Source organism: Vicugna pacos, chromosome 6, assembly GCF_048564905.1.
Source record: "Vicugna pacos chromosome 6, VicPac4, whole genome shotgun sequence".
NCBI classification, from domain to species: Eukaryota; Metazoa; Chordata; class Mammalia; order Artiodactyla; family Camelidae; genus Vicugna; species Vicugna pacos.
The window spans coordinates 6,153,439-6,214,386 of NC_132992.1; the positions used below are offsets into that span (position 1 = coordinate 6,153,439).

At 46.4% G+C, this 60,948-nt stretch overlaps 1 long non-coding RNA gene across 1 annotated transcript; it reads right to left on the minus strand.

Annotated features, from left to right (window-relative positions):
- Positions 1-15,156: 15,156 nt before the first annotated feature.
- LOC140696774 (uncharacterized) lies at positions 15,157-50,787 on the minus strand. The gene is made up of 3 exons (XR_012073268.1): positions 50,568-50,787; positions 18,546-18,767; positions 15,157-15,971 (listed from the first exon to the last, which is right to left on the minus strand). It is a non-coding gene; the product is annotated as an uncharacterized lncRNA (long non-coding RNA).
- Positions 50,788-60,948: the final 10,161 nt, after the last annotated feature.

Below are 60,948 nucleotides of genomic sequence, written 5' to 3' on the forward strand. Positions count from 1 at the left end.
AGACAGCATGCTTGGCTAACAAAAACACGAGCACTGCCCCTCTCCAGGGAGAGCAGCATTTGTGGAACACATCTTAATGCCCAAACTGTCCTTGGATGGCGGCAGGCAGGCTGAGCCCCTCATCACAATAATACAAAGGGCTTGTGCTGTGATGCGGCTACATGAAACACTGTGTCCTTTTTCTTAAAGTTCATCTGGACACATTTTTTCCCTTGCTTGATCACTCCTGCCAAAGTAAAGAAAACATTCAGTGATCTTTTAAGAAACATGTCTGTTAATGTATATAAATATTGATACTGAGAGATGACAGGCAAGCATGGAGCTGTTTATAAGAATCGTATGCATTTCTGATCATTTATGTAGTTAACCTTCTCAAATTTAAACTTAGAATTCCCACTCCCTGTAATGTTTTTTTTGAACAGTACAGAAAAGTGTGTGAAATGCAGGTATCCCCATCCATATGTTTAATTAATAAAAGAATTTCATGTATTCTGAATTTTTATTATATACTTATAGATTTGAAATTTTTAAAAGTATAAAAATAGTTAAACTATGGTAGGACCTTTGAGAAACCACAGAAGACATAGGGACTTAACATTAAAGGCGAAAGCAGATAGACTGCAAGACAGATTTGAAACTCTATAATAGAGAAGAAGGACGAAGAACTTTGAAGAAAAAGAATAACCAATGGAATTGAGAAGACTGAAATGGTACAGGACTAATAAAAACCCCAGAAATTTCAGAGGCAAATACTGAACAAGCTGTAATCCATGTGGAATACTTTAATATGGGGTTGCCACATTGTGGTGATGCATACACTGGGCCCTGCACTGGGGATACCCTGAGAATGCCTGCTAAAGACGTGGACTTAAGCCGCAGCAGGTTTGGGAGCCTTGGAGGGTAGGTATTATAAGACCTGGCATTTTATAAGTAGTCATGGCAGCACTGTGATATCCAGCTCAGTGAAGGGTGAGACCAGATTCAGGCCAGGCTGGAGAAGACCGCAGCAGTCCAGGCAGGCAGGATGAGTCAGCACCAAGGTAGGGGCAGTGGGATGAAGAGAAGAGCCAGTCTGAGAAGCACGTTGAGGATGGAGCTGACAGACCGTGGAGTCATTTGGGTGATGGAGAAGAAGGGCCGGGCTGGACCATAATTCTGGTGAAGATGAGTTCAGGGAAGTTGAGGTTGCAGGCTGATGGGCAGATCTGAGATGGGTTCAACACTGGGCATATTGGGGTCCTTGTAGAAATGTCAAAGGGATCACGCAAGGTGAAAGCTTAGAGCAAGAAGGAGTGCGTAAGGGAGGGCCAAGGAACAGGAAGACGATGGGGGAGGTAGAGAGAGCTTAGTTAGCCTAGGATGGTTGCTCTTTCTTATCACTTTAGCAATGGACACAATTCCACTTCTTGAGGGCCTCCAACATCTTGGGTCCTCAGCCTGTACGGCTTCTTTTTACCCTGTCTCTGCATTACTGGCCTTCCTCTCTCCTTTCCCACATCGCTGTGGTGTTGACTGTGGACTCCTGGCCCTGGTGAGGAGGTTAGCACTGGGGCCACTTTCCTTGCTACACATACAAGCCAGGCCAGCAGGGGTGGACAGAATGGAATGACCCCTTGAATGACCCTTTGTGCCCTACCCAGCTTCCTTAAATAATTCAGCTCTAAAGAAATAGCCCCTGTCATGGGAACCTATATTTTCCAGTGCCTCAAAGTAGTCAACCTGGGGGACTGTTTCCCATAAAAGCCCACCCCTGAAATAATGCCTTGGGACTCTCTCGGTCAAACAAAAATGACCTTAGAAAGACATTTTCACACTATGCCTGTAGGGTGGCCTTACAACTCAAAACCAAGCTCCGTATGGAACCAAAGCCAGGTAATCCTCAGGATCCAGTGAAGAGAGCACAGTCTTTGCTGGGAGAGCACATCCTCCCGGTCTCAGCCTGTGGCTGGGGGCATGGTGTTCACCACAAGAACCTGGACAAGTGTCTGCACGTCCATGCTCCGCGTCACGCGCAATGCTATGCCCTGGGGATGGGAAATGGCCTGGCCATTGTTTACTCCAAGAAGAGGAAAGACAGAGGTCCGGCGTCTGCGAAGGCAAGTGTAGCCCATCTTAGATAAGTCCTAGGGAGACAGGGAGGCAAATCTATTACCAAGAAATGAAACAGTGAAAAGAACACTCCATGAAAGAGGTGTGATCGTTAACCTTCCCTGAAATTCCCAATTTTCATACATTAAAAATAGTAAGAACATCTCCAGGAAGACTTTTTTACACTAATAAAAGGTAAATCAGAAGCTTCATTTCTGTTGGACTTTGAGGAGCAACTTATATTAAATATTGTAGCAAAGAAGAATCAAAGGTTAACATGCAATTTACCAGAGTAAAGAGTTTGTATTTCTTTTCATTTGCCTTCGATTCATGTATGTTTATCATTTAAAATTATGTATTTTATTTAGAAGAGTAAAAGTCGATTTTTAATTATTTGTTCTCTGCTATTTTGATATTTTAAAATGATCTTTCTAGGAAACATAACCAAGTAGAATCTTTGGATTATTTACCCAGGTGTAAGGAAAGCCTCTCTGTGAGATTTCAAGATTATATGTAGGTACTATTATTCAGCTGGCAGAAGCTTATCTAAATGACAGGAATAACAAAATAATTAGACTATTATGAAAAGCTACATGTATAAAATGATTATTACCATGTATTGTTTATAATAGAAACTGAAAACAAGCTAAATGTACAACAATAGGGAAGTGAACAAATTCAGCATGGGTATAACATACAAAGTACTTCTACAGTGCTATTAAAAATGTGGCATATTTATACAGTGGAATACTATTCAGCCATAAAAATGACAACATAACGCCATTTGCAGCAACATGGATGTCCCTGGAAAATGTCATTCCAAGTGAAGTAAGCCAGAAAGAGAAAGAAAAACACCGTATTAGATCGCTCATATGTGGAATCTAAAAAAAAAAAAAAATAAGAACATAAATACAAAACAGACTCATAGACATAGAATACAAACTTGTGGTTGCCAAGGAGGCGAGAGGTGGGAAGGGACAGACTGGGATTTCAAAATTTGTAGATACTGACAGGCATATGCAGAATAGATAAACAAGATAATACTGTATAGCACAGGGAAACATATACAAGATCTTGTGGTAGCTCACAGCGAAAAAAAAATTGTGACAATGAATACATGTATGTTCGTGTATAAGTGAAAAACTGTGCTCTACACTAGAATTTGACACAACGTTGTAAAATAACTATAACTCAATTAAAAAATGTTAAAAAAAATGCTGTATGATGCTGTATGACTGGGACATTGTGCTGTACCCCACAGAAACATTGTAACTGACTGTACCTCAATTTTAAAAAATCACCAGTGATTAAAAAAAAAAAAAGGATGCTGTAAAGTAAATTGCTGGAGGTTTGGGTGTGAGGTTGGATATACAAATCTTACTGTTTCCCCCTCTTTCCTTAGGATTATGGCCAATAGAAAATCTCTAGGTAAGTGGGTATCAAAATAACAGTTTTATTAGTAACCAGGGAAGCAGCAATAATCCCTAAGGCAGGGCTCTCTTGTGTCAGCTGCTGGAAGAACAGGACTCAGAGCTGACACCAAAGTAGAGGACTCTTCTTCCCCTGGACAGACAACTAAGGACTTGTCGGTGGTAACAGCTGGAATCACAGAATTCTCTCTGAGTCCAGTTCCCCAGCTAGCTCCATGGACTACTGGCCTGTCTCACTTACAGAAAGGAGAGAGTAAAGGAGGCAGGCACTTGGCCCTGCCCTGGATGAGTTTACCACATGGAGACAGGAAGCTAAGGAGAGGTCAAGTGAGCCTGCCCACAGGAGCTGGCCCTTAATGATTTAACTCTGCCCACTAGCAAAAGAGAACCCAGTGTTGGGCCTCACCAGAAAAGCTGGCTCTGCCCACCTGAGCAGAGTGGGTGAGAGTGGAGAGAGGAAATGGAAGCAACACTCTCCAAGGGAGAGGAGGGGGGACGTTCTCTCCACCGTTTGCCGCGGGAGGAATATGGAAAGGAGGATGGTGTCCCCCTTTCCCAACGTACATCAGCATGAAAAGAACACTCATGACCTATGATTCCTGTATTATTTATATTCTCATATATAAAATATAACATGTTATTACTCAACCACAAAAAATAATAAAATAATGCCATTTGCAGAAACATGGATGGACCTGGAGATTGTCATTCTAAATGAAGTAAGCCAGAAGGAGAAAGAAAAATAACATATGATATCATTTATATGTGGAATCTAAAAAAAAAAGACAAATGAACTTATTTACAAAACAGAAACAGACAGAGACATAGAAAACAAATTTATGTTTACTGGCAGGGAAGGGTGGGGAAGAGATAAATTGGGGGAGTTCAAGATTTGTAGATACTATTATATATAAAATTGGTTAACAAGTTTATACTGCATAGCACAGGGAAGTGTATTCAGTATCTTGTAGTAACCTAGAATGAAAAAGAATATGAAAACGGATATATGTATGTATATGTATGACTGAACTGTTACGCTGTACACCAGAAATTGACACAGCATTGTAAACTGACTATACTTCAATAAATAAATAACATAACATAAAATAAAATGTAACATATTTTAAGTATATGTTCTTTATATATACTTTTTTTTTACCACTAGCATTCATTACTTTTTAAGAGTAATTCAGTTTAAAAAGTACCAATAAAAATAGTAACATTAGGGGAAGCTGGGTAAAGTGCATACTGAAACTCTCTATACTATATTTGCAATTCTTCTGTACCTTTTAAATTATTTCAAAATAAAAAGTTCAAAATATACTTGCCTTGCAAACACTATATAAGATGATGGGGAAAACATTTCATGTCACAAACATCTTTCAGTAAACTAGGTATACATATACTTTCTGTCCTAGCCTAGCTGGAGTAGCAGGGGTTGAATTTACCCACCAACTTAAAACTGGATGAAATACATGAGAGCATGATTTTCAAGACTTTGGACAAAAGGCAATGGAGGCCAGGGATCTCTGAGAGCTGGGAAACAAACCAGGTGAGCCTACCATTACCCCAGCTTACTGCAGAGAGTGTCCAGGCTGCGCCACAGGAAGGGGGGGCCCCGGTGGAGGCTTGGCGGTCTCCCCGAGCTGAGGAGATGGGGCTGGGAGTTCGGTGAGGCCAAGGTGACTAGGTTTCACAGGGCAGAGTACCAGAGAGGAGAAAGTGAGACAGGCTGGGACCTGGGGCCCTTTGCTTCAGTGCTTGCACCTGGACAAACATCTCCTGGAGCAACAGAATACAAAAAGACTATGAGGGACTAAAAATAACTGCACGCATGCACAGTTGGGGCCAATTGTGAACAACAGGATACAAAAGACCAAAAACTCAACTGCCACTTCTGAGGTGCTGGGAGCAAAAGCAGGGTGCCACCCATGATCCTTGCACACAGCACCACTAAGGGGGTAGGTGACCCTTTAACCACCCTCCCTCCTGGCCTGACCCATGGATCTGCCCCTACCCTCACTGCATATAAGGGACCAGCTCACCCCCACCCAGGGAGAGAGCAAGGGAATCTGTTACTTGTTTTCGCTCCCTCTTGCTGCAGCACGAGTCCCAATAAAGACCTTGTCTGAATTTCTCCTCTGGTCTCTTATCAATTTCTACTCTTTATGGAGTCCAAGAACGCTGGTCAGCAACAAAAGCTGCTCAGAGAGAAAAATTCAGAGATCTAAAAAGCAGTCAGCTGAGTAATGAACATCACATCCCCAAGAAGAACTACCAAAGCCAAAAAAAAGAACCACCCTGAAGGATTAGAAGGAACAATCCTCGAAGGTTACACAGAACTGAAAATCGTGCTTGCTCCCACAAGCCAGACTGAGAAACTCATAATTCACAAGGCAATGATAGGATGCACAGGGAGATTTTGCCTTAGTAGTAGGGAATAATTAACCCCAGGCTGAGTCCTCCAGATCCACCTAACACATTATAAAAGCAAGACCCAAAAGCATCCAGCTGTTTTCAAGTAACTGAACCTTGCGCCAGAACAAAGCTCAAGAATATTTACAGGAATATAAAAATTGCCAGTGCCCAACAATGTCTGGCATCAAATAAAAAATCATCAGACATGCAAAGAAATGGAAAAAAAGATCCACACTGAAGAGACCAATCAATCAATCAAACTGACCCAGATGCTCAAGTTAGCAGAGAACAATGCTGAAACAATTATTATAACTCTATTCTATATAATCACAAAGCTAAAGGAAAGGCTGAACATGTTAAGTCGTAACATGAAAAGTATAAAAAAGACCCAAATCAAACTTCTGGAGATGAAAACTACAATGTCTGAGAGTGGATAAATGGAAGATCAGACATTACAGAAGGAAGACTAGTGAGCTTGAAGACTTAGCAATAGAAACTATCCAAAAGGAAGAGTGGAAAATAAATTAAGGGGTCACCAGTGAGCCATGAGGCAACTTCTAACAGCCCAACATACGTGCAAGAGGCGTCTCCAAGGAAGAATGGGAGAAAGTTGGGAAACAGATAAAAGTTATTTGAAGACGGAATGGCCAAAAATGCTCTAAATTTGATGAAAGCTATAAACTCAAATGTCCAAGAAGCACAAGGAGCATGAATAAAGCAACACCAACGCATGCCACAGTCAAATTGCTCAAAACCAGTGAGAAAGAGAAACTCTTAAAAAGCAACCAGGGAAAGAAGATGAGCTACGTACAGGAAACAAAGATAAGGTCAGCAGTCAATTTTCTTTGGAAACAATGTAAGAAAAGAGTGGAGCAACATCTTTTAAAGACTGAAGTGGTTTTTTTTTTTTAAATCTTATCCTAAAAGCAAGAATTCTATATCTAGCAAAAATATTTTCCAAAATCAAAGGTGAAATAAAAACCTTTTCAGACATACATAAGCTGAAAGAATTTTTCACTAGCAGAACTGCAGTATAAGCAATGTTAAAGGAAGTTCTTTGGACAGAAGGACAATGACACAAGATGGAAATATGGGTCTCAGCAAAGGAATGAACAGCACCAGGGAAGTTAATTTCATGGCTAAATAGTTAAGACGTTAAAAATTATTTAATTCTTCTTAAAGGACATTTGACTTTTTTGAGCAAAAATAGTAACAGTGTATGATTTTGTTCATATGTGGAATTTAAAAGAAAAGAAAACAAAGAAAACAAAACAAAAAGTAACTCATAGACATGGAGAACAGACGTGGTTATCAGAGGGGCAGGCGGTTGAGGGATGGATGAAAGGGGTGAAGGGAGCCAGCTGCACAGTGATGGGTGAGAACTAGATCTTGGGTGGTGATCACTTTGTAGAGTATGCAGATGTCAAATTATAACGTTGTACACCTGAAACTTACATAATGCCATATACCAGTTGCACCTCAGTGAAAAATAAAACCATGTACTGTGGGGTTTATAAAATGTGTAGAAGTTAAAGGTCTGACAGTAGCACAGAGGCCAGGAGTGGAGAAACGGAGCCATTCTGCTGCGAAGTTCTCACACTTCTGTGAGGTGGTGTAATTCCCCTCGAAGGTAGCCAGGATGGGTTAAAGTGTGTACCATGTGGTCTCTGTTGGGACTGTTAGCAGAGGACAGATCAGGGTAGGAAGACCCAGGTCTGAAGCATCCGGGATCAGGGCCAGGGGGAGGGATGGGGGCGGGAGCTGGACCACACCCCTGGTCAGGCGGCGCTGCGAGGCAAGGAGGCCAGAGCCAGCTGTGCATAAACCACAATGTCTTAAGACTCAGAACTGAACTTGGAGTGGCAAGGGGGTCCTTTTCAGTATTTCCTCTCACGGGCTCTCCATTTAGCATTCATATGTGTTATTCCAGACAATAACCAAATAAGCTTCCACATTCCTAGTGGATGTCGTAGTTTATTTGATTTTTTTTTTTGAGGCCAAATACCACAATGTCATAAGGTAAGACAATCAGATCGAGGAACTGTTCTGTGAGATGCAGGAGCTGGAAAGAATAAACACTGTGAAAAGGCATGACTCAAAGACCAAGTCAGCGTCTACATCGAAAAGACCAAGTTCCATGAAATCAAGTTTAATCAAGAGCAGCCTCCTACACCCAGTGAAGTAACACAAAGGAGCCCACGACTTCCTCTTGGTATGTGAGGCTTCTCCGCGTATAATAAAGCATCTAGCTGGGAGCATGGGAAGAAAGTCTCACTTCCATTCCACTGAAGAAGAGTCCAAGGCACTCGGAGAATCATTTGCTCAAGGATATGCTCAAAAATTAGAATCACGTCTAAGACTCAGGTTTCTTATAGACTTACAGACAGAGTAAACAAACTTACAGTTACCAAGGCAAGGGGATGGGAAGGGATAAATTGGGAGTTTGAGATTTGCAAATATTAACTACTATATATAAAATAGATTTTAAAAACCAAATTTTTTCTATATATTCAGTATCTTGTAGTAACCTATAATGAAAAAGAATATGAAAACAAATATATGTATGTATACGTATGACTGAAATATTATGCCGCACGTCATAATGAAATTGACACACTGTAACTGACTATACTTCAATAAAAAAAAAAGAAAGAAAAAGACTCAGGCTTCTTGCCTTGTGGTTCAGAGTTCTAGCTATTTTTAAATTGATGGATCTTTGAAACTTTTTAATGAAGTACAATATGTGGGCAGAAAAGTGAACAAATAAAGGATCAGAAACTGAACACACCAACAGACTAGCACACACACCAAGAAGCAGAGTATTCCAGCCCCTGAAATCCCCTCCTGCCCCTTTCCAGTCACTATCCCCACAAACTAGCCACTCTCCTGACATCTAAGTGCATTGAACACTTTTGTCTGCTTTCGTCCTTTCTAGAAATGGAAAAATAAATTTTTGCTTCTGTTTGCTTTAGCTGAACACTATTTTTGTGAGGTTGATCTGTATTTTTGCACACCCAATACTGAGAGCATTTGAGTAGTTCCCAAAGCTAGTTACAAAGAACGCTGTCATGAAAATTCTTCTAGGTGCCTTTGATGAATAGTCACACACAATTCTGTGGGATACACACTTAGGACTGGAACTGCTGAGTCCTCGGGTACGTTATGTGTTAAGTTTTAGTAAATAATGTCATCGTCAACTTTAAGTGTTGGCTATCAAAGTTTACAAATCACCTGACTATAAAATATTGCATTTGTTTACATCTGGGCATCTGTCTCGTATTATCAAATAATTGTCTTCTCTTCTTAGCTGGATCAGTGGAGAGCAGCCCATGGCTTGAACTTCCTGGATCTCCTTTGTGCTGGGAATGTGGGGCAGTTACACAATATCTGTTATATAAATACTTTCTTATTGAAATGTACAAAGAACTACACGGACATGGTTCTGCTTCTAGGAAACAGTCACTGACTCAGACACACATGCGAAAGACAGAAAACATCAGAAAGAATAACTAAGCGAAGATGAATTTAAAAACTTGAGACCAGAGATCATGGCCCGTAAATCTCTGCCCCCTTCACAGTACCGAACACCATGCCCCACACTGAGCAGGTGCTCGATGTATATTTACCGAATGAATGGAGTCGAGATAGGAAGATCATCAATTGCTTTTGCCACCTATAGCTCAAAGGCAAGTGCACTTAGAGATGGGAAAACAAGATGAATATAGAATTGGGTAAAAGTTGGAGGAAAACATGCATTGACCAAACTCATATAAAACATTTCGTATAAGGAAAGAAACTTAAGTGTTTTATTCATTTTTCTCTTTCCAGAGAAATCCTGCTCTCTTGCCTGGTCCTAAACAATGTAACACTGAAGAACAGACGTGTTTCAGGGGCTGGAGGTTAAACTTGATTCCTCAGAAACTGGGCGCAGAGGGAGAAGCAAGATTTGAAAAGTGTCCTTAGCACCAAAGGTAAGTGCATCTCTCTGAGAGACCCCGACCTTGAGGACACAAGGGAATGTGGAGGGGAGGCTGATGGAGGGTCTGACCACTGGCACAGGCTCCAGTTTCTACGAATCAAGGATCAGGTTCTGTCAATGTAACAACAATGTTCACAGAGACAGGCTGAAGTCCTAAGAAACAGATGAGGTGGTGAGGTTTCTCCTGAAAGGGATTTTAGAGAAAAGAAGAGCTCTGAAAAGAGATCGGAGCTTGACAGCGTCTTGAGTCCCTTGATAGACCCTCCGGCCGGAGCAGACTGAGGGCAAGTTACACAGACGTGTGCATTTCTGCTGAGGGGAGCGAGAAAGGAAGTGTCTTTCATCCATTTCGAAACCAGGTAGAATGAAAAATAAACCTCTGTGAGTGATGCTCACAGCGTGTTTTGACATCTCACAGGAAATCAAATTTCTGCCAAGGAAAAGCCAAGAGTTTCTGGTTGGAACCCAAAGGGCTTTTTCAAACTTCTCATTAGCAAGCCAGATGCTAATGTGACAGTTCTCACCCACTCCGTAAACCACAGTGTCTCCCCTGCCTTAAAACCAGAAAAACCCAAGACTTTCTAACTGGAGAAAGAACTCAAAGAGGAATATCACAGCTCTCCTGCAGCCAAGGATGAGAGAAGCAGCCCCTTCTCAAGGCCACTGTAGGCAGGTCTGCCCAGCCTAGTCCCACGTGGGCTTGAGAGAGAAAGGAAATGGGAGGAGGATGGGGATGTGGGGTGGAAGGGGTGGTGGAGAGAAAGGAAGACACGGCTAGGGAAGGGCTAGGGAGGTCAGAGGCAGAGAAGAAAATGAATGTTTACTGAGGACCTACTCTGCCAGGTTTTTATATAACGTATCTCATTTGAACTCTGCGAGGTAGGTAATATTATTCCTCTTTTTATGGGCAAGAAAATCAAGGCTTGCCTAAAATCACACGGCCAGTTCCCTTCCCTCTGGGCAAGTGGGCTATGGACGGCTTGCTCTGGCCCTCTTCTGGCCACACCACTCTCTGAGAAGAGCCCCAGGGGCAGGGGCTGTGCCTACCCAGAGCCTCAGTGCCCACGACGAGGTACCTGGAACCCTGGAATTCCCTGCCCAGAGGCCCCAAGCCTTCCTTCAAGGCCCACATCGCCCTCTTCCCGGGGTTTATGCTCCTGAAGGGGTGCTAGGACGTTGATGTGTGTACCCCCAGGCATCAGGGGTGACCAAGGGGGTGCTGTCAGCAGGGGTACGTGGGCCAGTTGTCTGCACACATGCATGTGACTGCTCCCATGATCCAAGACAGGTGGGGTGAGAGTGGGAAGAGAAGGATGGGACAGGCAGACAGGGGAGGAGGCTGGAGACCGGGTCTTCTCATAGTATCAGAGCAGAAGCCCAAAGGAGTCTGGGAATTCTTCCCCAAAGCTGGCCTTCCAGTATGCATGTATGTATGTGTGTGTTTATGTATGTACACACACACACACACATATTTTAAACTCTTCAATACTGAGACATACAGCATGGCGGCCTGCATGTGAGCTCTTGCCTGGCTCCCGCAAATGTTAGTGGTGGGGACCCCGATAGTCGATAAAGATAAAGAGCTGGAGGTGGTGGGAACCAAACCGAGCTCTGTTCAACGCCAAAGGTGAACGCTTTCAGCTGCCCCTGATGGCTGGGCCCACACAGAAGTCAGGGACAGGAATAAAACTGCAGAGTAATTTATGGAAATTGTCTTATTTCATAGAAATGAGCCCTGACGATTTCCCATCACAGGTCCCGAACTGTTAAGAACGCACTGCCCTTGGAAAGCCACCCACCTTTCTGGGCTCTGTTCCCTCCATTGGGAGATGAAGTGTCTGGATGACCAACCTCCAAGGAGTCCTTCAACCTGAAGACGCTAGGCGTCTAAAGAATGACGAAACCTGTTTTCCTGATTGTCCTGAGGGTCTTAGAAATAACACTACTACTATAAAGACCATGATGGTGAGAGGAATAAAATGAACAGATCACCTCAGGCAACTGAAGGGCCTGGCTTTGGTGATCAGTGTCTTGAAAGGGCAGGGGACGGGAGGCTGCAGTAGGAAAAGAGGGTGGGAAACTGAACATCTCAGAGCCATGGAAACGAGAGGCACAAGGGAAGCTCTTGTGGTGGCCGGGGCCCTGCCTGCTCCCTTTGTCTCTTGGAGGAGAAGGAGCAGGGCCAGGGGCAGACTCTGGACAGGAGGGAGCACGTTTGGGCCCCTGGGCAGTAGGAGCCCAGGCTGAGGGAAGGGAGGGGCCAGGTCCCCGGTAGGGTGGGACTCTGACCTGCTGACCGACTCCTTGCTGTGGGTCCTCCCATGGCGGGCTTGGGAGCAGTGTTCCCACCTCTTGACCTCCATTACCCAGTTCTTTCCCTCTCCATGGAGAATCCCGCCTCCCTCTCCCTTCAGGCTGATGGGCTGTTCCCTATGCATTAGCCTGAAGAGGCAGGTTGGTGCTGAGCTCCTCTGGGGCGGGGGGGAGGGGCGGGGGGGGTCTCCCCAGGGAGATGCACTGGTCCTTTGTCCCCTACTCTGAGCCACTGGTCATCATCCCCACACACAGTCTCAGTGCAGAGGAGGTTGGCGGTCCCCCACGGGCCTGGGTCCTGCTCCTCAGGTGTGCCAGGGAGGGGTGTGGCTTGGGAACTACAGACAGAAGGACCTTGGGCTGTCGAGCCAGGGGACCCGGGGTTGATATCTTGCTCCCTTGCCTACTGGCTCTGCTCTCTTGGGTGAGATTCTGAATCATTCTGAGCCTCAGGTTGCCTCATCCATAAAATGGGTATAATAATTTTCTATCCTATAAGGTTACAAGGAGGACAAGAAAATATATTCAAAGTGTCTAATCTAGGGCCTAGTCCAAAAGGGAGATTCTTTAAATATGATTGCCTACTTCAAGCACAAACTGTAAATAAAACCTTCCATCTTGAGTCCAGCCCTCTGCTCCTGAGAGAATCTTCGTGATTTCTTTGAATCACGCAATTTAGCACTGAATAAAACACACATTTATTTCAGTACTGAATATTAAGGTCAATATTGCCTTTAAAAATAAGTAAAATCATGTGTACAGATTTCTTCTTTCCACACGGCCTCGACTTGTACTGTGAGTCTTCCCCTAGAGCAATCCTGTGGCCTCTAGATTATGCTCCTGGCCTCCCAGAGGGTTCTTACATCTCACCATCTGTTTTCCTCCACTGGACTTAAGCATCTACACGTTACTTGTGGAGAAAAGCTGGACATATAGGCGGTGGAGGAGACAGGAAATCAGGATTTGTGTGCTGGGGAGAAACACTTCTGGCTCAAGTTGGTAGCACCTGGCCTTCTCTCAGGCAGCACCCACCCTTCGGCTGCAGACTTTGCTAAATCAGACCCTGGATTATCAGAGCAAAGCTCAGGCGACATGCAGGCAAGAGCCTTGGTTACAGCAGACAGAGAGGCAGGCTTGGGGAGCATCTGCTGTGCAGGGGTGCTATCTGACCTCTAAAATGAACAAGCCGTATGGTACGGCCCCTGCACACAGCGGCACAGTTGGGCAAGGCAGGGGTGTAGGGGGCTGGCTCAGGGTAGGATAACTGGTGATGGTACCAATCAGATGAGACTGAGGCCACTAGGTGCAGCTGTGCAGGCTGTCCACTGCACAACCCGGGTTCCAGTCTCTAGACTGCTGGGCCTGTAGATGGTGTGTACTGCGGCTGGGCCTTGCACTAGCCCTTGGATAAGTGCTGTGACTGAAATATGCATAAAGGGATCTAGGAACAAAAGAGAGAGGGCCACGGTTTCTGGCTCCGTGTGTGTGTGTGTGTGTGTGTGTGTGTGTGTGTGTAACACGGGGAGACAAACATCAGCACCAATTCTATCAATACCTCCCCTAGACCTTCCTTCCACATCTCCTTCTTCTCTATCTTTGGAAAAAATTCCCACTTTTTGACAGTGTATCATCATTACTAGAATAATTCTTAGCCCCATAATTCTTTGACACACATAAGACTTGGCAGACTTACAGGAAAATGAGGTCATTTTACAATCCTTGTAAATGATTGAAACCCATGCTTTCTATGATGCTCAGCAAGGCAGGAAAAGGGGAAGGGGGGAGTAAGCTGGGACAGTCTCCTCCGTCAGAAGCACCCCAGCCAGGAACCTCTCCTCCCCTGGGGAGGTGTGATGGACAGGGGCCTGACTGTGAGAGGGTTTCACGCCATCAATAGGAAGCCTCTGCACCTCCGTGCTGGGAGGATGGCTGGGCCAGCCTGCTCGGGCCAGCCTGCTTGGCACATAAAACCTGAGTGAGCTTATTTTAGAAAGACATTTAACACTGAATGCCGTGGCTCGCGCATATCTGGAGTGGTGGGGGCCAGCCCATTCCAGGAGGTAGAGCAATCAGGGTTGTCCCAGTGACATTAGCCATTGTGGAATAAGCTGAGCGGTGCTCACCCCACCCTCTGGAGCTGCCAGTCCACATTCTCGCAGGACAGCAGATTAGCAGCTGCAGGTTCCCTCCCCACCACCTCCACCTCCACCTCCCAGGTCTGCAAGCCACCTTCTGCTAGGACTGCCTTTGAGAAGCAGGGCCTCCCAGCACAGCAGAATAGTCTTCGCTTATACAACAAACTGCTTCTTGATTTAAAAAGATAAAAGAAACGCCCCTGGGGTCTAATCCTTCTCAATGGGAAGTCTGTCTTGCTGGTGCTTTATTTTCAAAGTAGCTCCCATGTGTCTCAAGAGAGGTGAGCTGGGGGTAGAGGTGTGGTGTCCTCTGTGAGGATGTGAAAGGAGACCTCTTTTTGGTCTGTTTGAAGCTTTCCTGTTGTTGGGTTCAGAGGTCTGCCCGTCCAAGTGCAAAGGGAGAGGGGGGGTTGAGGGCCACATGTGGGTGTTGAGAATGCCAGGGTTTTGGTTCTACCTCTACTATTAAAAGCTCCGTGGTCCTTGGCCAGATCCCACAACTTGTCTGCTTTAGCTTTTTTTTTTTTTTGATTTGTTAACATGGGATCGATACCCATAGGGTCAAGATATATAAGACAAACTACCCACCAGGGTACTGTGAAAGCTAAAAGTGCAATAAGATTATTATTTTGCTGTACCATGTTGGACTATTTTTCCTTATGAGCCCTACTACCAGTCCACATGATTCCTGTGAAAAGTTCAATAAACTCATCCAACTAATGTATATTAAGAACCTATTATGTGCCAGGAATTGTATTAGCCACTGAGAAGATAAAGATGGATATTATAGGATTTCTGTTTTCAAATTTACTGAATCGTAAGTCCTCCACATGCACTTGTGGGCTGCATATCCGTGAGTTAACGAACTGACGGACATTTTGCTTCCATCTGCCTGGGGATTCCACACCACACATAAAACCACACACCTACACACACCTGTCTTTACTCCCTTCCAGAACTGAGGCCCTGTGGTGACTGCTCCTGTGCTGCTAGCTGGGGCGGGGCACAGAGGCCGTCTCAGATCACACAGTCAGCAGGACACACAGCCTTGCGGATAAAATAGAGGGTTCGGTGCTCTTCACGTAAACCATGAAGGGCCTCAGAGCATTGTGGGCGACCTCAGTGGGAACCAGTTACACCTGGGTTTGAGTCCCCGCCCTGCTGGTTATTGGTTTTGTGAATCGTATTACCTTCACCAACACTGAGCCTCAGACTCAGGGTAGAGAGTCGGGTCCAGCTGAAAGTGCTCGCCTGAGAATCCCCAGAGAGCCACTGGAGGAGGAACCCCCTGGGCGGATCCCTTCACAACCACCTGGAGAGCGTCTTAACCTTGCTGAGAAATAGTGGAAGTTGATCACACATTCACCCCGCAAACATTCACTGGGCACCCCTGCATGCCGGGCCCTGCTCTTTACATGTCCAAGGGGCCTGCCCTCCCGGAGCTCATCCTCCACGCTCAGCGCCTCTTCATCAGAGGATTCCTCCCAAGGACACCAGGGGCCTTGAGTCCCAGACAAGCATGTTGACTCAGCCACGTTCTTCTGACCGGGAACAGTTGCTTGAGCTTCATTTCACAGACACTGCCTGGTTTGCACTGCTGTCTGACATCTGGCAAAGAATTAGGTCACGATTTAGATCTTAATCCGTTCCTGGTGTTTGCTTTCCATGTGCAATGACTGCTTTCGAGTTGCCCCAAAAAGAGTGTCTGTGAGGGTTCAGTTCCCCAACAGAAGGGTCTCATCCACAGCTGGGAGATGGAACGCCTCTCTCGTCTGCAGCAGCAGGCACGTGGGAATTAAGAAGCCCATGGGTCCTTGTGGAGACACACAGGGTGGGGCCTGGCCAGACGCTTCACCTGAGGTGGGGCCCAGGCGGTGCAGCGGAGAGCTGGGTTTCCCTTAGATCCTGCTGCCTTCCAGCAGCCCCCGCTCTCTGTACCTCAGTGGCCTCATCCCCCAAGGAGACTGTCATTAGTTCTACTGGCTGTGGGATTTTTTTCCTTAATGGAGACACTGGGGATTGAACCCAGGACCTGATGCATGCTAAGCATGCACTCTGCCATTGAGCTATACCCTCCCCTTCCCCCGCCAGCCAGGGGATTTTGATGAGAACCAAATAAAGTAGCAAGGATTCCTTGAATAAACACACATGGGCAACATTTAACAATAACAAAAATGACATCATATCAGGACCATCTCACCATCTGTATGTTAATATCACATTTAGGCTCACTTTTCCCCAACCATTCATTAGTTTTCCTTCGCGGAGAAAATGGAACCTACAAAACAGTGTCTCTGGCCCAGACTGCAGCCCCGCACTTGCGACTATGAAAACAGGGAGAGCGAGGGAGACAGAGGAAACACGTGGGGCGGTGGGGAGGGCAGACAGGCAGGTTTTGCTCCGTGTTATAAACAAACCATCAGCCTTCCTCTGAGGCGAAGCCAGTCAGGCCAACAGTCAGTCTAGCCTGGCTGACATGCAACGGGGTATTCGCTTCCAGCCAGGCAGGCCTGGAGGACGGTGACGGCACCTTTCTTCATCCAGCGTGATCGTAGGACTGGCTCTCCTAAGACACGCAGGGCCTGACCTCCCCCTAGAGCCCAAGGGGCCAGAGGGCCGGCCTGGGATTGGGTAGCCTGGGGGCTCTGCTCCCTCCAGGGCTCCTGGTGTCCCACACAGAGGGCTGAGCCCCTCGCACTTAACTCTGAGACAGTTCAGCCAAGGCCTGCAGCGTGGGAGGCTGGTCAGCTTCCCCGAGTGCAGGCCTGGAGCCTCCCGTCCTTTCTGCCTCTCCCGTGAGGAGCCCACAGGTGAGGATCTGTGATCTGAGGGGGCCAGAGGTAGAGCCTGCTGAGAGGTGATCAGCAGCGGGCAGAAATCAAAACGAAGGGGGCTGACACTTACTGAGTGACTTCACGTCAGGCGCCTCACACTCAGGGCAGAAGAGGCTAAGGGTTACGCCCCCTGAGATCACCTGGCTTCACATGCTGGCTCTACTATTCACGTGCTGTGGGGCATTGAGCCAATGACTTTCCCTCTCTGGGCCCGGTTTCCTCTTCTGAAAACTGAGGAGGAGCAGTTGGGGACTTGTGGCCATTGAAATGGACTCTGGTTCACTTAACAAAGGGGCACTGCAGGGCAGGGAGTAGGTGGCTCACACAGGAGGGGCTCTGTGGCCGAAAGCAGGGCTCAGACACATCAGGCCCCAGAGTCACTCCCGGGATCCCGGAAGCCAGACACAAACCCAGGCCATGGGGATGAAATCAGGCTCTCCCAAGAATCCAAATTCTGGCAGACAGAGTCCGACTGGTTTTTCAGGGTCACAAGGCCACCCTTTGGCTAAGAGACGCTACGAGACAACCCCACCAAACTGCACACAGCAGGAGAGAGATTGTTCTCAGGACAGACCGGGCGCAGCACCAGAAGGAAGAGTGAATGGCTGCTGGGACCAATAACAGTAGAGAAATCCAATGTAGTGGCCAATGACATCCACCAGTAGGGTTATCGTGAGGAAGAAATGAGATCCAACAATAAAGCACTAAGTACAGTGTCTTGTTCGTTGTAAGGGGTCAACACGGTTTAGCTGCCCTATTACTCACCTGAATCCTCAATGACTATGTGAAGAATTGCCCCCATTTTACAGAGGGGAAACTGAGACTCCAAATGGTGAAGTTACCCAAGGCTGCCCCAGGGTCAAGCAAGATTCTGATCCCAGCACTGCTGGCAGAGGTAACTATACGAACAGCAAAACCTTGTGCAAGGTGAAAATAAGGGACACCTTGTTCAAAAGTCAGGAAAAACATTCCATTAAAGGAACTAAAACAGAAAGCTTTTCCCTTTCTTTCCGTGTCTCTCTCTAGAGTCTTGGTGTTTTTGTTATTTCATGTCATTAAATTAAAAATGTAAATTATTAGCATTCATTTTACTGGTTTTAAATTGTGCAATACCAGTTCTAAATGCAAGTAAGAGCATTTAACTTGGATGTGGAATCACCAAATCACCAAATCAGCATAAGCGGTTGACTAATCTGGAGAAGTAACAGAAGATACGATGTGATTGTGTTCCTCCGATGTTAATGCTTCAAGAACGCCACTGAGTTCTTTCTGCATTGGAAGCAAGTTCTGATTTGACTGGAAGTGTGGTTTCTCGGGGTTTTCAGTGTCACAGGCATAACACTCTTACCTCGCACTCTTGCTGGGTCTCGCTGCATTCCCATGCATCATGGGCCCCCTGGAATTCTGTGCTCACAGGGACCTGGAATGTCACGTGCACATGAAGCAGCTCGAAGCAGCTGACACACGTTATGCTGGGGTCTCCTGTGTGCACACATCTCTGCTCATGTGCATTCCCCATTGTCCTTTGGACATCGCTCGCAAAACACGAGTTGAAAGATAAAATAAGGGCCTATAGCAAAAGAGAATATGAAAAGGAATATATGTGTACAACTGAATTACTAAGCTGTACACCAGAAATTAACACAACATTGTAAACCAATTATAGTTCAATAGAAGAGAAAATGATTAAGAAATTTAGGACAGTGATGGCAGAGTGTTAAACCAAGGGCAGGGCCCTTCTGAACTGGCCCGGCTTGCCTCTGACCCCAGAGCCTTGGTTTTACAATACACATACCTCTGACCCGGGAGCTGATATCCTCTTCCTCCACTGGGTTTGCTTTCTGTTCTATGAGAGAAACTCTGAGTCTGCCACTAGGACCCAAGAGCTGCGGGAAACCTGGGCTAAGGGGAAACCAAGCAGGTGGACGCCGCATGTCCAGGAACTTCTCTGCACACAGTGTGGGGCCATAGGGACGGACACAGGACCAATGTACTCTCTTATGGGCCGCAGTGTCCATACCAAGCAGGGTATGGTGAGGTATGCAGACACAGGACTGCAACTGGAACTTTCATTCTCTGAGTGCAGAGCTCAGGTTTATCTGTCCAGTTTCACTTGCTGAGAGACCGAGGGATGGAAAGGATTGGCATCCCACAGGTAGCTGGGTCATGCGCCACCAGGCTGCAAGTGGCTCCCAGGACGAGCTCTTCCGGGCATATTAAGCACCCACGTGGTCTTGGGCCCAGAGCAGAGCCAGGTGCCCTGCCTGCCGGCCCTTCCTCTCCAGGTCACTCCTCCAGCTCCATCTCTTAGAGCATCTTGTCCACGCTGGCTCAGTCAGCTCAGAGGGGCTCACCCAGGATGCCCCAGGGGCCTGTGGCCAGTTCTGAACACTTCTCCATCAGCCACCCCCACCTCTTTGGGATTTCCAGTGGCGAGAGAATCTCCCCATCCCCACAAAACTCCACCTCACTCAGGTGCTTCTTGTAACTTTACTGGTAACCCAGCACTGTGTTTTTCTGAGGAGCCACTGGAGTGACCAGCAGACCCCTTGATGGGGGTGAGAGGGTGCGGCAGGCAGAGCAGAAGTCCATTTCTCCTCCGACCTTGAAGGAAAGGGAGCAAAGGGGACTCGGATTTGTTTTCTGCTCCAAACAAACCAATACGGATATTGACATTGTGCATCAGTTCCTTATCTGCAAAATTGCGGAAATTTTCAGAAGAGAGAAGATGAGGAGTAAAACGTGGAGACGGAGCTGGAATGGCTGTAAGGCCCGGGACATCCCACCACCTGCCGCAGCCCTGCCCCAGCCCCCACCCCCGCACCTGTGGGCGCGGGGTCCGTGCCCTGCGGCCTCTGTGAGGACTACAGTCACACAGGTGGTGAAGGGCCCAGGCAGGCCCCATCATGGAGGTACTGCCTTGTCACTATTGTCACAAAGGGTCTCAGAAGCTCCCGCAAAGCAGATCTGCCTTCCTTGAAGCAGGCAGAATTGAGAGACAATAACCTTTGTCTTCCCCAGTTGCAGTATTTATACTTGAAAGAAAGCCTTTGTATCAGAGAACAGGAAATAAGATTTGACCCACAAACATTTCATTTTACAGACTGCCTCAGGGAAAATTCTTGGGCAACGCCCTCCTCTGAAATCTTGTGGGAGCTCTGAAATGTCTTCCTCGATCCCTGGGGAGCTGCTGTCTGCCTGACAGAAATAGGCCCCTTCCAGACCTACAGTCAATCCTTGCTGGTCAAGGAGCCCGGGGGTCAGGGCGGTGGGGAAGGTGGGTTGCAGCCCTGTGGCTGAAAGGCCTCTGGGGCATCATCTTTTAGGACTGGGGGCACCAGACAAACACCTTCCCTCTGCCCACACAAGTACCATACACCCTGCAATTAAGGCCGTGCCCCCTTCTCCTTTTCTTTGTCCTAAAATGTGTGCGTGGAGCCCAGCATATCCTGCATTCTCCATGGGCCGGACCTGTCTGATGAATGCTCCAGGGGCAGGTCTGCATCGATCAGCTGCTGCAGTGGCAGAAGTATTTTGAGAGCTGCAATTTGGAACCACCGGCAGCAACATCGCCTCTGTCTGGGGTCAGAAAGCAAGAGAAGAAAAAGCCAGCCTCAGGAGCGCACGTCCGCATTTCTCGCTCAGGCCCTGCAAGCGTGTACAGCGGTGGACCAGGTGCGGGCCATTGTCCTCTGATGAAGTAGTTGAGCGCTGCCTGCTGACCCTGCCCCTTTTGGCCCAGCAGCCCTCGGGGCACTCTCATTAAGCAGCTATGGAGAAGCAGGAAGTGATGGGTATGTTTGGGGCACAGGTGCAGCCAGCAAAATCCCCTTTCCTTATAGTTGCTGGCCATTCCCAGTCAGTAAGGTTCACTCATTACCCTTAGGGGTGAGGGGAGGAGGTGCAGGTGTGCCTGCATCCTGGCCCCTCCTGACCTCAGCCATGGCACACGTTTCTTCAGTAGGCTCTGGGATGGGGGTGGGCACTTGCATCAGCGAGTGGGAGCCAGGAATGTGTCAAGCGGAGCAACTACAGCAGAGGGACAAGGTGTCTGGTTAATATTCCAACTCTTCCAGGAAACCTTCCTTGATTTCTCCAGGGAAGATGGTTATTACCTCTTGGAAACTCCCACAGTATGAACAACCGGGTCATAAATGCACCCGTGGGTAGGAACGCAGTCCACCTGGCCCCAGATCCCAGATGTATCATTCACTAGATATGTGACTTTGGGCAACTTACTTCTCTCTACTTCATTCCTTAACTTACAATCTGAGAACAGTGAAAATGCCTACCGCATAACATTGCTGTAAAAAGTACACTGTTTAAGATACACAGAGTGTTTAGGACAAGCCCTGGCACAGAACAAGTCCTGGACAACAGGCTGCTGTGACAGTCATACAACTTCTTTGTGGCAAAGTATGCAAGACATAAAATTTACCATTTTAACCATTTTTACGTGTACAGCTCAGTGCATTAAAGACATTCACACTGCTGTGCAACCAATGCCACTATCCATCTCCAGAACCTTCTCATCATCTCAAATTGGAACTGTTTCGTTGAACAATTACTTCCCACTCCCACCTCTCCCCAGCTCCCCGTAACCTCTATTCTACTTTCTGTTTCCGATCATAACTTTATCTTATGATATAGTATCTTATCTTCCTTATCCAACAAATGTTTATTGAACCCTGACTTTGCACCTGAAACTGAAGTCGAATCTGAGGACACAGTGGTCATAGGGATTGACAGAGTCTGCCTCGTGGAGCTTTTACCCTAGTTGGTTGAGATTGGCAATAAGCGAATAAACACACAAGACAATCTCAGATAGAGATGTTTGCTATTGTTGAGAAAACTCATCCAGAACGTGGAAATAGGCAAAACAGAGTACAGTACATCCTTTCAAAGCCACGCATGGGCTTTGTTGAACAGTACTGCCCAAAGATGATTTAATGCACCAGAGGATGTACCTGTGCTTGACTTATCTATTTGCCATTTGATTAGAATGCAGACACTGGGAAGTTACATGTTAACTTGTAGATTTCCAGCCAGTAGAAGAGATTATCCCAAAGATTATGGTTGTATTATCCTGCAGGACAGTAACCATGTTTGTACCTAACATAGAAATTTTATAGTATTAGAGAGCCCAGAAATGTACCCACATTTACATGGGCAATTAACCTATGACAAAGGAGGCAAGAATACACAGTGGAGAAAAGACAGCTTCTTCAACAAGTGGTATCCGGAAAACTGGATAGCTATCATGAAAAAGAATCCAACTGGACTACTTTCTCACACCATATACAAAAGTATATTCAAAACAGATTAAAGACTTGTAAGATCTGAAACCATTAAAAATCTAGAAGAAAACAGTCAGTATACTCTTTGACATCAGTCTTAGCAATTTTTTTTTGGCTATGTCTCCTTTGGCAAGAGAGACAAAAGCAAAAATAAACAAGACAGCATCAAACTAAAAGCTTTTGCATAGTGAAGGCAGCTATCAACAAAATGAAGAACCTGACTACTGAATAAGAGAAGAAATTTGCAAACAATGTATTAGATAAGGGGTTAATTTCCAAAATATATAAAGAACTCATAGAATACAACATCAAAAAAAACCCAATTAAAAAATGGGTAGAGGATTTGAATAGAAATTTTTCCAAAGAAGACATATAGATGGCCCACAGGCACAAGAAAAGATGTTCAGCATCAGAAGTCCTCAGGGAAATGCAAGTCAAAACTACAGTAAGGTATCACCTCACACCCGTCAGAATGGCTGTCATCAAAAAGACAAGAAATAACAAGTGCTGGCAGGGATGTGGAGAAAAGGGAGCCCTTGTGCACTGCTGGTAGGAATGTAAGTTGGTACAGCCATTATGGAAAACAGTATGGAGATTCCTCAAAAAAATTAAAACTAGAACTACCATAAAATCCAGCAATTCCATTCCTGGGTATTTATCCAAAGAAAATGGAAACACTAATTAGAAAAGCTATATGCACCCCTATGTTCATTGCATGATTATTTACAATATCCAAGGTATAGAAACAACCTTAATGCCCAATAGATGAATGGGTAAAGAAAACTGGTATATATATACATATAAATAAATATATATATGTATATATATATATATATACACACATACACAATGGACTATGACTCAGCCATAAGAAAATAAAATCTTGCCATTTGCAACAATGCGGATGGACCTAGAGAATATTATACTAAGTGAAATGAGTTAAACAGAAAGACAAATACTGTATGATTTCACTTATATGTGTAGTCTAAAAAATAAGACAAATGAACAAACATAGCAAAACAGAAACAGAGTTATAGATGCAAGAACAAACAGGTGGTTGCCAGAGGGGAAGGGTGTGGAGGGAGGAGAAAAGTAAGTGAGGGAGACTAAGAGGTACAGACTTCCAGTTGCAGAATAAATGAGTCACAGGTATGAAATGCACAGTCTGGGGAATATAGTCAATAATAAGGAATATCTTTAACGGTGACAGATAGTAACTAGACTTATCATCACGGTGATCATTCTGAAATGTGTAGAAATATAGAATCACTATGATGCATAAAAGAAACTCATGTAGTGTCGTAGGTCAATTATACTTCAAAAGCAAACACAAAACTCACAGAAAAAGAGATCAAATTTGCCGTTACCAGAGGTGGAGGAGGAGGTATTGGATGAAGGGGATTAAAAGGCATGTAGGCAAAAACGTGTTGCCTACCAGTTCAGTAAACAACAAAGTTGCCCACCATCAAACCATTAGCCACTGCAGACAGCCCCAAGGGGAGAAAACAGGATACTGGCCCCAGACAGTTGAAATGTGTATCAAAGGAATAATTTCAGTAAGCCCAGACTCCTGCATCTTCCCATACATAGAAAGCAGTAAGGTCATTAACTTGAGATGTCTGCTTTTTGTGATTAGCAGTAATCTTTTTGATGTTCAACTACCTTTCTTTTTCCAGCAAGAACTTCTATATACCCTGGCTCCTCCCTTACCTCTTTGGAACAGTTCCTCAGAGCTGTCTGAGAGGCTGATTCCCAGGCTATAGTCCTCACTAATGTCCCTGAATAAAACATATGCTCAGCTTTAGGTGGTGCCTTTTTCTTAGTTGATAGGTACAAACTTCCAGTTATAAGATGAATATTTACTAGGGGTGTAATGCACAATGGGATAAATATAGTTGACACTGCTGCACATTATATACAAGTTATATTATATAAAAGTTGTTGAGAGTAAATCCCAAGAGTTCTTCTCACAAGGAAAACATCTTTTTCTATTCCTTTAATTTTGTATCTACAGGAGTTGATGGATGTTCACTAAACTTATTGTGGTCATCACTTCATGATGTATATAAATCCAGTCATTATGCTGCACACCATAAACTGCACGTCAATTACATCTCAATAAAGCTGGAAGGAAAAAAAGAAATCTTAAGAGTGTTTTTTCATTTTAATGTCCATGAACATTCAATTCCTCAAATGACCTTCAAACCAGCATTAAGAAATCTTACTGGTTCCTTTGTTAATGAGTTAACAAATCTTTGACATGCGTTTCCTGTTTTTGTGAGAGAGCCATGTTTTTAACTTTTGAGAAGTGTCCTTTGACACAATGAAGAACATAAACCAGGACAAGGGGACAGAGTGGCTGGAGCTGGTATTTTAGACAGGGTGTTCAGAGAGGACCTCTTATATGGGGTGAAATCTGAGCAGGAGGATGATGCAAAGGGAACAGACTCCCAAGGTCTGGGAGATGAGTCCTCCCAGCAGGGGGAACAGGAAGGAAGGGCCAGGTGACTATGAGGTGACCAGTGTGACCGAGGAAGCAGTCAAGGAGAGAGTGGGAGTAGATGAGGTCTGGAAGGTTCCAGGTCAGACCCTGGAGAGCCCTGCAGCCATGCCCAGGGATCAGGTCCAGTTTGAAACTGATGTAGAGGAATGCAGTGTCTTCATGACAAGATAAGCACCTGGGGCCAGGGGTCAAACTTCCTGCCTCACTGGATCCTCTCCTCTCCTGTGTTTAGTCAAGGGAGGCCAACTGACACTGGTTCCTCTTGCCTGGTTACCCCAAAACGACTCCAAGCCTGAAGCCAGGTGTTTCTTCCACCAGATCATTGTCTCAGGCCGGGATGTGAGACTTGGGGAAGGCGCAGGGAGTACCCTCAAGAGAGGCAGGGGAAGGGAGGGGCCAACACCGGGCTGGCTGGTTAGGAACCCAAAGGGAGCCTCCAATACACCCCCAGGAATTCCTCCAGGGCCCAGCAATTGGCTGCAGCCACCTGTGTGCTGGACTCAGGGGACTTGGTCATGGTCCTGCTGAAGGCCCTCTCCAGTAAAGCACGAGTGATCCCTTCAGCTCTAAAACCCTCAAGATTCCCTGAACACCCCCCAACACTGCCCTTCAAATTTCCCCTTTTGCACAGAAGAGTCCTCGAGACAGCGCTACTGAACAGCGCCCTCTAGTGGAACTTTGTGTTCCAGCCAGAACCCCTCTTGGGGAAGGGATGGCTGTGGCCACCCAGGAAAAGGGGACTTTTCCTAAGAGACCGAGCTCACTCTAGTACCCGGAGTTCCTACTGTGTGCCAGGCACCACCAGCAATGCAAGAGCCAGGACTGTGCCTGTCTTGTTCACCAGTGGCCGTCAGCACGTCACATTGCCAGCACATACTAAATATTCCTTAAGTGCTTTTTAAAGGAATGAATGAAGAAACAAATAAGACATAGTGTCTGGAACTTAATGAAATTAGTGTGGGGACTGTTCTGTGTTACTTCGGAGCACTCGCATGAGCAGAAGTGAACTTATGTGTTTTTAATTGAGCTCAACCTACCAGGCAGCTGAGAACAGTGCGAAGCACATGTATTCTGGAGTCAGAGTGGCCTGGGTTCGATTTCCGGCTCTGCCACTTACCAACTCTGTGCTCTCATAGATTAGTTACGTACTCCCTCCGTGCCTAAATTTCCTCTTCTGTGAAGACAGGGAAGCCTCACAGTGTCGCCATGAGGGTTAAAATACTTAAAATTTGTAAAGTGCTTAAGAGAGTGCCTTGCACATACTTGGTGCTATGTCAGTATTTGTTTAAAAGAAATAAGGGAAAACTTGCTAAAAAAAAAATGCAGGGATGTCCGACAGTGAACTGGCTAAATAATGAGGTACCGGGCTGCCCATAATCAGACGTACAGAAGGATGACTCAGCTCTTTAAGATAATCAATATTATCTTATCTGAGCACTTAATTTATCCACTGAGCACTTAATGTCACCCAGCACTATGCTAAGCACTTTGCATTTATTATTCTATTTTGTTTTTACATTAACCCTCAGGCAGGTATCATTGCAACCACCTGACACAGGAAACAGAGGCTTTGTGACAAGTTGAGGTCCCTAGTGTGGAGCTGTTGATTCTGAGGTGAGTCATGCTCAGAATTCAGGGAACACCTGGGCACCTGAGGTCATGCGGGGCGTGGGAACCACAGGGAAAGGGCAGGTGAGCAGTCTGTGGGCTGGAAGGAAGAGAGGCCAGCGCTGGCTGGAGCCCAGGGCTTGGTGATGAGAAACCCTTTGTGCTGGGCCCCAAAAGCAGAGTAAATGTGGTGGGGGCAGAGAGGCAGAGGCAGCTGCTAGAGTAATCAATCAGTCAGCCAACCCACCAAGCCAGAGACACGCTGTAGTTGGCAATGGAGGGACGGGAGGGGTTGGCAGGTGGCTCCAAAGGCCCCAGGTGCAAGGTCATGTCTCAGCCGGTCAGGGGAGCTCTCCAAAGTGGGACAGTGTCTGTGGAGAGAAAGAGCTGGAAAATCCCGGACGAGGAACAGCAGGCAGATGGGATGAAAGATACAGGTGGGGCACTTTCTCTGGAAAAGAAGAGCCAAGCTTCCACAGCAGCAGGAGGATGGAGGAGGTGACAGGAGAGACGCATCTAGAGGCAAAGAGGAAAGTTTGCCTTTACGATAAAAAATGAGGTTCTAGCTTTGTCTTTAGAATAAAAAAGGAGCTAAGATCATCAAGTTAAGGGCATGAGGACGGGAGTTTGGAGGCTTGAGAAAGGCCAAGTTTGGAATAAGCCTGAGTAGGGTGTCTGAGAAGAGAGGCAAAGAAGTCTTACCGAGTCCCACGAGGCCGTGCTGGGGAAGGAGGGCAGGAAATCAGGCGGGTCAGGGATTCACAGCAAGACAGTCATTAGTATTTAGGGGAGGCGACCGCTAGCCCAATCTCCCTACTGCTCAGCCCCCCCCGTTTCCCCATGAGAACCCCAAGTTCTGGGGGCTCTGGGAGCTGACCTGTCCATCTAAGAGGAATTCTTTCTCCTTGTTCAGCCATGAGAGCCACCACCCAAGACACACAGAGCCCTCCCGCTGGTCCCAAAGGGCTCCTCGTGCTTAAACGTTTGGAGCACTCTTTCCCCATCCTGTATATCCCGTTCCTTCTCCACATGACTCTCAGGGAGACATCAGTGCCCCAAGAGGGGCATGGCTGCCACCCCAGACTGCTTTCTTGGATCAGTGTGATGCCTCGCTTCTTCTACAGCGTTTCCCAGTTACCCCCAGGCCTCTAAGTGGGTATCCGATGAGCGCTGGGACTCCGTTTTCCAGGTGGGAGAGTCGGAGTTGGCTGTATCAGGTTCTGCAGCATCTGCGAGCAGCATCAGGCTGTCAGCAGCTGTCTGGATACCAAGGCAAGAAGTGTCTGGTGCTGTGGTCTGTACCTCCCCCGGCCCCCACCCTGCAGGACCCCTCCCCTCCCATCATTATCCTCATTGTCGGGTTTTCAGGGGGCGAGGTATGGGGCAGGGACAGCAAACACTGGAAACACACATCTCATTGTGCTCTGCTCTGGCACCAACGGCAGACATCAATCATCTATCCTGCTGTGTTTCTCAACACCGCGCTCCAGACAGCAGCAAACAAATGCAGCTGGAACTCCAGGTGAATCCCTTTTGTCATCCCATTTATAGGATGTATTTGGCCCTTTCTTCTAAAGTCTGTCAAACGGGACAGCCACAGGTCAAACTATGAAAGTGTGTGGGGTGGCTCTGCCTCTCAGCCCCTCTTTCCCCGCCCCTCCTGTGGATCTCCAGAGCTGGGTTCTCCCCACACAGTCACTCTCCTCAGGGTCCGGCGGAGCTAAGCAGATAATGGGCTCCTTGACTGTAGACACCGCAGGAGCAATGGGTTCTAATCCCAGTTGCACCTCCTCACCTGCCTTCATCTTTCCCACGCTCTTCTCTTCTGGAAAGGGGACTGATTATACCACCTGCAGACCCTGAGACCCCAGCCTGAGGATCAGAAAGGAAGCGAGCCCCTGTACCTATAAGATTTCTAAGTTGAAACGATCGTTACCAACCTAAGAAAATCTTACTTTTAATCATCGGCACCAACCCCCACAGGCATTTTAACACACACACTTTGTTTGGGAGCACAACTTTTTTGTCTGAAAGGAATAATGCTGATGGTGGAAATTTTTAACTGGTATAGATATTTGGGAACAAGTTGGGCCTTGTGGTGCCCTCAGATCCTACCTCATGCTGCAGCAGAACTCACACTTGGATGGTGCTTAAGAGCTGATAAATACATCGTTCACAAAAGGCCAGTCGCTTTCTCTCAAGAGCACTTTGTTGCTATTTTAATGGCATCAGCATGGCCATCCCAGTGAGGCTTTGTAGCTTTTCTGACTCGTGGACACTGCAAAGTCCTTGCTTTCCTCCCTTTTTCATCAGGGCTCATGATGGAGGGTGCCTAGCTGGGCAGGGGAACATGGTGGGTAAAAGTGTCGCCCAGGAAGAAAACAGCCATCTCTGCCCCCAGGGCAGGGAGCGGCAGCCAAGCCAAAGGGAGGGTTATTTTTAATCCCAAAGGCACAGCAGCCTTTGAGAACAAACAGCCCAGGCCCTGGATGCTCTGCCAAATGAGCCTGGGCCCCGAGGTGTCAGAATGTGGCTGCTTCCCGTCGCCCAGGGCACCTCCAGAAACCAGAGCTGGGTGGCAGAGTGTATTTTTACACAAGCTGACTTGCTGTGGCCTCTGAGTGCCCCCAGGTCCTGTGAGGACCAGGTGGGAGCCCCACGCACTGTGACCTTTAAATCTAGGCGGGCGCTGACCTGAGACGGTGCCCAGGGTCCCCGGGGCACCCATCTCCTACTGCCTGCCGCTCCTAACCTCTCCAGCTGTCACCCTTGTCCCCATCCCAGCCCCAGGGTGCTGAAGGCCACTTGAGAGTATCATTTTTCCCTGATTTTTTCCCTCCTGCCTTCCTGAACTCTCTGTAACACAAATAATTCACATGCATCATAGAATATTTAGCAAATTAAGAGGAACCCAAAGAAAAGAAAAATCCCTGTAACCCCCCGACCCTATTCCACTGCGGGTGAGGACCAGCACTTGCTAACACTTGGTGGGTATTTTCCTGGACTTTTTTTTTTCTGTGAATGTTTTTTGCACATCGGGTATTGATTTTTTTCAAAACACAGACTCCCACCCAAAGCCTCGCACTGAGGAAACCAGGACAGCTGCTCATTCAGAAAGAATGCTGGTGTCCTCGCCCACCTGAGGCCCACAGGCCCCACGGCACAGGGGTCGTTAGGACGGTACCGGGAAAGGGCAACATTTAGCCCAGTGCGTGGGCCCATAGCAGGATTCCAAGTGAGCGAGTCTCCCGTTCATCCGCATCTTTCCCAGCAGGAATCACTGTGCCCTGTCAGCCTTAGTTTGTCTGGTTAAGAAGACAGGCTCTGGAGTCAGGAAGCTTGGGTCAAAAGCCTTGCTGTGCCTCTAAATAAATGTGCGAAGTTGGGCAAGTGGCTTGACTTCTGTGTTGAATTTCCTCATTTGTAAAACAGGGATGAAGATGGGCTACGTTATAGGCCTGGTGTGAGGATTCAGTGAGCTAATAATACAGGTAGAGTGGCGGGAACACAGAAAGTGCTCATTAAACAGGTCCGCTCTTTTTCTGCCATAATGATTATGTTCTCAACTCTCATGGAGCACTGCCTATGGCTCAGGGACTAGTCAAGTTTCCTGTACGATTCGGGGCAAGTGAATGAACTGGTCTCTTTCTGATTTCATTCAGATGGGCACTCCAGGCAGTTGGGGAATGAGATGGGGTAATAATTCGGGTAATTTCGGGTGCTTGGAAAACAGGAGATTTAACCCATTTGCATTATGGAGTCACCAGAGCTCATTAGCATATTGGAAAAATGTTAAAAGCCACAATGCTTTCATTCGAACTCTCATGGACGTATTACCAAGTTGTTGAAGGCAGATCATGAGGACGTGGGGTTTATACCGTGGTATTCATGCCACTTTTGTGTATGTTTGAAAACTTCCATCATAAAAATTCAGTATGTATGTCTGTATATAGTATATATATCCTGAAAAATCCACCTCACTGTTTAACTTTCATACTTTTTCTGCATTGCTTTAATATACTTTTGTAAATGATGTTTATGAATCTTTTCCTGTTAATCAAGACAATGAAACCATTAAAAATGCTTCCCCCTTGAGACACACTGGTGTGGACAGAAGCCACGGCTGGCCTATAGCAGCGTCTTCACTCTGGTCATACTCCACTGCACTGCTGACATGCAGAATTCCTGGATGACAGGTGATGGAGACAAAGAGCAGACACACTCTGACACCCGGTGCCAGGCTGCCCCCCTTCCTTTGTTTTCCCTCCCTGTATTGGCTTCCAACCCCTACTTTGGGTCCGCTTGTCCTATCTTTGTCAATGCCCCACACTTCGTGTGCTCCAATAAAACTCTGAGAACAGAGCAGGTGGAGGTCAGAGACATCCATCCACATCAGTCACAGAACTTTCTGCCTCAAAGTTAAGGGTCCCTGACGTCTGTCTCCTCCCTCTCCCAGACCAATCAGCAGGCTGCTCACCTCCTCTTTCCCCCGGCTCTGGCACCCCTCCGGGCTCTCAGCAACAACACAGATGTCACATCCTCTGTTGCTACAATGGACCAAGTTCACCTTGTTTTTTCTGATCATCCAGATGCTTTGGTTGCTTTTGTTACTCCCACCACCATTATTGTGCATAATTACAGCTTCCAACTACTGATTATTGAGCATCCAACCTTCTTCATCCATAGGCGTGGCCTCGTGTAATCACACAACAGACAAAGACTATTATCTCACTTTTCAGATGAGGGCACTGAGGTTTACAGATGAGGGCACTGAGGTTTACAGACGAGGAGTGACTCATCCAGGGTCACAGAGCTAATAAATAGAGACTGAAATTCCAGGCTGTTTGGAAAACTCATACTCTTAACACCATGCTAATGAGAGACTCTTACATCCCCAGAGAAAGGAGAGGAGTGAAAAAGAATGGCTTTCACTAGGCCCACGGTTTTGTTTTGTGTGTGTGTTTGATAAACAGAGACCACCATAAAGTGGAAGCCCCTACTGTCTGGGCTATGGTCTTCCATAAAGGAGCCCCTGAGAGGCGCGTGTATGTGTGCACTTCCGAGTGCAGAGCGGGCAATGCGGAGGAAGAGGCCTGGCGGGCAAGCCTGCCTCCGGCACACGCGGGCTCTGCCTCAGCTCTAACACTCACTGGCCTGCTCTCTTGAGCAACTCACTTCCCCTCTCTGGGCCTCAGTTTCCTCACGTAAAACATGGATAACACAACCCAGGTTACAGTTAGCAAGCACATTCAATGAGATCTCGAGTGAGACGTGCCCAGCGGAGTGCCTTACCAAAGCAGAGCTCGAAAATAAAGTGCCCCTTCCCGCATTCCTCAGCGTTGGAGGCAGCATCTTGCCCAAGCGGGACCGGAAAAGAGAAAGGTCTGGGGCGGGGACCTGGCGTCGGCGCGTGCGCACACCATGTGGGGCGGGGCCAACACCGTGCAGGGGCGGGGCCGGGAATCGAGAGGCCCCGCCCTTCCGCTGGAAATGACCGGTTGTTTTTGAGAGCTTTGGAGTCAACGCTGGATTCCCCGCCGTGCCTCGGCTTCCCCATCCCCTTACCGAGGGTGCTGGCCGGCTACACAACCTGCGCCCTGCTCTTTCTTTCCCCACCGCTCTCAGCCAAACAGGAGACCCTGTTCCTTGCCCGAAACACAGGCCACATTGACGTGGGCTGGGCTACAGGTGGTCTGCCAAACCCCCTTCTGGTCTAAGAAGTTGGGCCACCCGTGCTGTGAAACACATTCTCTTAGGAAACCAGTAGTAGAATCATGTGCATTCCTGACTCCCTCAACCTGCCAAGGACATGCACTCACCCACGCAGAGACAAATACACAGACCCCCTCCCAACCCCCAGGCCCAGCCTGCTGTCCAGTGGCCCCAACCCTGCAGTTCTGCTTCTCTGGTCTAATAAGGGTAGGTGAGAAAGGGTCGTGAGATTCCAGAGAGATTCCCAGCGCGCTCCTCCTAAGGCCTTTCAGTCAAACGTTGAGCTCTAGGCAAGCATCCAGGACCTGGGGCCCCAAGACTGAGTCATGCATGGGTGCCTCGGCCCCAAGTCTCATTTCCAGCCCCAGATCCCAGGCCTTCCAAAAACTCACAGGTCGTCCTCTGAGTCAGCAAAAGTTCCCACAGAAACTCCATTTGGTGTGGATTTAATCACAGGGTATTTTTAAAGCATCATCTGGAGGTAATTTGGAATTTAAATTACCAGGATAGAGGATATTTTTACCAGAAGAAGGGCTTGGAAGACTTTTATCCTGGTAGTTATTGATCCAACATTTCCAACAGATTAAAAAAAAAAAAAGTAAGACCTATTTTACCAAATATGTTACAAAAATTCCCTTCAGGGTTTGGTCATTATTAGCATAACTGATATAAGTTATTCCACGACACTTAGGAATGTGTTCCATGACACATTTCACGCATTTGCTAAATCAAATTAAATCATACTTAGACCCCCACCTACCAGGATCTCAGATGATTCAATCCCAGCCACTTTGCAGGGCCCCTCACTCTCCTTCCATGCAGGGTTCCAGAAACTTGGGGAAAGAGACCAGGTTTGTGATGGTCACTGCTGAACTGCCCACTGTCTAGTGCTGGTAGACCAGGTAGAGGCTACTGCTGCTGTCCACAGCATCCTCTCCAAATCTAAGGCTACAGGGCAAGTGTTTAGTCCCCAGACATCTCTTCCCCACTCATAGGCACTCCCCAAAGGCACTGCCACTTCCAGAGCTCTTGATGGAGGACCAGCACTCAAGGGTCCTGCCAGCCCTTAATGACCTCTCGGCCCTGGGCCTCTTCCATCTCTGACAATTAGTGTTAAGTCTCCAGACCCTTAGAAAAATCTAAAAATGGCCCCTAAATTTTCCCTGGGGCAAGAGAAGCCCAGCCCTCCAAAACATATGGGCCTCTGGAGAGGAAGAGGGGAAAATACCTCACATTCTTTTCCAGTGAGCCTGCAGAAGGAAACAGACATGGTTAATTTCTCAATCACAGTAGTCCCTGACTTAGTCAATAATTGCCTCATTGACTTAGTATTCCGCAGCCTGTGAGGAGTAGATAGACAGAGCTGTGGGCCCAAAACAAACAAACAAACCCAAAAGACAAAGACAAAAACACGTCCTTGAATAAAGGTTATGAAATCTCTTGGCTTCTGTAATTTTCAGGGTCTCTCTAGAATACTTCCGTTTGGACAGAGACGGGGTCAAATCTACAGAGATACCATCTAGTAGCTTAATGTTCAGTAGCTTGGTCTCATGGTTGTCCTTCTTCAGGGAAGAATTGCACCCCATTTGAGGACTGATAAGGTTGAGATAAGAGGTGACACTGAAACTCAAGTAAACATGGGCTAGCTTCAACGCACACTCAACACAGTAGAGCTTATGGTGAAGAGGAATGGCTGTGGAATCAAATGGACCAGAGTTTGAGTTCTAGCTCCATCAATTTCTAGCTGTGTGACTTCAGGCAAGTTACTTCACCTCTCTGAGCCTCAATTTCATCCTTTCTAAAATGGAGGTGATAAAGTGCCTCATAGGAAAGTTAAATGACAGACAACCAAGACAGTGATGTAAGTTCATACTGTAAGGAATACCCTCTGCTTCGTAACAATGATATATGATATAGAAAGAGAAAATTAAAATGATACAGCCCCATTTTAGAAACAATATTAACATCTCTATAGACCAGGGTGAGATGCATTCTATATACCTCCACCGAGGGTCCCTAGTGGGATGGATCAGCTTTCTCTTCATCCCTGTTTCATTCTTCCCAGTCTCCTCCTCCATTCCTATTCCTTGAATAATTTCCTAAAATAAGCCACCAACAAGCCCTTCTCTCAGACTCTGCTTTCGGGGGGAGTCTAGGCTAGCTGGACAGGAGAATAACAATGAAGCAAAGGGGTGGTAAATAGAAACAAAACATGGCAGAAGTAAGTTAAAATATATTAGTTATAATAAATATAAACAGAATACCTATTAAAAGATAGACTATCAGATTAGGTAAAACAAATAAAGCTTATAAGAGGTACATCTAAAGCAAAACCACAAATAGACTGAAAATAAAAAAATTAGAAAAAGATATACCCATACAATGCAAACCAAAAACAAACATATGGTGATGGGTTGAATCATGTCCCCCCAAAATGATACGTTGAAGTTCTAACCCCCAGCTTCTCAGAATGGGATCCTATTTGGAAATAAAGTCACTGCAGATGTAATTAGTTAAGATGAGGTCATACTGGAGTAGCATGAGCCCTGAATCCAGTATGACTGATGTCCTTAGAAGAACAGAGACACACAGACACAGAGGAAGATGGCCACGTGGCAGTGGAGACCCAGATTGGAGTTACGCTGCCGCAAGCCAAAGAGTGCCATGGGCTACCTGAAGCTGGAAGAGGCCAGGAAGGACCCTCTCCTGGATGATTTGGAGGGAGCAAACATCTTGTTACTGACATTTAGCCTCCAGAAATGCAAGAGAATACAGTTTTGTGTTCTGAGCCACCCCATTGTGGTAATTTGCTAAGGCTGCCCTGGGAAACTAATACATATGCCTAACAATATTTATATCGGACCAAATAAAATTTAAGAACAACGTGTTATTAGGAATAAACGCTACATAATCATAAAAAGAACATCCCAGCAAGAATATGTAATGATTATGAATCTGTATGCATGTAACCTGACTAAATTATAAACAGAGGTTGATTAATTCATATTTTCAGTAGAATATTTTTAATATAACTTTATCAGGATTTGGTAGATCGAGCAAGTAAAAAAGGAGAAAAGATATATAAGCTATGAAGACTTATTTTAGTAAACCGGATCCAGTATAGATGTATAGAAGCCTGCATCAGGCTATAAAATGTTAATCATTTTAGCAAAGGAAGTCTCAGCATATGTTAAATAGCTTATGGTATAAAAATCATATTTTCTAACTATCATACTGTTAAATTAGAAATGAACATACCCTTAAATATATTGTGGATTAAAGAGAAAAATCTTAATAAAAATTACAAAATATTTAGACTTGAACACCTATCAAAGAACTGCATAACAAAAACTGTGGGATGCAGATTAAGCAGTACCTAGAGGCAAATTTATAGTTTTAAAATGCCTTACTGGGAAAACAAGATGGAAAATAAATGAATTAAAATTTTATGACAAGAAGCTAGAAAAAGAAAATGAATGAGATATTGCATTCAAAGTTCTTCACATAATGCTTGCCACATAATAAGTACTCAATAGAAGGAAGGACTTAATAACTGGATATTGTAGTTGTTATTCTACCAATAAACGTCCAATTAAAAGTGTGTTTCTTTCTAGCATTACATCAAAATTTCATAAGTAACTTGTGACTTACAATAAATATTTGATTGTCATCCCTCTACCTGGCACAGCTCTCCTAAAACCCTTGGAATTTCCTATGATGAGAGCAATAAAGGTGTCTTTTGTTATATGAATGAGGTGACTTTTGGGAAGTAATTAGGTCACCTAATGGTAGGGATTGATCACCAGAGAAATCAACCATGCGACTAGAGTTAGAACTTTCAGCCTTACTGCCAACCTCTGGGGACAGGAGAGCAGCTGGAAATTGAGTTCAATCACCGAAGGCCAATAATGCAATCATTCGTGCCTATGAGATGAAGTCTCCATTCAAACTCAAAAGGATGGAGGTCAGAGAGCTTCCAGGTTGGTGAACACACAGCTGTGCTGGGAGTTTGGAGCACTTGGAGAGGGCATAGCAACTGTGAGCCCCTCCCCAGATGCCCTGCCCTGCGCTTCTCTTGCACCTGGCTGTTCCTGAATTACATCCTCTTATAGTAAACTGGTAAGCTAGTAAGTAAAGTGTTTCTCTGCATTCTGCAAGTCGCTCTAGCAAATTAACAGAACCAAAGGATGATGTCATTGGCATTCCCAATGTGTAGCCTGTCAGCCAGAAGCACAGGTGACAACCTAGACTAGCAACTGGTGTATGAAGTAGGGGTGGTGGGCGCAGTCTTGGAGGACTGAGGCCTTATCATGTCAGATCTGATGCAATCTCCAGGTCGACAGTGTCAGAATTGAGTTGACAGCCAGCTGGTATTGGAGAACTGCTTCGTGTAGGGAACAACCCACATGTCAGAACAGGTGTCAGAATCTTACAACTACGGCACACCAAGACAGAGACATCTCTGTGCCTGGAGCTTCAGAAATTTAATTTTATGCAGTTCTGCGTAGTCCAATACTATTTCAGAAAGAGGAATTAGCTGGCCCAGGTTTGTCTCCTCTGCCTTTATTAAATATAAACACATTCTTCAGTCATTGAATGGGCTTGAGCCTGAACTCAGCAGTGACAGGATATGTATCAGGAGAGAAGTCAGGCCCCCTGATGGAAGCTGCCCTCTGGAAGACCTTAATAGCACCCAGGCAGTTCCAGCATCAATCCTCCTCTTGGAAGGAAACTAGGACTTAAATAAACAGAGGGTACCACGTTTCCTGAAAGCCCTGTTAACATATCACGTCCCTAAAACTATGCTTTAGGAAAGAGGGTGTGGCCTTAGACAAGCTCTTAATTACAGGGTGTTCTCTTAATCATTGTATGAGAACACTGTTTGGAGAATATACAAAATTCTCAAAGGAATTCAGGCAATGCTATTTTTTGATTGGTAAGGAGATCACTTGACAGAATTTGTTTAAAAAAAAAGAAGCAAAGAAACTAATAGAAATGTACTCATTATTTCTGGGGCCAGATCTTCACAAATGTGGGCACTGGCTATCCTTGCAAACAACCTTCCAAAGGTCACTGATCAAAATGATACTAAAACTAGTCACGTTACAGAAATCACATATATACTCATCAAAGAAGCTTAGAGTTTGTCTCACAATTGGTTATTCCAGTGGGTACTTGTGGCTTGGTAGAGATTTCCAGTGACAATGAGAAACACAAATTCACAAAGCACTGGACTCCAAACAATGTGGGGATTAAAGATGACAGATTCTGGAAGACTGTGGGAGAGGACTCAGGAATTAACTCCAGTGAGAGACAGTGATGGTGACTGTGAGAAGTCTGAACAAAACCATTTCAAGACATCCAAGAGAGGAAAGAAGCCATCTTTCTCTGTGATTTTATATTCTATGTGGTTTTTAAGTTTGTTGTAAATAATAAATATCATTAGTAGTATTTGACTTTCCCATCGATATTCCTAAAAGTTTCCATATTCAAGTTGCCCCCAGCCCCCAATTTTTCTGTTTAGTTTTTCATTTGGAAAAAGGGGGGAAAATGGAGCCCAGTATTCAAGGTGGACTTTCATTCAGGTGTATGATGTCAGCTGGGACAGGATGTCTACTAGAAAAAGTGGTAAGTCCTGAGCATGTCAGAGCAAGCTGTTCCCGGTGAGATGCCTTCCCCGCACCAGGCCCATCTCCAGTAAGACCGCCCCATGTGGAGGCTGGAGCCAAAGCCTGACAAGGCGGTAAATGACCTCAGTTTGGAAGGTCAGAAGCACAGGTGACAACCTAGAAAGGAAGATTGTTTCAGTGGAACTCATAAGCAGGTGATAAGGAAGTGAGTGAGGCCAGCTGGAAAACTGCCTTGACGAGCAGGATTGAATCATCGTGGTTAAAGGCTGTTGGTATTAACGTAGAAATTGTATCACAAACTCTCCTCCCCTCACGAGTTCCTGAAACTCAGACACACGAGAGTGGAAGACCTCAGAGCTACAGAGAACCCTGGGCACACCTTGGAAGCTGTAGACAGAGAACCCCTCCACAAGATGCTCCAAAAACCCGAGTAGGACAGAAATCAGAACAATCCTCCAGGACTCTGCCACCTCCGAGCCTCACCTCATGCTGTTCCCATCTTCTAGAAAGCCATCCTTCCCTCTTCCCACAAGGCCAACACCTCATCCATCTCAAGGACCAGCAAAGCCCTGAAAATCAGTCTTGGGACCAGTCTAAGAAGGACCCTAAATGTCACCCAGTTCTATAATCGACCCCCTACTATAATTCTGAGCCAGGGTTTGAATGCCTTTGGTGACCGGAGACTTACTGTCTCCCCACGGTAACCCATTCTAGCTCCACATCGCTTTGTTTTTATTCATAATAATGTATACCATTTATCATGTATTAACTTAAGCCTTACAACCGTCATAGTATGTAATTCTCACAACAACTGTATGAGGGGAGGATCTTTATTATTTTCTTAGCCCATTTTACAGAATTGGAGATCAAGACTGAGGGAGGCCAATGACCTGGTCACAGATCAAGAATGCGGCAGAGCCTGGATATCTAACTTCCAAGACTGCTGTTGGCCACTGCACTGCACCCTTGAGGACCTCCTGACGTATGGAAATCTTTCACGGTGTCGTGGTTGCACTCAAGGCAGAGTTGTAGGGTTGTGCACAGTTGTTGAGTTTCCTCCAAGAATTCTCAGCATTTACACTCTGTTCTATACAATGGAACATGTAATGACCTAGACTTACAGGTTCCCATTGGTCACCATTTCAAGAATTTAATTTCACTCTCCAATGAAACTGCAAGTTCCTGGAAGGTAGGACCATAGATTATACTTCTTTTGTGTGTTTAATCTTTATGTATTTAATGATCAAGACTTCGGCTTCTCTGTGGGAATCTGGGATGGCCAGCACTGAGCACATGCCAGGGGCGGAGCACACCTCTGATGGACTGCATGGTGGTGGAGAGGGTATCAGACAGAGTCGGGCATCCCAGATTCTGGTTCCAGCTCTGCCACCGCCAGACCTGTCCTTCCGGTACTCTAGCCTCAGTGTCCCCAGGTGCACTGAATGATGTGTTGATGTGTGTCCCAACCTCCCTTTGACACTGACCAGCTAAGCGCTGGAGCTCTCCCAGGCCACAGGGACGAGCAGGCAAAGCCAGGAAGACCAAGCCCATTACTCGAAATGAATCACGCCCTTAGGTACCCACCCAGGAAATGAGGATGGTTCCCCAGAGCACACAGTGAGGGCGGGGAGCCGGATATAACCCCTGGGGCGTGGGCTAACTTCTGTAGGCTCCCTGTCCATTTGTCCCTTATCCTCCCTAGGCTGGTGACTAGCAGAAATCCTGCGTGATTCACAGCTTTCCAGCTTCTAACCTTTTCGGACCTTTCTCAATATTTAGCCAAAAGGTTTCACACAGCATCAATGAGAATCTCCCGAAATTTCCCTGGGAAATCCCTCACTAGCTAGCTCCCCAAAAAAGTTAGGTAGCTAGTCTGGGTTCAGCCATCACCACTGTGGTATGGGGGAATTTTTCACTCATTTGTTCATTTATTTCACAAACTTCATGTGTGTGAACTCATCATGTCCTAGGTACTGTGCTGAATGGTGTCTTGGTCATCTACAGTGATGAATAAGACTGGACACAGTTCCTGTCCACAGGGGGCTTACAGTCTCACTGGTGAGGAAACTATTAAGCAAATAATCACACAATACTAAGATTAAAATTTGTGGTAAGTGCCATAAAGAAAAAAATACATAGGGTGCTAACAGAGAGACCTACCTTAGCTTGAGGGTGAGGTTGGATCAGGGAGGGCTTCCTGGAGGAAGTGGCATTTAGACCTGAAAATTCAGGGTGAGGTTTGGGGACAGGTGGCTCCAAGCAGGGCTAAATGTGTGGTTGGATCCATAATACGCTGTTGTTGGTTGGGACTCCTAATCTCAGCTCTGGCTTTCACTGGCTATGAAACTTTGTATGAGTCACCAACCCTCTCTGGGCCTCAGGGGTTTTGGCTTGGTTTTGTTTTTTGTTGGTTTGTTTTGTTTTTTTGCCGTCTGTAAAATGGAGATCTGCTACCTCAAGCAAGTGCTGTGATGCTCAAATGAAAGTAATGGCTAAGCTATCACCCTAAGTGAATAAATATAAGGGATCCTTATTACTGACACTTGCCTTTGAAATTCAGTGCATCTGTGAAAGTGAGGTTGTGGGGGAACTTCAAATGACATTTAGAACAAACGTGAGTGGAATGGGTTTTCCTTATTTGGATTCTCCACTTTCAATGCAATATACTCAGATTACGTACAGACACATGAGGGGGCACAGAGGGATTGGGAAACCTGGTCCCAGATGAACTCGAGAGTAAAAAGCCAGCAGACAAGCGATGTGGATGGGAGAAAGGGGCTTATGCCCAAACCTCAGGACGGTCCTTCTCCCTTCTTTTCCAGATGCGCCTCACAATGCTTTGCCAAGAATTCTAATAAGAAACAGGTTCTCTCTCTCCCCCTCCACCCTTCACCTGCGGGTTTCTAAGCAGAGATATTGCTGTCACTTCTGCAAAGTGTCCAAGAGTAGTTTGTTTTCAATTCTCCCCTGTAGGAAGCAGAGCTTTGAGCGTTGGAGAGAACATTTCAGATTTTCCCTTCCTTTATACTTCAGCCAAAAAGCACAGGGTCAAAAACCAAAAGGGAGGAAACCCAGGACCTTTGGTGGAGGGTTGGGGGTAATCACTCACCGGCGGCCCCGGTAGTTAATTAGCCAGACTCCTAAGCTGAGAGGACGCAGAGGGAGCCTGACTTGCACAGAGAAATGTTTACTCTGTCGTGGGAACGTCCATGTTTGTGGCCCCCGCCCAGCCACCCAGCCACCCAGCCACCCAGCCACCCACAGACTCTAGCATCGGTCAATGAAGCTATTGTGCAAAAAATAAAGCCAAGGCGAGACCTTAGCCAGAAAAATACAGAAGTGGGTTTTGATCCCCTTAACCTGAAACAGAGGTTATAGGAGAGATTTGCCAGCTTCTACCATCTTGGACTGGGTATTTTCGTAACTGCATAGGGTTCTAAGGCAAACATGGTCTTCACTTTTGCCTTTTTGGCCAGAAATCCAGACCTGCCTCTCTTCTCCGCCACCTGCCCTTGTCTCCCTGGGACCTGTTTCAGTCTGTCTGGTTTGTCTGCTCCGCTTCCCACAGCCTTCGCCCGCCTGCCCTCCCGCCCGGCCTGCAGAGCCAGGGTGGGGGTTCTGCAAGGCGCTCCTTCCGAGAAGCCGGCACAGAGCCTCACACCCTCTTCCTGGGTTTACCTGTAACTGTGGAGAGACCATGCTTTTCTATTTCCCACGTCATCCTGTCCCTTAAAAACATCCTTATATTTCAAAACTTTCCCCTCTTCCGGGTAACCAGGACAGTGGCTGGCTAAAAAAGAGTTGACCTGTAATCAGCCTAAGTGGTGGGAAAAACCAGGGCTTTACTTCCTTTCGGATCTGCCGCCCCGTCATTCATTCAGTCCCGCGGCACCCAGCTCCGCTCCTTGAGAGTGCTGTGCTCTGTGAACCAAGGTCCATCAACAGCCAAGTTTGCCAAGACAAACTCTTCATCTGGGAGGCACTCCCCTCAAAGCCTGGCGTTTGAGTAGTGTCCATGCTCCAAATGAATGCTCACAGGCTAAAAACCATTTCTATCATAAAGTTACAAGGGGGAAAAGAAGTCAAAGCCAAATTGGATTTTTCATGTGTTCTAAAGTATGGAACCTGGGCTGGGGAATAGCTCAGTGGTAGAGCACGTGCTTTGCATGCATGAGGTCCTGGGTTCAATGCCCAGTACCTCTACTTAAAAAAAAAAAAATTATGGAACCCAAACATCATGTCGAAATATAAATTCTTGCTTCAAAACAAGAGATGCTGAAAGAAAAGATTCCCAAATGTCCTATGGCTGTGAGGAGTGTGGGAGGAGGAGCTGTGGGGCCAGGCCGCCTGCCTCGCGGTGGGGGCTCTGAGCCAATCACTTGAGCCTCAGGATTCGCATCTGAGAACAGGAATATTGCTGCTCCTAAGAGTGCTTGTGAGGACTCTGCGAGGCATTCTGTGTGAAAGGTCTAGCACAGAAAGTTCTAGCAACACCTTTCCTCAGCCTTAAGTTGCCTACTGTTCTGCATTTTCTAAGCTTTCCACAATTTTATCCTTATTGTGGGAAAAAGTAAAGTTAAGATAGTAACAACAACAATGCGGTCCAAGTTATAGAAACTTTTCCAACAGGGTAATGTTACCCAGCCTGGAGATCATACCTGGGGTGGGAGAAGTTCTACAGGCACCCTAAAGCTTTAGCAGTAACTGGCCCAAAAATGCAATGATTTTGTCCTGCCAATAACTCAACCGTAGACTCAATCTGCCATGTTGGAGAGAAAGTTTCATTTCTTAGTAACTATGGCTACTCCACGGAGCACATTTCAGCAATACTATTGCCTCCCACAGAGATGCAAGGAATCTGGCTTTCTGCTTTGAAAGATGCCCCAGCAGGCCAAATCCCTCGGAGAAATAAGAGTACCCCACCCCTGCCCCCCATATCCTCTGAAATGGCAACATTCCTCTCATCAGACTTTTTCATTAGCATCTTTTTGTAAGCCATTAAGTCCTCAACAGCAGCTTTGAGGAGTCCCACCTGTTTTTCATCAAGATTTCAACTGTAAGCCAGCACAAACATGTGTGATAAGTTGATGTTAAAATACCATGACACACTCCTTGGATTTACTAGCATTTAATAAATGAAGGAGAAAGCTTTGCCTTTTATAGCCCTGAGCCTCCCAGGCCCAAAGCAGACGTAGCAGTTGCCTCCTGCTACGCATTCGTTACCCGCTGCTTCCAGACCCGAGGACCAGGCACCTCGGGTCACTATGCGGTAAGGGGAGGAGGACCCCTGTCTTCGGGAGTTGCAGGGCCAGTGTTCTCAGCCCTGACTTCAGTTCAGGATCGACTGGGAGTTCTCTAAAAAGTACCCAGGTCCAGGCTCCAGCCCCAGAGACTCATATTTACTTGGTTTTGGGGTGGGGTGGGAAGGACTCAGGTAGTCGTAATTTTTTAACAGTTCCTCAAAGGCCTCTCATGTGAAGACAGGACTGAAATCTGCTGAAAATGATTTGGACCATAAGCAGTCTAGTACAGTGGGAGGAACACGGGCTTTGGAGATGGGAAGTAATAGATGTGAATTCACCATCTGAAAGGAATAAACTATGTTATCTAAGGCAAGTTTCTTAAATTCTTCGAGCCTCACTTTCTTCATTTCAAAAATGGGGTTAAGAAGGAGTGGGAGGTATAGCTCAGTGGTAGAGCCTGGGCTTGGCATGCTTGAGGTCCTGGGTTCAATCCCCAGGGCTTCTGTTAAGGGAAAAAAACAAAAATGGGGTTTATAATATCTATCTCAAAAGACTGATGTAAAGATCAAATGAAATAATATAAATAAACTGCAGAGTACTGGATCTTAGATGCAACAATTGATCTATACATGTTAAGTTTTGTTATTAATGAGCTGAATGTTAACAGCTGTTTCCTTAGAAGCAAGATTCCTTAGGAGAATATAGTAATTCTACCATCATCTTGTGGTGATAACAAAGCCTTTTCTCAAATCAAAGTGTCTATTGTATAAAGGTTGATACAACATTGTGCTAGAGATCCTAGCCAATATAATAGAGTAAGAAGAAAAAATAAAACACATAGATTGCAAAAGCAAATACAAAACTGTCTCAATTTGCAGGTGATGTGAAAATCTACATAGAAAATCCCAAGGAATCTTAAGGCATGCTATTAGAACCAGTAAGTTTAACCAGGTTGGAGAACACAACATGTATGCAAAAGCCAACTGTATTTCTACATGTTAGCAATGAGCAACTGAAAATGTAAGTTTAAAAAGCATTACCATTTATAGCAAAAAAGCAAAAAAAAAAAAAACCCATGAAATACTTAGGTATAAGTTTTTACTAAATATCTATAGGACCTGCATGCTGAAAACTAAAACACACTAATAAAACTAGGAAAAGAAATCAAAGAATACCTAAACCAGTGAGTATGCAAATTGGAGGACTAGACACTGTTAAGATATCAATTTCCCCCAAGTTGATTGATAGGTTCAACATAATCCAAATCAAAATCTCGGCACACTTTTGTAGAAGTCAACAAGCTGATGCTAAGATTTATACGGAAAGGCAAAGGACCTAGAAGAGTCAAAACACCTCTGACAAAGAAAAATGAAGCTGGAGGGTTCATACCATCTTACTTCAATACGTACTATGGAAGGAGCGTAATCAAGACCAAGTGGTATTGGTGACTGGTACAAGGGGGGAAGCCCAGAAACAAACCCACACATACATAGTCAGTTGAGTTTTGACCAAGGTACATAAGCAATTCAATGGAGAAAACACAATTTTTTTCAACAAATCATGTTGAAACAATTGGATATTCATATATATATATATATATATAAAGAACCCTGATCCTTGATCCATATTTTCCATACCTTATAGAAAAATTAACTCAAAATGCACCAGAGACATAAATGTAAAACCTAAAACTATAAAATTCCTAAAACAAGAGGAAAATCTTTGTGACATTGGATTAGACAAAAACTTCTTACATACAACACCAAAAAAAACACACTCTATTAAAAAAAATGGTTAAATCAGGCTTCATCAAAATAAAAAACTTCTGCTCTGCAAAAAACACTGCTACGAAAATGAAAAGACAAGCCACAGTCTAGGAGAACATTATTGTAAGACACGTAACTGATAAAGGACTTACTATGTTCAGAATACATAATGGACTCTCAAAATTCAGTAAGAAAGCAAACAATCCAATTTTTCAAAATGGGCAAAATATTTGAATAGGCAGCTCACCAGGGAACATCTATTGATGACAAAATAAATATGCACAATAGGATTAGTTCTTAAGGAAATTCAAATAAGAACCACTGTACACATATTAGAATAGCTAAATTTTTTTTTAAATTGACAGTATCAAGTCCTGGTGAGGCTGGGGAGCAACTACAACTGTCATATATTCCTGGTGGGAATGCAAAATGGTATAATCACTTTAGAAAACAAAAAGTTAACTTGCAAAGTTAAATAAGCACTTAGCATATGACCCAGCAATCGTATTTATCCAAGTGAAATGGAAACTTATTTTCCTACAGAAATCTGTATACAAGTATTTACAGTGATTTTATTCAAAATGTGGAACCACCCAAATGTCCATCAACTGCTGAATGAACAAGCTGTAGTATAGCCGTACAATGAAATACTACTCAGCAATAAAAAAGGAAAAACAACTACAGATACACACAATAATACGGATAAATCTCAGATGCATTTTACTAAGCAGAAGAAGCTACACACAAAAATCTACAATCTGTATGATTTCCTTTACGTGACACTCCGTAAAAGGGAGACTTTAAGGGACAAAGAATAGATCAGTGGTTTCCAGGGGCTAGAAGTAGAAAGGATGACTGTATAGTGGCACACGGGGAGGTCTGGGGGTAATGTAATTGTTCTGTAACTTGACTGTGGTGGTGGTTATATGAATGTATGCATTTGTCAAAACTCAGAATTACACAGTAAAAGTGTGAATTTCACTGTATGTAAACTATATTTCAATTTTTTAAATGTTGGGGCATCTCTGAACTAAAGAAATATGGAATCTCATTGATATGTGGTTTGGCTTGACCCAAAGGTAGGAGCAGTGGGAGAGAGTGATTCCTCCCCCAGGTCAACCACGAAGTGAACTGTGTTGACTAAATCAGACCAGTGGTTTCAAATCCAGCTCACAGGAGTCCTGAGGATTTATCTAAAAGGGTAGTGACTGGGACCATGGAGTTATCTTCCACATTTCAAGAAAAGGCCTAAGAAAAATCATGCTTTACCTAAGTAAAGTCTCAATTTCTTTCATTTTTGGCTGAAATTCTCTTTTTTTGCTGGTCATATTTAACTCACAGAGAATTTAAAAACCCAGTGTGTAGCTTGGTGGACAAAGTCCTTCAAAAGAAGAGGCCTGAGGTAACGGGGAATTATAAAATGGGTTTTTGGTGTTGAAAAGTTTGTGAATGGCCAGATAAAGCCATACATTTGAGGGAAATAAAGGAACACACTCCTTTGAGAAGATCTGAAAAAACCCAAACAAACTTTTACTTACTCAAGGTAAATTAGGGTCATCCTGTCAAATGGTGGGGAAGAGCCCCTCCCACCTCCACCCCAGATCTCTTCAGGCTCCAAACCAGACCGATGCGTAGTTTGGAGCCTGGAGAAAACACAAACCCCTGAGTCCTGATACCACGTGTCAGCCCCATCTAGAGCTTGCTCTCCCTCTGGACTAGGACACCACTGATGAAAAGAAGAGCATTTCCAGGACCGAACTTGAGCCTCTTTGTTGCCAGCTAGCACATCAGCTTTATGATTGCTCATCATAAGAAGAAAAGTCAGGGTTTTGCACCAATCAACACTAGAAAAAGTGACACCGAGCCCTGCTTGAGGTGGGAAAATGCTGGAGATTATAACAGCAACCTTAGCCCCACCTGTACGGTGGCCAGTGAACATGCCCTCCCCTTCTCAGCTTGCACACAGCTCAAGGGAGCTTAATAGGATTAGGAGTAAATACCTTGTTGTTATTTTTAACATAGCTTAGCTCTCTAGTAAATCTCTCCATTGTCCCTGCCAGTAACCTCTTCCTAAATGGAGGCATCCACCCTTAGAGGCATAACAGGCAAGAATGGGCAGCAATTCGTCTGAGATCTTATCCAGCAGCAGACTACGGAGTTCGATACCTAAAAAGAGGTCTCACCATCTTTGACATTTGTGCCCTTTATGGCGTGGTAAGAGGCTATGGGCTTTGAACCAGGTAGAGCTGGATTTGGATCTTGGTTCTGCCACGTATGAGTAGTGGTCTAGTTATCTTGCTCAGTTTTGTTTAGAATGAGGATACTATTACCTACATCACAAAATTATATAGCTCACGTTATGAATGGAGAGTCCCTGCCATGGAATTTATTGACCAATAGATGCTCAATAATGGTTGGCTACACACATACGTACATAAGCACGTGCGTATTTATATACATACATACACACATAGGCATATATTTCAATTTTAACTAATAAGTAATTCAAATAAAAATAAGATGCACACTCTTTTACTTGTGAACGGTTCTGAGAGTGGCTTGTCTTTCAACTGACGTCAACCGAAATGTGCCAGCAGTGGACAGAGGAGTGAGTGGTGACATGGTTGTCATTACAGGTCTGGGCAAACTTAGCCAACCTCTCCAAGGAGATCACGCAAGTGAGAGCTTGTGAGAAGCTACTGGGGCTCGTTCGTGCTTTGTGGAAGATTATCACTAGACACGACACATCCATTCGTCAAAAGTGTCTGGCTGGCTTTCAGATCTCCAGTGATATGTAGTTCAATTACACAGAAAATGAGTCCGTGAGTTTAACCAAACAGGAAATGCACTCAAAACCTGACATATACACTGTCTTTACCAAGTACACTCAGGAGGTCACGTTCACAGGCGCAGGCTCCTTAACCTCCACCTTTCTTTGGCAGTATTTGCCTCAGCTGGGAAGAATCCTTAGACCCTCCCCCCACAAATGCAGAGAAAACTTAGAGTCGATTATAAATGGTTACACTGAAGTAGAAAATAGTAGATAATTGTACAGATAAATAAATACACCATTATTCATTTTAAAAATTATATAATTTGATGCGACTTTTTTTGAAAATCTATATTAAATTGATGATATATCTCACGATTGAAGGCATCTTACACTAAATATGGTAATAGTAAGCCACCTCTCCCATCTCTGGCTGGTACCACGCAGGCTCATGTTTTCTGTGATCCTGGCCAACTCGGCTGATTCAAAATTAGCAGTGGTGGGCAAAAATGTATAGCCAACTAATACAACAACCTCGTTAATGATTCGGAAAACATGAATAGAGATGTTTAGATACTATTTTATAACCTGTTTTGGGGGGTGCAAAACATGTAAGACTTGTACAATACCAAGTGGTGGAGAGAAAGTGTATGTGAAAAGATCTTGTATACATTCTTGCCATTTAGTATAAGTACTCTGGAAAACAGTTTGACGTCTCCTCATGAAATTGAAACACATATACCACTCAGCCCAGTAATCCTAGTCCTTGTCCGAGTCTCTTGTTCACGGGCACCAAGAATCGTGTACAAGAAGTCATGAGTTCAGCTTGCAACCCAATCACACAAATGCCTTTTCCCCAGACATCCATTGTACCTTGCTACGCAGTAGAGGCGTTTTATGCGTGTTTCCTATTTTGTCACAAAGGATATTACAGATTTCATAAAATTAATAATTTTTACTGTTTAAGATATAGTCTTAAGTGAAATGGCTGAATTTTTGCTGAGAAAATGTGTGACATTGATGGCCATCAGGACTAATTAGTCCAGGTGAGTGTCACCACCTTGATTTGTGTTAAGCCCCTGTAGTTTAGCCCCCCCATTGCTTTTGCACCATTAGCGCAAATGTTAATAAAGAGGAAAAGGCAAAGAATGTGTTAGAATTATTATGAAAATAGTTTGACCTTGCAGATTTCCTGAAAGAAACTCAGGGACCCACAGGGGGCAACCACACCATGAGACAGTGTTGTGTGCTATTCCAATATATGAATATCCTCCAATTTAATTAATTTCTCCTAATCTTGGTGGACATTTGGGTAGTTTCCAGTTTGAGGTTATTACAAATAGTGTATACCAAGCTTTTAAAATAAAATTTTCTCCTTGCTACATTAAAAGACTGTACTTTACTGAGTGCCTGACACACAGTAGATACTTAAATTATCATTAAAATTCTCTTAGAGAGATGTCCTCACTATGTCCTGTTTAGGATTCCCCTAGCCTGTTCCTTATGGTACCTAGTGGGATCTCCATACCTACAGATCACAAGACATGTTCTCAAAAAGCCATACAAATAAATGAATGAGTCACATTGGAAAAGGCAGAAACTAGGAAATTAACCTCTTCCCTCTGGTCCCCCAGGGTGTTTTCCAACTTTTCTATGGCTTAGGGGTGGAGAGAAAAGATTTGGAAGAATTGCTGCCCATCCCCCACAGGAAGCAGCTCTCCAGCCAAGAAAAAGACCCTCAGAGAATGTCTGAGGTCTGACCCGTGAGGCCTCCCGGGCCTCCCTTCCCCAGACACTAGGAGCCAAAGGATCCTGCCCTGTGCCCGCTGGCAGCCGGAATGCAGAGACGGGACCCAAACTTCTTCATGTGGGACTTAGACCCTTGGAGGAAAGATGCCAAGAAGCAGGACAGTTGAGAGATGACTTCCAGCGATGGGAGGCTGGAAGTTTCTGTGACATGCCCTTGACCTCCCCGCTGCCGCCCTGCCTCTCCTGGTTCCCATCCATTTAAGCCCAGTTTCTCCGGATCTCCTGTTGATTCTGTAACCATCTCCTGGTCTCCCTGCAGATCTCTACTTTGCTTAAGCTGGCTCAGGAGTTACTTGCCCCTGAGCCAGGAGGGAAGGGGGCAGGGCACAACCAGCGAAGGACTAACACAGCCACCGAGGACAGGACTACCGGTGAGAGCCAAGATGGCGGAAGGTTCAACCTCCAGCGGGCCTTGAGCCTCACGGCGCATCCACGGGCGCCATGCCAGCTCCTAGGCTGACCATAAAAGGTCAAAAAGTAGGAGGGGAGGTGTGTTTCCTGGAAATCCTCTCCCCTTCCCCAAAGTAGCTGGAATAATCCTCCTACTCGTTAGCATATGAAATTACCGAGCCCACAAAACCTAACAACTCTGCACCTTGTATCTCTCTCTCCCTCCCCTTCTCCCCTCTCTCTCTCTTTCTCTCACCTTCCGAGACAGCTCGCACTCTGTCTATGGAGTGTGTATCTACTTTCGCTTTAAACAGCCCACACCTCTCGGCCTCTCCCCCTCTCGCCTTTTGAGATGGCCCACATTCTTTCTATGGAGTGTGTATCTCCTAGGCCATTTTCCCTTCTGAGGGAAACAGACTGCACACTGTCCATACAGTGTATCTTTAAATAAACTTGCTTTCACTCCACTATGTCTTGCTTTTGAATTCCTCCCTGCGAGAGGCAAGAGCCCATCCTCCGACAGCACCCCCAGGGACCCTGACTCGCCCTCCACCTTCGCTGGAATCCCCTCTCAGGAGCGGGTCAAGGCCAGGCTGCACGCGGGTCGCCGCACGTCAGGGTCAGCCCCGCTCCAGGCCTCACCTGGACTCGCCGTCAGCCGCCTGATCGGGCAGCTCCCCACGCAGACCGCGGTGCCACGATGCCCTCCAAGCCTCTTTTGCTCCCACCACACGAGTCACGGCCGCCTCCACTCTCCCAGCATCCGACGGATCACATCCTTTCGCGCTGTTTGTGTCTTGTTTGCCCAGCTGCCGCCCCACCTGCCCCTGTTCCCTGCGGGGCTGCGGGCAGCAGCTGATGGTCAGCGGTGACCCAGGAAGCAGTTTGCACGGCAGCTGACCCCGGCAGCAAAACGCCCCGGAAGGAAGGCCCACCTGTGCTCCCCTCACCCTCCCACGAGGAAGCCGGGGCTGGAGCAGGCAGTTCCACAGAGCGGGGGCGGGTTAGCAGGGGAGGGCTGGCGTTCACAGGACAGACGTTAGGGCTTTGCTTGGGAGAGGGTCTTTCTTAGGTTCTCAGAGACATTTATTTCCTCGCAGGGGGTCTGGAAGGCTGGAGTCACGGCCAGCTCCGTGTCCAGCTGGAGAGAGTTGCTCCAGGAGCCCCTTGGTGGGGACTCTGGGACCCGGGAAGCAGCGGGGTGGAGGGAAGCAGATGTTACTAGAGGCAGGAAGCCCTGAGTGGCCGTGTGTTTTGCATCTCCACACCACAGTCGGCCTCAGAATCTGGCAACTGCCGGGGAGACTCCTCAATTTCGGAGAGGAGTGATAATGTCCTCGGTTTGAGGGTCCTCTGAGCCTTCCATGGCACTCACGTGTCAGGTCTTTTGTGACACCTCAGACTCAACATCGAGGCCAGTGTCCTCAGCCAGGCCGCAGGAGAGCCTTCTTTACCTGCATGCGATCCCTCCGAGTGAAGTGCCACAGATGGCAGTGACTGCATCGCACCTGGGCCCCTGCTCCTGAGGCTTCTGCGACCCCTGGGGGGCTGCCTGGCCAGCCTCGGCAGCCTGCTCTGGGCATCCTTTGCCCGGCAATGGCTGAAAGGACCGTTCACTGCAAAGGTTCAGGATAGTCCTGGGCTGTTCTAGGGCTGCAGAATTGGAGGGGCCCCCAGAGGTCATCCTGGCCGGCACCTGGCAGGGCCACCCCAGAGTTCTCGCATCCCTGATCTGGGCAAATAGCTGTTTCCCAGAGGTGGCTTTCCCTGGGACCGTGCCCTGTGGGCCCCCTCAGTGAGGTTAGCTCCTTTCCTTGTTGTGACCTGACATCAGGGAAGTAGATGCACGTCACAGCTGAAAGTCTGAGGGGCCCTTCCCACGGGGAACATTATTCAATAAGCCGCTAAATGGCCATGATCACATCATAAGGGGATTTCAAAGGCTAGCCTTGCCCACCAACACTCCTGAGAATCCTGAGGGCAGGCTCCTCACTCCCAGATCATAACTGGCCACAGAGTTGGTTAAATGGGGGGGAGGGGGTGGCTCTGCAGGAGAGAGAAAATTAAAATCAAATAGGCTGCGCAGATCAATACAACTGAATAACAAAAAAACAAACAACCCAATCCAAAAATGGTCAGAAGACCTAAACAAACATTTCTCTAATGAATGCATACAAATGGCCAATAGGCACATGAAAAAAATGTCCAATATTGCTTATTATCAGAGAAATGCAAATCAAAACTACAATGAGGTGTCACCTCACACCAATCAGAATGGCCATCATTCAAAAGCCCACAGACGATAAATGCTGGAGAGGGTGTGGAGAAAAGGGAACCCTCCTACACTGCTGGTGGGAATGCAGTTTGGTGCAGCCACTGTGGACAACAGAATGGAGATTCCTCAAAGAACTATAAATAGACTTACTATATGATCCGGCAATTCCACCTCTGAGCATATATGCAGAGGGAACTCTAATTCGAAAAGACACCTGCACCCCAATGTTCACAGCAGCACTATTTATGATAACCAAGACATAGAAACAATCTAAATGTCCATCAGCAGGTGACTGGATAAAGACCTTGTGGTGTATTTATACAAATAGGCTGCTCGGATGATCGAAACTTGTATGTTTCTAACCTCAAAGAATGATTTCACAAGGACTCAGAGCTGATGGGCCACCAGAGACCAGATGCCCCTACCCCGACCTGCAGGCTCCACTGCCGGGTGCCTCCCCTGCTCCCAACCTCACCCCAAGATGCCACCCGTTAGAAAGAACCCTGGGCTGAGATGGAGAGGCCCAGGATTCCTGCCACTCTCCCCGCAGTGACCACAGACACTCCCGTTTACCCCACCAGCCCTCAGCTTCCTCACCTCTCAAGAAGGGTGATGGGAAATCTGAAATCTTCTAAGGGCTGTGTGAAGCTCCCCAGAGACAGGGCAGGTGCGGTGAAGGGTGAGGTGTACAGAGCTGCACAATGTGTGCTATTGTTAGTGTCATTTTTGATTGCTAAGTGCTGCCTGCCAGGGCGGGGGGGTGGCATGCAGAGGTTGTCCGGCTGGCAGGGGTGCAGGCCATGGGGGACCTGGATTCTGGACAGTGTGCCCAGTAAGGGAGCACAGGCATGCCTGAGGGTGTGGACACACCCCATAAAAGCGTGGGTCACTACGGGCATCCCCACTTCCAAGACCGGATGTTCCTCTAGCCCACGCTGGAGCTGGGAAGCAGAATGGGGGACCAGAGTCTGGGGGTCAGGATGGGGTGGGGGCTGCCATGGAGCTGCCTTGAGCATCTGCTGTGGGAACACCAGCAGCCACATGCCCTCAGGCCTGCCTTGCTCAGGGTGAAACCCTGCTCCTGTGCCTTTAAGACTGTTTGACATCTTTGAGATTGGAAACAGAGCTCCCCAGCGGAAGGCCAGCAGTAGCTCTGGAATGCTGTTCTAATAGAAAACTCTTGCCCTGGGTAGATTTCAACCAATACTCCCACTGTCAGGCTTTGGAGCAAAATCACCTATTATGGTTCTGGAAAAGGCCCCAGATTCCCTGGCTGATCCGTCACCCATGTGGGTTCACAAGCATAGAGCCATTTTCCTCTCAGGCTGTGCAGACCGATCTTCCACCCCCAGCTGACTGAGGTATCCTGAGATTCCCATCTGGATCCCGGACTAAGAGCTCCGGGCTGGCGAGGGAGGGCGCCCAGGGAGGTCTGCCTGAGGCCTCCTCAGCCCGGCCCCTGCCACGACAAGCACTCCACGCGGGCGAGTGGCAAAACCTAGACTGGCAACCTTTCTCCTCTCCAACATCTCCACCACCCCAGTTGGCGTGTGCACATCCTGTGTGTTCATGCAACACTGTTCAACCTGGACACTCTGACTCCTCCTCAGGGCCGGTCAGCTCCCTGGTGGGGAGGTTCCTTCGTCCCACCATGGTGGGGTCCCTGGTTACAGCCTGGGGTCTCTCCAGCTACGCCCCTCCTGGCCTGGCCCTGCCAATGGTCCAGTTTCTCTTCAGCTGCAGCCTCTGCGGGCAGAGAGCAGGGCTGAATCCTGGCTGCTGCACACAACTGTGTGAATACCTCCGTCCTCGGTGAGCGTGTCTAGCCTTCTCTCCTAAGCGGGGAAACCAAGGCACAAAGACTCTTAAGTGGCAGAGCAGGATATGAGTCATTCATGGACCCCACAGCCAGGATCATGAAGACAGATCCCCTGACTCCATTCCATGCTCCTCCCAGTGCCCCCAGCCTCCTAGCTACACAGCAAGTGTTCAGTAAGTATTTGTTAAATGAATATGTGAACTTTCCCAGAAAGTCTTTCGTGGTTCTCCCTGTCTGGATCAAACTTCCTTCACCCTGAGAAACGTGTTGATTCTTGGAATGATTCCAGAAACTGAGCACGTACTCCACCAACACTAGCTGCCTCTGGTTGAGAGCTACATCTAATACCAGGACGTGAACAGGGCTGTACCAGTGTTACACTGTGGGGCATCAGAGCTGCAGGGGACCTTCTGGGCTACCTCTGCTGGTCAGTTTTGTCAATCTCTACAACTACCTACCCTGTGCAAGGCAATGCACTGACCCTGGGGACGCAGACACAGGCAATGTTAGCAACCACGAACACTGACAACGTTTGCAGACCTGCCATGTGCAAGGCAAGGCTTTGTGCTAAGCACTACACAAGCTACATTCCCCAGGACACATTTGGTGGCAAGCAACAGAAACTCAACGTAGACCAACGTACGTGTTCAGGTAAGAGCCTGGATGTGAAATTGTATTTTAAAAATGTCCTTTCAGATTCATAAGGTGTGTGCAGTGGGGAGGGGGCTTAGCAAGGGTGTCCACTGACTAGGAAATCATGATTATGACTAAGGGACAGCTGTGTCCCTCATAGTCATGGTGCTCTACAGGCAGCAGGAGCAGGTCCACTCTACAGATGAGGAAACTGAGACTCTGCCGGCAGAGGGCAGTGTCAGGGCTCAGCGAGGAGGTAGACTGACCACACATATTCTTTTCTGCAGCCTCCCTGGGCTTGGGTGCTGACCTGACTGGCCCAGATTGGGTAGGCTTCCAGTTGCTTGGAGGAATATGGCCACACTGGTGGTCTCTTTGTGTCTGGCCCAGTTCATTCTCTCGCTGTATAACAGGAGAGCTGGGTTCATGTGAAATGTTTGTATGTCAGCCTAGAGTTTGGATCTACTGAAGGCCTTTGGGCTGGGGTGATGCAGTGGTGGAGGATGGGGTTCCTTTGTCTCCGTTTTTCAATGATGAGAAAAATCTTATGCTTCCTGACTTGGAAAGGGCGCTTGCCCTGGAGTCAGAGGAAGCTGGGTTGGAATGCCATTCCATCCTTCGGCAGATAAAGAGCTTGTGCCTCAGTTTCTTTATCTATCAAATGGGGCCAATACAACCCACGTTGCAGAATCTTTGCGAGTAGTAAATGGGGTAGTTAGTGTGTGTGATCTTGTCCAGCAGTGACCGGCACAGTGGTGTTAAAGCAGTATTTGCTGCCTCCATCTTAGGATCTAAAGAGTTGGTTTTCAGAGTACAAACTCCATCTGTGAGAGTTGAGGAACTGTCACTAAAGAAATAGCCAAAATTACAGACACAATTAAGAAAACCCAATATGTCAAAATTCAAATTTGCAAACCAAAGGTAAATTATTCTCTTTGCAGAGGGATTCTCCTATTTCCAAACCAAACCAAACCAACCAAACCCTAAAACACGTGCAGAAATTCCCTTTGAATCACATTAAATTGTGCAATGATCTTACTTACCCAGTCTAGTAAGTAAATCCAGAATTAGTGACCACCTGGATATTTCCAGCTCAGAACTGCCCCGGGTCTGAATTCCCAGGAAGGATGGAGGAATTTGCTTCTTAAATAAGAGTTAACCATGAGACTTTGAGATAAAAAAAAAAAAATTCCCCTTGGAAATTCTCAGCATAAATGTTCCACTGTTCTGATCTCATGGCCATAAGGAAAATGCCACAAAGGGAAGCGTTAGTAATTCACAGGAAGAACCATCCTCACTAGAGGTTCACTGCACCTCTCTCTTTATCAAAATTCTTGATGAACTCTGTGGCCTGGAGCCAGCCGGGTGGCCTCTCTGAACCTCAGTCTCTGCGTCTGGGGAGCCAATGCGCGTGTCAGACAACGGGCCCACGTTAGGCCTCACTCTGAAAGGCCGGCTTCCTTCCCTGTGGCAATCCGGCAGGAGGCCTGGCCCCACTACTGCTGCCATTTCTGTGCTCGCAGAAGAACGCTTGTGATTGATTTTGGCATGAAACCATCTTCCGAGCTGATGGCTTGAGCAGGAGTTGGACCTGCAGCAAGCTGGGGAGAAGGCTTTGCTTTGAGGGACACCAGGCTTCGCTGGATGCGGGTGGGAACGAGGCCAACAGAGGCACTGGGCCGTCTGCACAGATGACAGCTTTCAGAAATTCCTGGAGCAGGCGCCCAGGCACTGGTAAGTGCGATACTCCTCAGGAGGGTTTCTCATCCTTGGCTGCAGGTCAGACTCACTGAGGAAGCCTTTAAAAAATACAGATGCTCGGGACCCACCCTGGACAAACTGATTCCAAGTCCTCAGGGTGCTGTCACGTAGCCCTGCCTGACTCCAGGCCATTGTGATGGAACCAAAGCTTCACTTTTGCGACTCCCTGCTCAGGGCAGCCCAGACCACTTTAGGGTTCAAGCAATAGCCACCGTGCCTCGCGCCACATTCCTTGGACATGTCAGGACTTTTTCATTGTATTCCAGCCTCGTAAACACTTTAGTGCTTGGCAAGGTAGTAGATGAGCAGCAAGTATTTTGAGAAAGAATTTTACCAACGAGGACACTCAGGCTCGGAGAGGGAAGGAAGCTTGCCCAAGCTCACACAGCTGCAAAATGAAGCAAACAGGGTTCTGGGCAGTTCTCTTCCCTCCAAAGCCAGGAACATGAGGGTTTTGCCAATCTGTAGCCCATGGGACACATTCAGCCTGCTGCTTAATTTTGTCCAGTCAGGAAGCCCAAGAATGGCCTTTACATTTTTAAAAGGTTGAAAAACACAAAAATAAAAACAAAGAGAATGCAAGAACAGATGCTTCGCGGGGCCAGCCAAGCCTAAAATATCCACCATCTGGCCCTTTGCAGGGAAAGTTTGCCAACCCCTGGTTAAGACGGTGACACGGGCCTGCTTGCAAGCTCACACTGGGGTGGCCAGGAGATGACTCGGGATCAAGGTGTCCCTCCAAAGCTTCGTTGTCACAAATGGCCTTCACAGTGGTTCTGAATCCTTTAATGTGACCGAGGTCCTCAAAGTCTCTGGCAATCCTTGTCTTGCTGGCTCGGCTTGAAGATGGCCCACGCTCATTTGGACGCAGCCATGTTTGCCAGAGCATCACGTGTGGCTGAGGGCTTTGCAATGTAGCTGAGGGCTTTGCATTGTAGCCTGCTTTTCATCAAGGCCTCCCTTAACATCCGGGGCTGAGCCCAGTAGCTGGCCCCTCTTACAGCAAAAGCCAGAACAGTGATTGAATCATTCACCCATTGACATATTCACTCTTAGTGGATCCTCACAAAATTTCTGTGAGGTTGAAGAGAGGGTATTGTTATCCTAACTGAAAAAAAAAAAACTTTATAGATGATGAAACTATGGCTCAGGGAGCACAGAGATTTTCATACGCACACAGAGCAGCAGGGCGCCAACTCGATGAACTTGATGGTCTCCTAATCTTAAATATCACACTCTTCTAGGTTACAACAGCCTTGGGGAGTCATCAGCTCAGTGCTGTGGTTTAGAAAAAGCATCCAAAACTTGGAGTTAGGAAAGCGAACCACTGTGTAGAGGCCCACTGAAGGCTCATCGAGCTTCCTAAGGATATATGCCTTTGTTTTAACCTTGTATTTATTAGTGATTGGGGCACTGGATTCCTCCAAGGAGATGTGAAATTGTAGGAGAGCAAGAGTGATGCAAAAGATTCTTGTCTAATGGAGGGGCCCAAACGTTACAGTGTTGTGGCCTTATAAGATAATCAATTTAGCAATCACATCCCAGCATTCTCCCAGCAATGATTAATATTCTTCTTTTTGAATGAATCTCCCCATTCTGCTGGATCCTTCATTAACGAGTTCAATAAATCTTTGACACGTCCACTATTCACTATAGCCAAGACATGCAAGCAACCTAAATGTCCATTGACAGATGACTGGATAAAGAAGATGCAGTCTGTACATACAGTGGAATACTCCTCAGCCATAAAAAAGAATGAAATCATGCCATTTGCAGCAACATGGATGGACCTGGAGAGTGTCATACTAGGTGAAGTCAGTCAGACAAAAATAACATATCACTTATATATGGAATCTTGAAAAATGATACAAATAAACTTATTTATAAAACAGATAGACACGCAGACATAGAAAACAAACTTAGTTACCAAAAAGGAAAGAGGAGGGATAAATTAGGAGTTTGGGATGAATAGATACACACTACTATACATAAAATATGCAACAAGGATCTACTGTACAGCACAGGGAACTATATTCAATATCTTGTAATAATCTATAATGGAAGAGAATCTGAAAAAGAATATATATACATACACACACACATATATATAGGAATCACTTAGCTGTATACCTGAAACACAACATTGTAAAATCAATTGTATTTCAATTAAAAAAAATCTTTGACACATGTTCACTGTATACTTGTATGAGTCATGTTTTCAGCTTTCTTGAAAATTATATTTTGACACCCTCCTCATGGTTACAAATGGAGGCTTCCAATGTCAGATCCCCCAGGCTGCAGGGGTCACTCTGGGTGTTTGAAGAGTCTTCTGTCTTTGGGTTTATTAACCTACTGAGAGGTGATCTGAGGATACAATTCTGAGCCAGGCTGCCTGGGCCCACCTCTTGGATTTGCTGTTTTCTAGCTGTGTGGACTTTGGGAAAGAGTTTCACTTTATGGTGCCTTAGTTTCTTCATCTGTAAAATGGGGTTAGTATCTACTGTGTAGGGTCGTTACGAGGGTGACATGAGTTAATATAAATCAAGTTCTTAGCACTGTGACTGGCATATTATAAGCATGTAATGCTAGCTGTGATGAAGAAAATGAGGATGCTCATAAATGACCTGGCAGGGCTCCTAGTATATCATAAATACTCAAAATATCAGGAGCTGTCAAACATCAAGGCTGCTCACCACCCAGAGCCAGTCGGAATCACGGCAGAAGGCCTGTAACTCATGACAACAAAGAGGTTCCAAGAAGTCAAGGAACATCCCCAAGATCATCCAGCTAGAACCAGAACCTGGATCGCATCACTCCCAGGCCAGATCCCTCCCTCCGCGAAAAGCTAAGGTGCTGGACACTGAAGATGAAGTTCACCCATCTGGGTCGTAAAATGGCACAGCCTCCTCCCTGTCTTTTTCTCCCCCTGTAGCTTTCAGTGATTCCCTCCCCATGGAAATTGTCCTCCCCCTGCAGCGACTCCTGCTTCTATATTTCAACCAGACTTCCGTTGGTGGAACCAGAGGAAGAAGCCAGAGCCTGAGTGAAATATACTCCAGGTCAGGGAGGGTACCCTGCAGTCCAGGTGCAGGAGAAGGGGCAGGGCAGCCCTGCTCCCTCCCACTCCCGTCCATCCTGGGGTCCTCAGCTCCACGCTAATGCCTCCAGACAAAATAGTTAAGGATTTCCTTGCCAAGTGGTGAACAGAAAAAACAAAGCCACTGCCACACCACATACCCTGCATACCAGACATTCCCCAGATGGCTCGCTTTGTAGGTGACTGGCCACAGACTTCTCCAGCTTATCAGTGGCAGAGGTCTAAGGAGCAGGGACGGAGACTGGAGGTGGAGGAAGTAGGGGAGGACCTGCATTCCAGCTGCTCAGTCCAGTCTAGACACAGGACTGAGACCTCCGATGCCTACGTGCACATCCGGTATCCTTTCCCGCCCCCACCAAGCCAGCCATAAACTGGAGTCCAGGCACGGCCAACATCACAGCCTAGGGGTGTTGTCCAGGTTAAGAGTCATTCAAATGTGTACTGAAGACCTACCATGAGTCTGGCACCGTATCAGGCTCACAGGAGAGCACTTGGGTTAACTCTTCAAAGTGGGGGAAATGGGATTTTCCTGGTGCACATTCTCAAGACTGCCTTTACGGAGGCGTGAGGGAAAAGGAAGAAAGCTCTGCTGAATGCCCACTCTGGGACCAGATGCTGGCTGGCCTTTCCCATGCGACTGCTGTCTGGGGTCAGTGACAGTGTGTGGGCAGCAAGTGCAACCCAGGCTGGCTTGAACATGGCAGGAATGCACGTGGTCAGGGGCTGGGAAGTCTGGAAGAGTTCGAGTTAGACAAGCTGATCAACGTCACCAAAGATGCGGATTCGTTGGCTCTCTTCGCTCTGCCGTCCTTGGGTAGGCTCCAGCCCAGGCTGGCTCTGCTTGGTCAGAAGAGGCTTCTCCATTCAGCGCGGTTGGGAGAGAAAGGCTGATGCCTCCAGCAGACACTTCCTCCCCGCTCTGTGGCCAGATCAGGTTGTAAGCCCATCTCAGAACCCATCACCGCCAGGAGGAACGGTCTAGGCGGGCCCTAGACCTGAGGTCAACTCTCCCAAAATACTGCTGCAGCTCCATGGGGGCAGGGGAACAGACGTTAGGGGGTGAAGTGCAGTGTCTCGTCCCTACCCTCCAGGCTCGGAAGGGAGTGACTTGTTCAAAGCCACGTCGATCTGAAGTCCAAAGCCCCCATGTGTGTTCTTTTCACCTCCCTGTGCTGCCTTATGAGTCAAGAAAAGGGAAGGAGGAAGGATCGGGGAGTCGAATTGCAGGTGCCCTTTGGCTGCAGGAGGAATCTCTGGGTTTATTAAAGAAACCTCCCTGCTCAGCCTTCCCCTTTCCTTCCAGATGGCCTTCACATTCCACGGGGACTCGGGCCAGGAACACCATTTTATAGCAATCAGCTCACAGCATCTGCGGTCCTCTCAATATTTCGTTAACCGCCTCCTCCTGGCTACAGCCCGTCTCGTGGATTTTGCTGAA